This window comes from Camellia sinensis, chromosome 7 (genome assembly GCF_055761805.1).
Source record: "Camellia sinensis isolate YWXY chromosome 7, ASM5576180v1, whole genome shotgun sequence".
NCBI lineage: Eukaryota > Viridiplantae > Streptophyta > Magnoliopsida > Ericales > Theaceae > Camellia > Camellia sinensis.
Window position 1 is genome coordinate 72,109,404 of NC_138967.1, and position 72,089 is coordinate 72,181,492.

Sequence of the window (72,089 nt, forward strand, 5' to 3'; positions counted from 1 at the left end):
GGGCATGTAGCCCGGTTACATTACAAAATCAAAAGAAGAAAAAGAACAACAAGAGTAAAAAACGAAGAGTAGTAATAGGATCACGCAAACAGATCATCCGGTTCGATTTCAGGGTCAACATTGACTTCACTACTTGGCAGATTGGCTCTAGCATCATCTTCCTGTGTTAAGTTAATGATGCCTTCTTCGACAATCAAGCTTGCCCCAGTCTGGCTGGGCAACTCCGCAGTGCCTTCAACTCGGCATCTTTGGTCTAACCGTCAACGATAGTAGCCCATGTTGTTTTCCTTAGCTCAAGCACACATCGGTGGGCAACATGACTTGCAATTCGGTTAAACAACAATTAGCTAAACCAAGCAAAAAGTTGCACGATTGAGGGAGTAGAAATACAAAGTGAAGACTTACCAGAACTAGAGACTTGATAGCTGACCGAATTGCTTTTAGCACGGCCAACTGTTCATGCCCTTCCATGTCGGTCAATAGGCACAAGCTTTTGGACAAATTGAAGGCCAACAGGTGGTCCTTTTCGGTGCTCATGGAGTCGGTGGTGGTCACAGTGCGGCCTTTGAAGGTCATGGCTAGTGCCCACACTGGGGGAAAGAAGGGCTAGCATGGCTAGAATGGTAGCTCTCCTAGATTGGTTGAGATTCGTGTAGCTCGGCCTTAGGTAGCACGGTCTCTTCCTTGTCTACTAGCCATTATTGCTTGGCCGACGAAGTGCGAGCATGCTTGCTGGGCCGAGATGAGGATGCCCTCGTGGTTAAGAGGGTGACAACGGTCTCAAGTGATCGACGGGTCAGAGGCTGCTCGGCCTGGACCTCAGTAGTGGAAGCAGAGGCCTATTCAGTGATTAAAGCGCACACTGCCCTTTTTTTTGCCATCTCTTGTTCCTCAGTGAGCGGGAGTAGGTTAATTTGGGGGAGACTGGGGTTTGGCTTAGGTGATGGCTCCAGCAGAAAGTCTGTTACCTGGCTCTTCCGCTTACCACTGTATCGGTAAGCTGGTTCAAAATTCAAGAGCTCAGTCCAGTCCCTTTGCAGATATCGTAGTGCGGCACGAAGGGCGATCTGGTTGGAGTGAGCATAGTTCTCTTTAAGCAATTTCAGATCTGCAAAAAGCATTCAAGGATTAGCACGGTTGGAAGCAGTTAAGTGATAAGAAAGAAAACAACTGAGCTACTGATATCGGCGGTGCCTTGCTTCTAATTGATGTTGTAGCCTGGTATTGGGGCTTCTTGGTCTTCAAAGTTTCCAGAAACCCAGAGAAAATCATCGTTATGCAAGTCTTTGTTTGGTGTTCTTTTGACGATTTTCTCTCAGCTTCTTTTAACCTTAAGGTAATATACCCAACCATCGCCACTTTGGCCAGACGAGTATTAGTGGAATATCTCGACCAATCCGAGGTTGAAGCCAAGACAGCGGTTGAGCTCGATGATCCCGTTTACTATTCTATAGGTGTTGGTGGATAGTTGAGTAGAGCAGAGTCTGGTTGCCTAAGGAATTCGTAGATGAGGGGTTGGACTGGGAACCTAAGTCCACCCTCTACGATTGATAGCATGGTAAAAAGGACGAAGTCGGATTTGCCCCAAGGCATGGTATCTAGCTCGGCTAGTGTGAATTGTACATTGTTTAGGATGTTGTAGTCTCTTCAAAACTCGGCTATGGCGCCTGACGAGCTCACCATGAATCGTTATTTACCCATGGCCTTAAAATTAAATATGTTACGAGGGTTTGCTTGGCGACCTAGGGCAACACTGATGTGGACAATGGTTGGTTGGGTTAAGCAATGTAACCAATGGGCAAAGTGAATGATGTGCCTAGACAACCTAGTCAAGTTTGCAAAGTGAAAAAATAAAAGTGTATTATGCTCATGTGATGGCCGAGCTAAAACAAGAGTAAACCAAGTCAGGGGATTGTTTGCTCGGTCAGAGAAGTGTGTGCAAAATAAGTCTAGCTCGGTCGTTGAGCAAGTTAGGTCCATTGCCAATGTGGTCATAGCTCAGTTGTGAAGATGGGTAAGGTTTTAGCCCGGCTTAGACCAAGGAGGGTAAGGTTTTGACCTGGTTATGAGAATGATGATACTCCTAGTTCGGTTAAACTCGCATACGGTGGTGCAAACAGGTTTTATTTTGGTTCGAGCGTGATTTTGGATCAAAATCACTGGTTTTGACAGGTTTTTATCCCATCCGTTTGGAGTTCATCTCTAAGCGTGAAACTAGAAGGGTATTCAAAGGCCCTAATGTAGTTCCACATCCATTTTATATATATTTTAGTGGATTAATACTCAGAAATGTTATTTTCAAGACTAAACGATGGATTACTAGCATCAAGACATGAAGAACAACTTGAATATTGAAACAGAAACATTAAAAAGATTTAGAAACTTACAGATAAAGGATGCAGTGCGCAGTTTCGATTAGTGGATGATGTTCCAGTAGCTGAAACAGAGTAGATTCCTTCTTGAAAATGCTTGAATCAAGGCTTGGCGCACGAAGATGCAAAGGACAAGAGCTCTGGCTTGGGATTTTGCTGGAGAAGATGAACAATGGATTTGAGGGGGCGTGCGTATAGGCTGTATATATGCAGAAGGCGAAAAGGAAGGACCATTCGAATTTTGGGGCAGTGTTTGATGGCTGTTGCAGCAGTACAGGGCCAATAAGGGTGAGCCACGTGTCCCAAAAAGGACATCGTGCCAGAGTAGTGGGTGAACGTGTTGTATAGTTGATAAGACCGCGGCTACCAAGCAATCTATGCGGCCGAGCAATTTCCTTAGCTCGGCAAGATCAAGTAGTTTAGCTCGATCGAAGTGAGTAATCCCAATCATGTTCCGCAGAAGGAATTAAGGGGCAATTAAGAGGGTAATTTGTGTGATCAAATTGGGCTGAGCTACATCATCCTCCATGGTTGGGCCAAGAAAGGGCTCATATAGCCTTGTCCTAAGTGGACCGGAGGGTTTGGACCTAGCTACCAGATGATCGGTTGAGTGGAAGAGGCCAAGCTGCCTTTAGCTCGGAAGAACCCATCCAAAGGTTGGAGGTTACACGGTTTGATTGGCGATGGACCGAGGCCAGGTAGCTCGGTCAAACATTTATAGGCGAGCATAATGTGTTTGCCATCTCACTTGGATATCAGTGAGGAGGGTATTCTGAGGATGAGCATTATCCTTTGGAATGTGATTTATAAGAGGACTTTATTAAGGAGAGTTGGAGTCCTACTAAAATTGTACGATGTGGAATCTATAAAAGCTTATGACTGCACTTATATCTAGGCATTGAAATTCTTACTCTTGAATACACAGAACTTTTGTGTCTTTGGTCAACTTGCTGACTTGAGTATCGGAAGAGTTTCTGGCACACACCCGCCGACTAGCTCATGTGTGTATTTTCAGGTAGTAAAGTGACGACGTTTGGAGGAGTGCAAACTTGATCAAAAAGATTATACGAGAAGAATTATTTCGTGCTCTTACAACAATTAATTTTAAAATTTTAATTATTTATAGCAATTTCTAAAATGTTAATCTAATCTTAATTTAATTTAATTTTAACTCAATTATTAATTATTATTAATTTTATATTTTTATTAAATTATATTTTAAATAAATTCTGAGTAATGTTTTATATTTTAGATCAATAATTACTAATATTTTAATTAACATATTAATCTAATTTTAGATTTGTAAAAAATAGGATAAAATTGTCTTTTTGTTGTGTTAATTTTATGTTATTTTTTCTAAAAATCAAATTCACTCTAAAAAATAGTGTCTACGATAAACTTTTTGTTACTTTGAATGAAAAATCTAATGATGTCACTTTAGTCCAAAGCTACATGAGGCTTTTTGGCTATATTTGAACCATAGGCGTAAAGTGCTCCAGCCCTAAATTATAAGCGGTAGAATAAGTTTAACCCTTAAAATTATATACATTAAAAGTAGGTAAATTAAACTTTATTTCTTTTATGTTTAGTCATTCTCTCATTTTGGCCTTTAAATTTTATTTAATTTTTTATTTATTTTATTTTATTTAATTTTTTCCCTCACTTTCATCTGTCATGTTTTAAGTATTTTCCAATTTACTCTTAAAACTAATTTTTGTTCAAAACTAGACAGAAAATATCACGTTAGTTTCCACATGACATAAGAAATATATTATTATATTAAGATTTAGATTTGTGTCAAAAGTGTGAGTTATATATAATAAATATTTGTATGCCACATACTTGTTAATGTGTCGTTTTTATTTAATTTTAGGCATAAGTTAACTTTTAGAATAAATTGAGAAAAATTATAACATAAACAACCAAAGTGAAAAAAAAAAAAACTTTAAAGGCCAATGTAAAAAATTAGTCAAACAAGAAAAAGTATTTTTGGCGACTAAAAAATCACCTTTAGTCGCTGAAAGTATAGGTTTTGGCGACTAAAAAAGCATTAGTAGCCAAAAGTAAAAAATTTTGGCAACTAAAAAAATTTAGTAGCCAAAAGTATAGGTTTTGGCGACTAAAATTTTGTTTGGTCGCCGATATATGGTTTTTACCGACTAAAAAAATTATAGTAGCCAAAAGTAAGGCTTTTTGGCGACTAAAAAAATTTTAGTAGCCAAAAGTGAGGTGTTCGCCGACTAAAAAGATGTTTAGTCGCCAAAAGTGAGCCTTTTACTGACTAAAAAATTTTAGTAGCCAAAAGTAAGGCTCTTTGGCGACTAAAAAAAATTTAGTAGCCAAAAGTGAGGCATTTGGCGACTAAAAACATGTTCAGTAGCCAAAAGTGAAGCTTTTTGGCGACTAAAAAGAAATTTAGTCGCCAAAAGTGATAATTTTAGTGTGGGAATTTTATTTTTTAACGACTTAAAAATAATTAGTAGCCAAAAGTATAGAATTAGCGACTAAAATTATGTTTAGTCACCAAAAGTGGTCTCTTTTTTTTTCTACTAAATAATTTATTTTTACATAAATTATGTTTAATAAAAAATAATTATGTTTATATATATACTTTTTTATTAATATGAGTCTATGTACTATATAAATAATATATGTTACATATATAATCATATGATGTTATGGAAGCGTAGTGGAAAGAGTGTGTTGTATAAAGTTTATGGTGTGGGAGGTTGATGATTCAAATCTCCATAAGAGCAGAGTATAATTTTTTTTTTTTTCACGAATTAGCTTTTGGCAACTAAAAGATTTGGTCACCGATTCCTTGAATATTAGCGACTAAAATACTAGTCGGTAAATGTATAATTTAAAAAAGTATAATTGACTATTGGCGACTAAAATGTTAGTCGGTAAATGTATAATTTAAAAAATATAATTGACTATTGGTGACCAAACCGGCGACTAAAAAATTTAGTCGGGGAAAATAAAAAACCGACTTTTGGCGACTAAAAATTTAGTCGCCAAATGTGTTTTTTCTTGTAGTGGGGGGTGTTTGGGAGGTTTTTTTTTTTTTTTGCTAAAAAAACACTAAAAGACAAAATTGGTTAAAAATAAGTAAATAAATAAATCCAGACAAAATGTCACATCAAATTTATAATCATTTTATTTTTTCTTTTACAAACATCACATCCAACTAAAAAAAAAAACCCAACTATCTTCCCCAACACAAAAATTTAACCTTCTAAAATAATTAAAAATTAAAAAAACATACTAACATAACAAATTCCCAAACACCCACGTAAAAAGGGGCCAAGTGCATTGAATTTTGTTAATGAATGCCCTAAATTTTTTTTTTTTTTTTTGGTGCAATGTTTGTGTATTCTTTTTATAAAAGTATGTATAATCATTTTAGGTTTTGCCAACTAAAAGCGAAAAAACACTCATTAACAAAACTGTCCAAAATTTGGTATCCAAATTTAATCACCTTATAATTTGGAAAAGAAGAATGGACAATCTAGCGAGTCTTGTCGGCATACTTTGATGATCCACTCCATTCATTAAAAAGGTAAAATTGATTCGATAAATCTCATATATATCAAGTTTTGCTGATCTAAAATCTCTCTCATGTACTTTAGGATGGAGCTTGATAATATGAAGAAGCTAAATCTTGGTCAGAAGGCAAGAGTTCAAGTAACTCATTCTATGCCACAAGAGAAGATAGAGATATTCAAATCCTTGGAAGACTGGGCTAAAGAGAATGTGTTGGTTCACCTAAAACCAGTAGAGAAAAGTTGGCAACCACAACAGTTTTTGCCTGATCCAAAATCAGATGGGTTCATGGATCAAGTGGAGGAATTGAGAGAGAGGGCAAAGGAGCTTCCAGATGATTACTTAGTTGTATTGATAGGAGACATGATCACAGAAGAAGCTCTTCCAACATACCATTCTTGGATTAATACAAATGACGGAATTAGAGATGAAACATGCTCAAGCCTTACTCCTTGGGCTATTTGGATTAGGGGATGGACGGCTGAAGAGAATCGCCATGGTGATCTTCTCAACAAATACCTCTATTTATCTGGTCGAGTTGACATGAAACAAATTGAGAAGACATTGCATTATCTAATTGGCTCTGGAATGGTAAGTGTTTCTTCTTCTTTGTAATTTTTCTTGGAGGTGGTCCAAAATGGGCTATTCATTATGGTCCTGTTTCGATAATCCGAATAGTTTATTTTGTCAAGTACTTCATATATTTTATCCATAAAAAAAAATTAAATTAATCCGATAATCGTAATATATTTATTTTTTTGCATTTGTTATCAAAAAAATGAATGGTTTATGTTTAAAAATACAATTGTCGTTTATTTTTTTTATGACAAATACGATAAATTGAATAAATTACGATTATCAGATTAATTTTTTTTTTTTTTTGATGAAATACACAAAATGCATGATAAGATTATCAAAACGAGACATGTGATAAGCCCCATGCGCTCAAAGAGAGCCCTCCAACGTAAATTATGGACCAAAAGAAATCCACCTCTTTTTTCTTTTCTTAAAACTTAGAATCTTTCAATTTCTACGTGCCCCCCCAAAAAATAAAGAGTAAGCAATAAAAATGATATGGCGGCGGCACTATTTTGTTGTTGTTTTTGTTTTTGTTTTTTTTTGTTTTTTTAAATCGTAGAAGAAAAATACTATTAATACCTAGAAGCAATACCAAATATTTTTTATAACTACAAAAATCGAAACTTTCCTGCTCGGGATACAACAGAATCAAAAGGATCAATATACACATGGTCACCAAAATATTTCCTTTACTTTATTTTGATCACTAAAATATGCACTTTGTTACATTTTGATTTTCAAAATGTATATTTTGTTGTATTTAATCCATAAACTATACGTTTTGTAGTTTTTTTTGTTTCCTAATCTCCTAATTTTGTTCCATCTTTTCGGAAAGTTTAAAAAATTCCCTAGTTCCATTAGTCAATTTAGATAGAGTGAGCACTAGGAATAGGATGAATTATATTTTTACCCCTACAATATAAGTCATTTCTTACTTTGATCCTTAAAGAAAAAGTTATCCTATTTTGATCCCTAAATTATCTGTCATTTCCTACTTTAGTCCAATTACCAACTCTCGTTATGGTTAACGGGAAATTTGGGAATTTAAAAATTAAGTTTTTCACTTTAACTCCTAAATTCAAACCCAACCTAATCTCATAATCCATACTCCAAAACCTATTCCCAAACCTATCCAATCTCAAAAACCAACTTTATATCAGATGAAAATGAAAAATTACAATGGCTATGCGTCATTGAGGAGTAAAGAAGTTGTGAATCAAAGTATGGAAGTTGGGAAGAGGTCAAGTGATTGATTGAAAGATAGAAGGTGCAGTGTGGGAGAAGAAATGGTCAGTTTTGGGAGTGTGTAGAAAGGTGCTTGGAAGAACGGAGAGAAGAAGAAAATGAAGGGTGATTGAAGATTCAAGTATTGTTGAACAATATTTTAGTCAATAATGTGACAAGTTGTGATTGGGCAAAAACTATTCTATTTTGTTTCTCTTTTGATTAGACTATGTATATATTGGATTTAGGGACCAAAGTATCACAAATTTTTTTTTTTAAGAACTGACGTACAAAAATGCAAATAGATTAGGGGTAAAAATGTAATTTAATCCATTTATGTAGATTGCCTTGGGAGAGAGGGTCAGGTCTGCGCCTAGGTCATCCCGTGCCACATGGTATTTTTTTTGTCATAAATGTACAATGAACAACTGAGGAAAAAATAATTAAATATTTTAAAGGATTAAAGTAAGAATTTTTTTTTTATTTTTATTTATGAACCAAAATGAGAAAAAAAATGACAATAATTTATTATAAAAAAAATTCCTCTTTTATTGAACAAGTAGAAGAAATATAGACAAGTAGGTAATACCAATAAATCTCAAAGGGTTGGACCTTAGGGTTTGGAGTGTACTCTTTGCAGGTCGCAGGTTCAACTCTTATTAGGTACTATCAAGTCCTTGGAGCGATACCCGTAAGCTCTGTCTTAGATTTGTTAGATTCACAAAGAAGTAGTGCTTTGTGTGAGTTCTAAAATTAATCGAGGTGCGCATAAACTGGCCTAAACACTCGATCATTAAAAAAAATTTAAAAGAAAAAACACCAATATTGTGCGCTTATGCCTTGTATCCGTTGTCGTTTCTTTGGCACCCCACGAACAATAGCTTGACAAACAAACATTTGATGCACTTCTTCATTTTTTTTTTTTTTGTAATACCATTTTTAACCCTTTGTTGGTTTGGATAGGACCTTAAAACAGAAAACAATCCCTACCTAGGGTTCATTTACACGTCATTCCAAGAAAGGGCAACCTTTATTTCCCATGGTAACACAGCCAGGCTTGCCAAACACTATGGCGACAACAACCTAGCTCAGATATGTGGCACAATTGCCTCTGATGAGAAGCGGCATGAAACTGCTTACACCAAAACAATTGGGAAGCTATTCGAGATTGATCCCGACACAACTATCACATCATTTGCCAAGATGATGCAGAAGAAAATATCAATGCCAGCTCACTGGATGTACGATGGTGAAGATGACAATCTTTTTCTGCACTTCTCAACCGTTGCCCAGCGGCTCGGTGTGTACACCGCCAAAGACTATGCTGATATTTTGGAGTTTTTAGTGGACAAATGGAATGTAGAGAAGCTTACTGGACTTTCTGGTGAGGGAAGAAAGGCTCAAGATTATGTTTGTGAGTTAGGTCAAAGAATTAGAAGGCTAGAGGAGAGAGCTCAACTAAAGGCCAAGCAAGCACCAGTTATTCCTTTCAGCTGGATTTTCAACAGAACTGTGAAGCTCTAAATGCAAGAGGGTGACAAATGATGGGTTACTTGTTAGTTGAAGCTTTGCTCAACCAAGGACATAAAATAGAAGTTTAATAGATGAATATGTGTTTTATTGGGAAGTTAGAGACTATTGCTCCAATAGACTAATGTATGAGGTTTGTATGTTAGGTAAGAAACTATTTTGTGTAATGGGTTTGTCAAGGTGATCTCACTTTTTGTCTCAAATGTATGTGGGCTGATGTACATCACCATAGTGTATCCATTACAAAAAATATCATCGTCTCTTTATTTGGTATTATGAATATTAATTAAAGAAATAAAACTCTCTCTCTCAATGTCTCGAATTTGTGTGGAATTGATTGAATCAATTGTCATTTTTTTATGATGTGCTTCCACCAAAATAATGAACCCCCACTTGTGGATGCCATGCTTTTCTGGGTATGAGGCGCGTTTCCACCCCATGTCATACCAGCTTGCGTTCAAAAGTCGCTACTTAATTTTAAGGAGAATTAAGAAACTTTAAACGATGATAATTAAGTACAAGACCTGATCCTTCACAACCAAATAATCAAGGTTCGAGAATTAAGGTACAAAATAGAAAGGTCATTGAATAAAAGGCCTCCTTTGTGCCTAATCCAAAAATTGGCTTCTATTAACTCTCTATTTTGCGATTTTAATGATTCAATGTTTCACAAACTTCATTGTTAACCCTAAAACAATTACTAAACCTAAAACTAGATGATTGAATAAATGAATATTACTTAATTTAGATCTAATGAATACAATTATATTTTCATCAAAAAAACTCATATTTTCCATCAAATAGTTATTAAATGGCCATAAACAAGATCTAAACTAAGCAAGACTCATAAAAACATCCCAAAATATACAATTTTGCATGAAAAAAACACATAGACTTGTATTATTGAAAATAATGCACAAAAAACAAGTATATTTTGAAATAGCCAAAAAATCACTTTATTGATAATGATCAAGCAATAAGACAATGCAAAAAGTATCATAGCAAAACAACCTAATCTCAACTATGTTGGCATCAAGAAGCCTACCCATTCATCTGCTAGTACCATACACAGTTGGTAAGACACCAACCCAAGAACCCAAACCAACACCAAAAGATCCATCGGATCAAACAAGACAAAAAAATACAAATAAAATGTAACCAGCATCAATAACAACAATAACAATATATCAACTGTGGACACCTCTTCTCCCAAAACAACATCTGATTTGCCTCAAATTGCTCAAGAAGTGTTGCACTATGAAGTGAAACTCCTTATAGCTTGGATTCAACCACAAAGCAATTCTTATCTTAATTAGTTCACACAGTTCATTAGATTTAGGAACATAGTTCTAAATATCGGCCGGTACGGTACGTACCGGCCGTTTCGTACCGAAAAATTGGAGTATCGATACGGATATAGACCGGTATACCGGTGAGACTGAAATTTGCAGTCGTAACATCCGATTCCCGGTACGTATCGGCCTGAATCCGATACATGCAGCGATACAGTTCCGATACGGATTTGCCATGGCCGGGACAGATGAAACTAGAGCACAGAACCTTCAGCAAAAGCAAAAATAATCGTCGGTTGCATATGAAATTGGGGCAGAGCAGAAAAACCTCCTGAAATTTGTGTTGTTTTATGCTCAATTTTATGCTCTGTTTTGCAAGTTCATTCTTTGGGCTATTGTGCTCTGTTTTGTTGTTGGGCAAGCACATCAATATGCAACTTGCAAGCTTCTTTGTTTTCCTTATACTCTGTTGCTATAGGTTCATCCTTATACTCTGTTACTATAGTAACATATCAGAAGGCTGAACTTGCAAGCTTCTATACTCTGTTACTATTTTTGTTTCATATATTAATATTATTATTATTATTATTATTATTATTATTATTATTATTATTTTCCTTATGTTTTTCTATTTCGTAATTTCTTTTTAGGCCACTGTTCTTCTGCATCTTTTAAGCCACTATTTCTGCACCTTTTTAAGCCACTGTTTTTCTGTTGTTTATACATCTATGCCACTGTTTATATTAATATATATATATATATATATTTTTTCTCAGTTGAGCAAGAGAAAAAAAACAAGAAAAATAAATATTGAAATCAAAATCTTCATCTGTTAAAAGCTTACTATGTTGAAAATGAGACTCAAATAAATACATTTCATTTAGTTGAAAATAGTTAAAAGTGTTCCTACATATCAAATTTTGATTAAAACGTGACAAATTAAGACTAAAAGAGTCAAAAAAATGCATAAAATTGAGTTTTAGAGGGATTGTTAATGATTTTTAAAATTTCACGGCCGCGACACCCGATTCCCGATACGTACCGGTCGATACTACCGATATCGATACTCCACGATCGATACCATTATATTATCAAATACCGCGATTTAGAACTATGTTTAAGAATAGCTGCTTGAAAAACACGTTCATTTCTAAGCTTCCAGAAGGACCATAAGACAACCATAGTTATGACTCTCCATATCATCTTTTCTTTTTTGTTGAGCCTTTCTCATTCCCACCATAGTAGTATTCAACAGAACTTGGTAGAACCCTTACACCTTCCACCAATTTAGCATTGCAGCCCAAACCCTCTAAGCAAAATGACAGTGTAACAGGACATGAACAACTGATGACCAACTGATTAATTTTTAGCTTTACAAAAAACACAAAGAATATGCCATGAAAAGAAGAGAAACTCATCAGATTCTACCACCATGAGTCTAACTATGCATGATATGATTAAAATAAAGTACAATGATCCTAAACATGTTATCTAAACACATAATATGCATCATAAGCCTGGTTTAAGGGATCCAACATAATTTAATGCATAAAAAGAAACTAACAAATAAATAAATAAACATGCAGAATATTAAAATGAACAAACCGGACTTGATGCATGCAAATATAAAACGTAAACTAACTATCATGACTTAAATAAAACCTGGTCAAAAATCATTCAAAACCAAGAAGTTACATGATGACCATGCAAAGCTAACATCTTAGATACTGAAAAGAGAGGCCAAAAGTTACTGGAATAAATAAAAATCAGTGGACTGACCTGCTGTTTTGCAGAAAAAGCAAGAAAAATGCAAAACAGAGCGAAGAACGCATTAGTTTCATTGCTTGAAGCTTCCCTCAAGCTTCGGTTCAAGTTTGATTGCTTTATTTTAACCTTAGATGCACTCTAGGATTATCAAAAGTTTCTACTAGGGTTAGAAATTTCAGAGCTAAGGGTTTTGGTGAAGGGAAGTGGCGTTTCTCTCTTAAAACTCTCAATACTTAGCAAAAAGTGGGTCAAAATTTGATCCTCTCCAAAAAAAGGGGGGAAGGGGGGGGGGGGGTATATATATAGATTGAGGAAGAAGGTTCACTGCAACAAGTTTGGTCTTGGATGACGAATTTTTTTTGTCTCCAAAGAGCTAATTTCGTCACTATAGATATTTGTGAGGAAATATTTTTGTCACCGAGTTCGTCATTGAATGTTTGTCACTAAAAAGTATCGTGACGAAAAATAATTTCGTCACCAATGAAATTACTTCAGTGACGAAACTTTTTGTCACCAATAAAACAACATTTTGTCATTAAAAATCCTCATTTTCGTCACCAAATAATTATTTAGTACCACATTTATAACTTTAGTTAACGAATAAATTTGTCATACATATTGATCATTGATGAGGAAATAATTTCGTCACAGTAAGATGTAAATTCGATGAAAGTTTTCGTCTCCAAACGTCATACATGGGTGACAAAATATAATTCGTGACCAAAATATATATATGAGACGAAATCTTTTGTTACCAAACAACAAAATCAATGAAAACTTTCATATATAAATTGTAATAATTTTGTCACAAAAAATATTTATTAGCGACGAATAATCACTTTGTCATAATAGTAAGTACAAATAACGAAAAAAATTCATCACTAAACTTGTCTCATATTTTATATTTCAATTTAAATTATTATTTCACAAATATCCCTGCTCATATCCCAATAGCCTTTTTAAATGTAGTAAAAAATCCATTAGCTATTATACACCACTCCATAAAAAAAATTCACTAAAAAATTTATATTATAAATCAAAATATATCCATTAAACAAATTTAATAATAATCCATTAAGTATAACAAAAAAAACCACCAAAGCAAATCCCAAAATAAACTAACATGGAGTTCACAAAAAAAAACCAACACTCAATCTTGATTTGTAATTAAAACTAAGTATCAGTTCAGAAAAAAAAAAAAAAAAAATTCAACACTTGATCTTCATTTGCAAGAATGCTTCCAAACGTCATCAAAAACCAATCTGCAAAGAAAATAAAGAAAAAAAACATTAATATATTATCAATTACATCTAAAGTCATATTTAAATAATTTTATTTTATAAACCAATTTAGTAGAGATGCATATAACAATCCAAAACTTCAAAGAGTTTAGGTAATCCTTGATGATAACCAACACGGATAACAGAAGACGGCAAAAGATTGCAAGAACACCATGTATCAGTAGCATTAATGCCAACAAGAACCAGAGAGAATCACAAGACATGTTTGACACAAACTAATCAGCCCACGATTTTTACAGGAGTTAACATTTTTGTTGAACTTCTAGACCCCTATGTGTAAATCATCCAAAAAAAAGATTGATTCAATAATTGTAGCCACGTGATTTAATCGTGTTTGTCTTGGAAAAAGTAGTCAATCTATTTTTAAAATCATACCTGTTGTCCCTTTTTTTATATAAAGACAAATATGGTGAAATCATGTGGTCACGATTATTTTTTCATGAATAATCTTCACATAGATCTATAAAATTAATAGATCAAATCACCACAGTTGGGCCCACAGTATCCAGCCTAGTCCACACAGTGGATTGGAGACAAGCTCAGCCCTCTCAGAAAAATGATTGGTTGAGTAGGATCACTATATTGACTAAAAATTAAAAGCACCCACAACCTTTCACAGACTATAAGCAAAAAAGTGCGCCAACATCAGCGTTGTTAACTTATTAGATGAGGTTGACCAATCATGGTCATAATTGACAAGAACTAAAAGCACCAGAGTAGTGGAGGAAAAAACTGTATAGTTTGACAAAATCCTGCTCCGCTTGATCATCCTAGTCAACATCAGGAAGTAAAACACTGGTAATAAGCCATTTAAGGAAATCATATTAAAATTTGTCTACCTACCGTACCAGCAAGTGCATACGCTACAACTAAGGGAGGCGAAGCAAGATAGTTTGCTCTTGTGAGTGGATGAACACGACCTTCAAAGTTTTGATTTCCAGAAAGCACAACAGCTGCAATAATATCTGTAGAATAAAGCATTAAGTCATTAGAGAAAAAATTCAGGGACATAACGAACAACTACGTATAAACAAGAATGATACCATTCTCTGAAATTGCAGAAGCAACTGATTCGTCAAGTTCCCCAAAATTCCCAATACATGTTGTGCAGTCATAACCAACAATATGAAAGCCCTGCTGGTTTAAGTACTTTTGCAGGCCACTACAAACACCAAAGCCACAGACAAAATTCAGTACCTGATATGCACATCGTAGATATCCAAAGAAATAACTTGAACTAACTAATGTCTTCCAAAAAATGTAATCAGTACCTCTGCTGCAAATATTTTGTGACAACTCCAGAACCTGGGGCCAAGCTTGTTTTTATCCATGGCTTGATCTGTTGATAATCACATATAAGACACTCATCATACACAATGATATACAGGTAAGATTAAGGTGCAGATAACTGCTCCTTTTTCTCCCTATCTAGTTTGTTAATATTATTTATAGACATGCATTTCCACTGGATTCAAGTTAAAGAACAGAAAGCATTTCAAGAAGCCAATACCTACCTCCAAGCCCAATTCACAAGCTTTCTTTGCAACAAGACCAGCTCGAAGCATCACAGTAGGGTTTGATGTATTTGTGCAACTTGTGATGGCAGCTATGACCACGCTACCATGCTTGAGCTCAGCAGGCTGTCCATGGAATAAAAATTTTGCAACTTTGTCTTGCTCCTCCTTGGGTATGCCAAAGCCCTGAATGAATATAAAATATTACAGAATTAGAAAAAAAAGCTGGAGGTCCTCACATTGTGACTCGACCACAAATGTGATTGATAGTCCCATCCCATTTACACACTACACAATCAACTCATAGAATCATACTACATAGACCAAAAGAGGATGAAATGTGCTAAGTTTGTATCAATAATGAAATGATGGCAGAACCACAATCTGGAAAACCAAATTATAGCAAATCCAAGCAATACCTGTTTTCATCTTACTTTGAATCCAACTTTACTATCGAGACATAAATGCCAGTCAGCCTTCATGTTTTTTAGAGGAACTCGATCATGAGGCCTGCTTAAAAAATAAAATAAAAAAAGGAACTATACATATAAGCACACAACAATAACATGGAAGTGCAAAACATTTGGTGCCAGAACTGAGAATAAAACATTACCTTTTTGGTCCTGAAACACAGGGTTCTACATCTGCTAGGTCCAACTCTAAATATGATCAGAATACTCTTTTTTGTAGAGGCTTTGAAATAATCCCATTAGTCTCAGATGTAAGAATGCCAAGAAGAAATGCATACATGTAGGAAAATAACAAAGAAGGGAAGAAATTTTGTTTTCTACCTCATTGTAATCAACAAACATTTTGTTTGCACGCAAATAAGCTTCAATCATAGCCACCTATGAATTATTTTAGCAATAGCAGTTAGAAATTTATATGAGAAATCCATCAACCAAATATAGCTCAAAACAAAAAATAACGAAACAAAAAGAAAAAGAAAAGACAAACGCACAGTCTCATCACTCCTAGTTAATTTAAGGTACTGTAATGTGATATGATCTACAGGGAAGAAACCCATGGTTGCTCCATACTCAGGGGACATATTTACAATAGTGGCCCTATTGGCCAATGATAATTCGCCCATACCTTCACCTATACCCACATAAAAATAAAAATAAAAATAAAAATAAAAGGAATTAGAGCCATACGCATACTCAAATTAGATGTGCAACAACCAAATTCGCTGTCCAAGTATAAAAATTTCATTTGACGGTCTGTATGTTCGGAATAGAATTTCATTTGGCAGCCCATGAATTATTCAAACATTACAAAACTGTAGCATGTGTTTGTCATCCAGTAGAACAACTAAACAATATGGCCCACTTTAAAAATATTACTGCAAATGTTCAATAAACCAAAAAATGCAGAATACAAATGAGAAGGAAGTTAACTTACCCTGTTACTTCATGGAATACCAAGGATGTTACCCATCTCACCTTCTCCAAACCCACATGGCATTTCCTTCTTTTTGTGACCCCAATGTAGAAAAAATGATACTCAATACAATCCCCTAGTTGCCACAAAACCCATTGCTCCATTAAGGAAGCACACAAACATTTTAAGGTAAAATAAGCATATAAATAAACAATTGACGATCAGTCTCCAACATAGTCATATGCATAGACTGATCCAATTTTGGGGAAAAGATACAATAAGAGAGAGAAAAAAAAGAAAGAAAGAAAAGACCCTCTATACTTCAAAGGAAAAGCAAGCACATAATAAAGGACAAGAAAATATTAAGCCCCAATAGATAGTTTATTTTCTAGAAACAGGAATTGAAAGTATAAAAGTTAAGAGTAGTGTTTTTTTTTTTTTTTTTTTCCCTCTTCTTATCTCTTCATTTATTGAATAGAGAGGATAGCATCAATATCGATTAGTCAAAAGCTTGCAAAAGTCTCAATATTTGATGACAACCTTTCTACAAAAATCTAAGTAAGAAAGAATTTTAATTTAAAATGCAACACTTATCTAAAAAAACAATTGATACACCAGCCTATTTAACGTTATGTATCAATTTCAGAGATCTGCAAAACTAACTAAACGATTAGCTCTAAGTCGTGTTCCAGACAAGAAAAACACTAAGTGATCTGGCTCATTCTTTAAAGGGATAACAGGAATCATGACAAACCATCAACAAATTTTACCAACATAATCTCCCAAAGGAGAAACTAGACGAGACAAATTAACGAACTTTCTAATAGGTAATTCTGAATCATGTGTACATTGTGTGTCTCATTAGTTTCAAAAATTAGGGAAAACATTAATTCTGCAAATTAGGGAAAACAAAGATAAAAAAAAATAGAGAAATTGTGTGAGAGAGAGATAGAGGACCCATACCTGAAAATAGAAAATTAGAGAAATCGAATAATAAGAAGAGCTAATGGAATAGAACACGCGACACTGAAGGAGAAGGGCAGATGGGCTCGGAGATGCAACGTCGGCAACGACACTGAAGGAGGAGAACGGGCGACGTCGGCGGCGGTGCTAGAGGAGAACACGCTAAAGGAGGACAAGGGGCGCTAAACGAAGAGACCTAACTTGTGTATTGTTTTGACGTAGAGAGAGAGAGAGAGAGATGAGAGAAAACTGATCAACACAACCAAAAAAAAAAAAAAAAAGGGAAAAAATTTTGTAGTCTATTTTTCATTACCGCTTAATATATCAAAATTTTTCTTCCAAAATTAATGATAAAATAATTTCTTCATTAAAAAATTTAAAATATTAAAAATTATTAGTGATGAATATATATTTCTCAAAATTTTGGCACCATAAAAAAAAATTAGTAGGAAAAATTTAGGTGACGAAACTTAATTTTTTTCTCACCTAAAAGTAAGTATTTATTGACGGAGATAAATTTCGTCACCTATTATTTTTATTTTTTTATTATACATGACAAAATTTATAATTCCTCATGAATTATTCTTATTTAGTAACGAAACTTGTTTTCTTCACTAATTTTCGTCACCATACCAAAACAGAGAATAAGAGAAAGAGACACCCAAAAAAAAAGCAAAGAGAAATCACGTACCAAATCACCGAGCGAAGAAGATGTGGCGGTTACCGGCAAGGCTACTAGTGGCAGCGGCGCTCGGCAAGGCTAATAGAGGTGATGACGATGGCAATCGGCGTGGTGGAGGAGCAAGAGGTAAGACAAATTAATACCCTATTGACAGAGAGAGAGAGAGAGAGAGAGAGAGAGAGAGAGAGAGATAATAAACAGAAAAAGAGTAAAAGAATTAATACCCTATTTTTTTTTATTGTCGCTCAATATATCAAAAATTTTCCACCAAAATTAGTGACAATATTATTTCCTCACCAAAAGATATCAAAAATATTAAAACGTTTTGGTGACAAAAATATATTCCTCACAAATAATTTTATAATTAGTGACAAATTTTTTTCTCACCAAAAGTCCCAAAATTTTGGCGCCACCCAAAAAAAGTAGCGGGAAAATTTTTGGTGACGAAACTTAATATTTCCTCACTTAAAATGAAGTATTTATTGACGAAAATAAATTTTGTCACTTATCATTTTATTTTTTTTATTATATGTGACAAAATTTATAAATTCCTCACGAATTACTTTTACTTAGTGACGAATTTTATTTTCTTCACTAGTTTTCATCATCATAAGTTACTTTTGTTGTAGTGGTTCTAGAATGACTTAGGTCTCCCTAAGGTTTCCCATTATTTTCTCGTGTTGCGCCTTGTAGACGTCCCCGAACGCCCCGAGAGGGTGAGTCCCGTTCTGTTCATTTGGGTTTCACCACAGTTCGGACTCTCAAATTGTCACGGTTCTAAATCTGAACCAAAGAGTCCAAATCTGACAAATCGTTTTGAGAAAATAGATTTTGAAAGAAGTGCCAAACATGGACTGTTTTGCCAGATACAGAGTCGCCACCTAAATATTTTATTTTGGGGGAATTTAGGAAACCCTGACTCGTTGCCTAAGGCCACGTGTCCATCATCACCAAAGTTGCCTCGGCTCGGGAACTTGGGTACGATTGGGGAAGGTCACTTCGTGAGCACCCCCGCTCGCCCGATCAAAGATCGGCCTCTACTAACCATGATATCTATTTTTGAAAACATTATGCGTCCTTATTCCGGTTATTAGCCTAGATTTACTATGTGATGCGCACAGCATACAAGTATAGACTGGGTCGCCTGAATTGGAACAAAACATTTCATATTTGTTTATTTGAAAATGGTTTGATGATGCTACCCGCAAGTAGGCTAAGACGTGGATTTGCCACTCTCGGGTGGGCTTTAAGAAAATATGATTTTGCCACTATCTAGTGGGCTTAAAACACACATTTGATGAATTGTTCCAATCCAAATAACCCAACCTTCACCCACAGGCATTCAGGCAGTTATATCACATAAGCAATTAGCCTCATGGTAATCATGCTATCGTGGCAGTCACTCGCACACATGCAAGGATGCTAACGCATAAAACTTACCGAGTACTCCAAGCCAAAACAGAAGCTAGGTTAGAAATCCATGCATGATCCTAACTATACAGAAATGTCTAATGCAACACATGCAAAAATGCAACTATAGCAGGCTCGGCTATTCTAAACATGGCATATGAAATGCTACAGCTAACATGTATTCAACTTGAAATTGAAAATACAATGCAGTTAGTATGATGCGCCGAGCCCGGTGCATGCAAAACAGATGAATGAATGCAAACATGCTATCATACTGTATGCTAATTGAAATATGCCCTAATCTAACCATCATGAGCGGGTAAATAAAAGGGAGAAAGACGTGGGGTTGGAAGACATACATCACACACACGCACACTTATTACAACATTGCCCTCGCGCAGAGGGTCCGAATAAATAATTACAGTCCAAATAATTACAAAACCCTAATTAATTAACAAATTAAAGTAGGTAAGCTGTAAACTAGCATGCAAGCTAGGGACTGCCTCGACGCTGCTTCGGATGATGAATGATGCATGTCCGGGTTGCTTTGTGCGGAAATCCACTACGATGCCCCAATTAGCCTCTATTTGCCATTTTTCTTGGAATGCGTGCCAAGCTCCGGAAGGCTGCTGACTCTTGATTTGCTGTAACAGAGAGCAAGAAAGGGGCATGGCAAAGTATTTTCACATATGTATGCATGACTACCCTTCAGGGAGTGTAGTCCTCGGTCCTCGTGCCACCAATCACGCATATCGATGCATGATGGCCGAGGAGTCGAATTGCACGACTCAATATGAAATGAATGCACATATAAACACAACAAAACCCAAACTCCATCATGGATAATCCGGAGTGTCGGTGACTGGGAATTGAGACACGTTCCGTCACTCGAAGTACGAAACGTCCCTCGTTTCCCGTGTTCGGGCTAACCCCTATCCCAAGCACAATGCAATATGCATGACATGCATGAATGCAACTAAGGTACAACCTAACATGCACAATGTTATGAAATGGCATACACGATGCACGAGGTAACATGGCATACACAATGCGCTAACATACAACCTACCATACACAATGCTATGAAATGAAATGGCATACACAATGCACAATGGGCTTACACCAACATGAGTGGACCTCAGCCACACTCACATCAGTAGCCATGAGATGAAAATGAGACACTCAAAATGCATGCACATATGCACGCAAACCGAGGACCGACCCTAAGGCACCAAATGCCACTCTAACAAGACATGGAAAGGCATGGAATATGGCATACTAGCATGCAAATTTTAGTAGCCAAATATGAAGCAAAACAGCCCCAGAATCACGGAAACATGGCACCCGATACATGGAATGAGACCCGAAACATGAAATTAGGTACATGGAATGACCTACGGCTATGCAAAGAATGCATTATTTGAACATGAAGTGTGAAGACAGAATCAAGACAATCCCAAAAAAAGCATATTTACAGTTTTAAGCAAGTCCAAAAAGTGAACACAAATAGGGCTAAGTTAACATGCAAAAATGGCCCCAAAAGAGAGATAATGAAGCAAGTAGCAGCTGCTGGCCATAAATGGCCAAGAGCCCTTCAACAGAGTTGAATAGGGGCTCAAAACATGGTACTTTACATTTTACAACAAGCTACGAAAACAAACACAAGTATGGCTAAACTATTGTGCAAGAAATGGGCCAAAAGGGAGACAAAGAAGCAAGTGATGGTTGCTGGAATCAAACAGAGGAGGTCCCTTCAACAAAGTTGAAGAGGGGCCGAAAACATGGTGTTTTATAGTTAGTGACCAAACCCAAAACAGTGCACATGCAAGCTTAAAATACTATGCAAAATAAGGCCTAGAAAGAGGTTTAAACACAAAGAGCAAAAAGGGAGCTCCAAAAAGTAAAGATCCCTTGATCAAACATGAAGAGGGAGTCAAAATAAGGCTATTTACAGTTCGGACCAGAGCCTAAAAATACAAGCACAGGGGGCTAACAAAACATGCAAAAATAAGGCCAAAAGAGGGATAAAGAGGCAAGTGACAAAAGGAATCTTCAAACAGTGAAGAGCCCTTCAACAATGTTGAATAAGGGCTCAAAATAAGCCACTTTTCATTTTATAACCAAGCTCGAAACAATGTACAAATGAGCCTAAAATACTATGCAAGAAAGAGGCATACAAGAGAGGTAAAGAAGCAAGTATAAAAAGGAAGCCTCAAACAGGGAGAGGCCCTTAAACAAACATGAAAATGAGCTCAAAATAATGCTATTTTCAGTTAGGGTCGGAGCCCAAATATGCAAGCAAGAAGAGCTAATATATTGAGCAAAAATAGGCAAGAAAGAGGGAGAAGGAGACTTACCCTTGTAGCCTATGTCTTCAACAACTCTTGGACCAAGTTTGGGAGCCCTTGACCTCTAGAAATGGCCTTGAAGCTGCTGGAATGGAGTGTGGATTGGTTGGCTTGGAGATGGTGTAGAAATGGTGTAGGACTTGAGGGGTTTTGATGGTTGGAATAGAGAGAGAGAGAGAGAGAGAGAGAGAGAGAGAGATTGAATGCAAGAGGCTTAAACCAAAACTTTCTAACCCCTAAAACACAGCTTGACGTGCTGGTTATATAGACAAGAGTGTGGGAAAAAAGGGGGGGAAATGGATTTCAAATTTCTTCCCAAAAGTGCAGCCCCCCGGATACACAATTTGGGGGGAAACGGAATACATATTTGTAATGTACCAGAGGTGGGGATCATGGCCGGCCGGGTATCTAAGTTGCAGGTGGCCGGTCGGCCCTCCCCATGGCCGGCCGGCCAAGAGTCAAAAGGCTCAAGAAGTTTTAGTGGCCGGCCACCCCAGATTGGTGGCCTCCCATGTGTGCACAACACAACCATGTGGTCAAAAACTGGAGAAAGTAAACCAGGAGAGAGAAAAGTCCACTTTTAGAAGGGGTTCAAAAGGGTCACACACAATTACTGGCTGGCCATATAATATTGGTGGCCTCCCAGGTGTGTAGAACACAAATATGTGGTTTAGGGCTGGAAAAAGTGGCCTTAGGGTGGTCAACATTGGCTTTCAAGTGAAAAGAACGGGCGACGGAGGGCGATAGAGGAATAAAATTGGTTATCAGAACAATTACTGGCCTCCCACCCTTCTACGACCTTCTTAACAATGAAACAGAGGTCCCTGTCAAAAATGAACCCAAACCGATACAAAATGAAGGTTCGGGGGCCGAAACGCGCAGCCCGAGGCCCCGAAAACTGACTGTTAGGCACCGGAAGTGGTGTTCGACCACGAAGTTGGTCTCTCGAGCCACAGTGTCCCTCAAAAGGGAGCAAATAAGATGCATGCCAAAACCCGGAGCAAACGGAGGTGGTTAAGCGGTCTCGAACCGAGGCACACGGCCAACGGCTTTGAAAAATCGGAAACCGGACTCCAAACGGGAAAAATGGCCTATGACCACGAAACGTAGCCTACGGCCACTGAGAGATGATCTACGAGACCTCTCCCTCCCTTCGGGAAGAGAAAACAGAGAAAACAGAGCCTGGTTCACAAACCAAGGCAAAGCATGAAAGAATCCGGAAGTCCGGAGGCAAGGGTCGCAGCCGAGACTCTGAAACCTCAGAACGAGCACAATATGCAACATCACCAAGCGCTCAATCGGTGACGTCTGAGTCTTAAGGTCGGTCAAAATGGGGTGTTTACAGTTGCCCCTCTCTGACAGAACTCGGAAGTCATAAGTGACGGGAGTGAATGTCAAAGCCCAGAGACGACCCATTTTTGACAAGGCCGAAGACTTAGACAAACATACAAAATAACAAAGATGTGCCCAAAGGCATGCCCGCAGGCAGGGGCAAAATGCAAAATGATATGCACAAAGCCGAATGTAGCTCATGATCATGCAAATGCAGCAAGCATATACAAATCTAACTACATTTCATGCAGTAAGGATCATGTAAATAAAGCTGTAACGAAGCAAATATTCACAATAAATGCGACAGTTTTAAGCGGGAAGGCAAATCAAACTACATTTCATGCAGTTATGATGCAATCTTAGCGAGCATGTGTGATAGATACACAAAAGTGAAGAGAGTGTGATGGATACACTATATGAAGCAAAGTGTGATAGACACTAAAAGTGAATACAAAGTGTGATAGATGTACTAAGTGAACGGAATGTGATTGATACACTGAAGGTGAACACAAAGTGTGATAGATGCACTATGTGAACAGAGTATGATAGATACACTAAATGTGAACACAAAGTGTGATAGATGCACTATGTGAACAGGTGTGATGGATACACTAAAAGCGAACACAAAGTGTGATATATGCACTATGTGAACATAATATGATTGATTTACTAAATGTGAACACAAAGTGTGATAGATGCACTGTGTGAATAGAGTATGATTGATATACTAAATGTGAACACGAAGTGTGATAGATGCACTTAGTGAACGAGTATGATTGATATACTAAATGTGAACACGAAGTGTGATAGATTCACTTAGTGAACGAGTGTGATGGATACACTAAATGAACACGAAGTGTGATAGATGCACTTAGTGAACAGAGTATGATAGATACACTAAAAGCGAACACAAAGTGTGATAGATACACTATGTGAACATGTGTGATGGATACACTAAAAGCGAACACAAAGTGTGATAGATGCACTAATTGAACAGAGTGTGATTGATACACTAAAAGCGAACACAAAGTGTGATAGATGCACTAAGTGAACAGAGTGTGATTGATACACTAAAAGCGAACACAAAGTGTGATAGATGCACTATGTGAACAGAGTGTGATTGATACACTAAATGTGAACACGAAGTGTGATAGATGCACTATGTGAACAAAGTGTGATTGATGAAGTGTGATGGATACACTAAAGGTAATGAAGTGTGATGGATACACTAAAGTAAACGAAGTGAATATGTGCATGATAGATACACAAAATGAGGATGTGTGTGATAGATACACTAAGTGAATGAAGTGTGATTGATACACTAATAAATGATCTCAAACGGAACTTCTTTGAATGAACCGTACATACAATATCGTGCATGAATGAGAAAGAAACTTGATAGGTACAATGCATTACAATGCATGATGCTTAAGGAAAGCAATAAATGGACAAAACAGCGCTTTAGAAAGCACCTCATGAGGTGAGTGGCGGTGAACCGCTCTGCTTTGATGGGGATCTTCCCCTGTGCTTTTCGAACACTTACCTTCAACTTACAGTACAAAGGCTTTGAAATACTGACAAGGGTTCTTCACGTAGAACACTTTGGATGCTGCCTTTTTTCCTGATCATATTTACAACTTTTCCTATTCTCCAACAGGGTGACAGACTAGGTTGGTTCGGTATCCAGAATTGAGGTGCATACACACTATCTCAACCTATGGGGTTTCCATACAGATTTCAAGCCGAGGACACGCCTCTGGGTATTTAAACCAGACTTTAGTCTCGGAAATCCCGAACCTTTGCATTCTAGGCAATAGCCATTCGAACTCTAGTTTCCACCGTCGCAGTTGGTCTCCTAGGAACTCATTGCAAACATAGCCAAGGTGCCTCTGGCAGGGAATGGTACTCAGGGAGAGCACATTTGATCGCCATTCTGGCTTGAAGCAGACTTGATCTCGAGCTTGAGGCAGAGGCACACTCATACTTCGGAGCATTGGCAAGACCTGAAGAGGTACACGCGGAATGTAGTCTCGGAACTTACCGAAGTTGAAACAAACTCAGATACCCGACATTTTTCCCTCTTTTCTTTTGCTTTGCAGTCTGGAACCCATATATTTTCAGATAGGTCCTGGTTTTACTGTTCCCACATGACTTGGGTTGAACCCTGCAGTTTTTATGAAAGAACAAATCTTGTTTTGCACAGATGTGGAGAACGGCACGGTACTCTAAGCACAAAACGATTCATTTTTGAAATTGAGAATAAGTTCTCGACCAAGTATTGAGCCTATGACTGAACACAGCAAAACGACTCAACAAGGAAATAAAAGGCACACAACCTAGACACATCGAGTAACACTCGAAACGACTCAAAACAAGAATCGAGATAAAACAAAAAGACACGACACTTAGACGTGCACAGGGAGCCTGTTTCACTGGGTAGTGTTTCCCTGTTTCTCATTTGTGGTTCTCATATCACTCAGCCCTCAAGCTCTGTTTTTCTAAAAAAGCCCTCTTCTCACTTTTCCTCTCATCGGACATCTCTCTATTCTTCAATCTTTCATTTTTCATCCCTCCCCTGGGTGGTTGATGGATAAACAGCAAATTGTGGGCTTGTGCCCCTAGCATTCTGCTAGATTCTCTTTCTTCTGCTCACAGCTAGTGAATTCCTCCCATGGAAAGGTTGCGCTACAACTGGGTGTGTAGCAAATCTGCAGCTAACATCAGTTGATGATGCTTTGCTGGGGAGTTTGGACGTGATAAGATCTGTCCTGATGATGGAGTGGAATATCTTACCCCATTCTAGTTCGTGCTTCGTACTTTACTTGATACCTCGTTGCTTGGAGGATGTGAGAGCTTTCTGCCCTTTGTTGTGCCTTTTTCTGGCGAATACGATGCCCTTTCCGACAAGTAGAGTGCACTTTCTGGCAAGTATTTTGACAAAGGGGAAAAGACAGAACACCTGACTCAACTGTGCCCCTAGTTCATCATTTTGACCATTTTTTGTTTTTTGCTTTCTACTAAAACAGTTTTGACCAACATAAGAGTTAGATTGACGCGCTTGTTCGATTTTCTGATTTAAAATCATGCAAGTTAGGCTATGAGCACTGAGAGTTTTCCTTTTTTGGGTCCAAGAAATGGTCCAGTTTTGAAAAATGGAGTACTTTTCGAGAAGATTAGTCAACCTCAGTAAATATTCTCAAAAACTATTTTTGCAAACGACCACTACTCAACGAGCACGGAACCTACTCTTGAGAGGCACAACCTTGGACCCATAGCAATGGAAAATTGCCCCTTGTCTGAAGGACACAGCATGGCAACGGAAAGTTGCCCCTTGTTTGAAATGACATTGCGGCGTTTTGAATGGCAACGGAAAGTTGCCCCTTGTTTGGATAGCACCGCAGCGCATTGTAGTCAGTCCTCAGAGCGACGAACACAACCAGACTCTCAGATACAGAGAAGACAAAGATGACCAAAACCATCGCATGGACACAATCGAATTTGAAGTGTTTTATGGCTGGACTTCAGAATGAAGTTGCCTACGTATCCCAAAGATGGGAATCAAGCCTCACGTAGTTCGGGGGTTAAGGTACACTCGGGTATTTAACCTCTCCTTTTGCGCTCTAACTTTTGCCAGGGCCGCCCTTTGCGGGTTTTCAACCTTGCGAGCTATGTTTTTCTTCTTTTCAATTTTTGTGTTCTTTTCTTTTCTTTTCATTTCTTTTTTTTTTGTTCTTTTCTTTGCATCTTTCTTTTTTGTTCTTTTGTTCTTTTCTCTTTTTTTGTTCTTTTTCTTCTTTTCTTGCTCTAACTTTTGCCTGGGCCGCCCTTCCGGGTTTTCGGCCCAGCGAGCCTCTCAAGGGTAAAAGTGTAGCTTTGTCCATGTCAAATGGTTTTGAGATCTCGAAGTCATCTGAATCCATGAGAATGGCTGTTGTTCGCTGACGATGCAAGAGTCCATCCAATGGAGGGTGAATTTGCCCCTAGTGTTTGTGGATAGGAACTCGGTTGTCCCTTAACAATGTCTTCTTCTTTCCTCCCTTCTGGGGTTTGGCATTCTTGCCGATCTTCATCTTGGACTCTTCGAGCACATTTGAAATTCTTGCCTCTAGTTCGAGGGGTGCTCCTGATCTAGCTTCGCAAGCTTCTTGATCTGACTTTGTTGTCGCTAATTCACGGGCTGCTCTGGATCCAGCCACACAGGCCTTACATTGTAGTTGACCTTTGAACTTTCTGAACTTAAGTCCAAGGTTTAACGATGAGGGCTCGAGTCTTGAGGCTGAGAGCGATCCTAAGCTGCGCAATCTCAAGAGTGATTCCACACAGGTCTTCACAGGACTGCGCAAAACATTTTGTTTTTGAAAGTTTTTAAGAAAGCGACAAATCGCTCGCACCGAAGATAGTGTGGAACCAATCTGGATCAAAGCTAGGGTCCTTCTCAGTACTCACACTAACAAGCATGATTTCATTCATTAAGGGCTTAGCACGCCTCTCTTTCTCTCAGTTTGATCAAAGTTTTGCAAATCCCGAGGAATTCCTCTCTTTTTGTTTTCATCGCAACGTTCAAAAAGTTTTGAAAAACTCAGGTTATTACAATGACTTCAAGGCACAGAAAAGGCAGAGTTCTTAGTCAAATACTGCCATCTCATTCAGAACTTCCGGCATAACTGGCACAAGGCAGAAACAAATACGAGAGCGTGAAAATCACTGCTGTTTCATTCAAAATCTGTCGGCACGACTGGTTCCCTGGCAGAAACAGACTCAAAACAAAACGAAAAGATAAACACAAAACAAAATGGTGACGCCCGAGGTAACACCCCCCGGAATCACCCGATTCCTATACAACAGGACTGACTCGATACAACAAGACAGACCCAAAACAAAAAGACTGACCCAAAACAAAGAGACAGACTCAAAACAAAACTACAGAACTGACTCAACACCCAAGTCGGAAGCTACAAAAACCAGCATTCGCAAATGCTCAAAACAGTGCGTGCCACACGTCACATCTGGATTAAACTGAGTGCCGCCCGCAGGTGGTTCATCCCCCGATCACATAATCACATTATTCCCCACAAGTTCACTGATCAAGTGCCGATAGACTTTGTAGGACCTGGTGCGGCAATGACCCCGTTGTCAAACAGATCTTGTACATCATGGCGCAGACGAAAGCAATTGTCGGTGTCATGACCGGTTTGTTGATGGTAGGCGCAGTATTTAGTCTGATCATGCCTTGTAGGGATAGGATCGGGTAGGGGCCGTTGTTCGAACGGTTTCAGATGCCCTTTCCGGATTAAGACCTCTAGAGCCTTTGACAAAGGCATATGAAGTGGGGTGAAAACCCTCTTGACTCGAGGTGGGTATTTGGTTCCTTGTGAGCTACTTCCGGACGCACCGGTGAATGGGGTAGCTGTTTTTGATACGGTGGTGGTAACCATGCCCACATCAGAAGATCTTGCAGCTGCATCACCACTGGTGGTTGCATTTGAACTGCGGGAAAATGCCCTCCTGGGCTGCTCTTTCTCCGGGTCAAGAAGGCCCTGCTTCATAGCGTCCTCGATCTGTACCCCCATCTTATGCAGATCAGAAAAGGTAGGGAAGGGGAGTACAATCATCTTTTGCATCAGTTTTGGCTGGAGATTGCGCACAATCATCCTGATCTGGTCCTTGTTAGTAGGCCTCAAGGTCATCATAGAAGCCTTGGCTCTCCAGCGGGCTACAAAATCAGAAAAACTCTCCTTAGGCTCTTGCCTTGTTGTCTCAAGATCACGGGTTGTGACCTCGATTTGCGTGTTATAGGAGTATTGCGCAACGAAGGCCTCAGCCATCTCATCCCAGTTCCGTTTGACATCGTCTTCTAATTTTGCATACCAGATAGCGGCCACAACCGACAGGGTCCGGCCGAATAATGAAAGTTTCTGTAGCCTAGTGAGGCCCATCGGCCTTAGTATATCCGAAAACAACCGAAGGTGCACTATGGGATCGCCAGATCCATCAAATCGGTCGATGTGCGGCATCTTAAATCTGTCCGGCAATGTCACAGCTGCGTTGGTATACCCGTCCTCAATGTCCGGAATGGATTTTACTCCCTGAGATTTCTTGAACATCTTTTCTAGCTTGCTCACCTTTAGCGCTGTAGGGTCTAACTCGAACTCAAAGGGTGAATCCGATAGGTTGATCGGTGCTTTAGACAGCTGGGGTAAGATTGGGGGCGGAGCCGGTCCTATCGGAATGTTCGTATCTCCTTGGACATTTGATGCCTCCTCGGGTGTTGAAACTCCTAGTGGGAGAGGGGCTTGGTGCAAAGCAGATGCTCCATTTTGCTGTTGCAGCCTAGTGATTAGCTTAGCCTGCTGGGCCATGATCACAGCCTACTGTTTGGCAAATTCCGTCTGCCGGGCAGCGTCTTGCTGCAGGAGTTTCATACTTTCTTGGAGTTGACGCATCATTTCCTCCATCCCTGCCATGTTCTGCTTTTCCGGCTGACTGACTGGTGGGGTGACTAAAAATTGATAAAAACTGAGGCCTCAGCCTGGCTATTCACTGGTGGGGTGGATAAGGGCCACTGATCTGGTAACTGCTGAACCGGTGATCTGTGCCTAACTGACCCCTTTTACCCTGCCTCTGGCGGAGGAACACTGATTTGTCCTTGAACTGAATCTCTGACCTGACAAAGTCCGATGAACCTCGGGGGATATCGGAGCCTTCTGAAGCTATGGTTCCAAGATTACCCCCCTAGCAAAAGAGAAAACACGCAGCATCTCAGCCTGATTTCACATGAACAGATATGAGCATAGTTAAATGAGTGTGCTCTCTACTGAATTCTGCCCAAAATTCTACCGGTGAACTGATACCCTAAGGTAAAACTGATTCCCAGATACTGATGCCCGCAGGCCTGATGCCCAAACTACTAAACTGGTGCCCGCAGGCCTGATGCCCAAACTTGTAGACTGATACATGTATTCCTATAGAGACGCACTCTAAAAGCACATAGCAGACAAGTGAGAGCCAAAACACCCCTATGTTGGGGTAGGTTTCCCTGTCTTATTTTGTCAGGAGCTAGGGTTTCACTACGCACGCAGCGGTTTCAAACAACCTATCGGGTAAGCAACCTGTCCTAGCTTGGAATGGTCACTATGGATTTTGAATATGCACTAGTTCGAATGGTCAAAAAGGGTGCCCCGGTAAAACCGGGGTTTGTGTTCCCATACTGGCTGAGCCCACAATCGGTCAGCCTTATGGTCATGTCTTGACAAGACAAGCCTCCGGCAAACCGTTCAAGAATAGTAGATGGCAAACACGGTGTCCTAGGCGCACCAATGTAAATGCAATGCAAAGAAACACATAAGTGTAGTCAAAACCAGGTATCATGAGTTTGAGTCAAGTTCTCTAAATCCCCAGTAGAGTTGCCAGAAACTGTAGACGTCCCCGAACGCCCCGGGAGGGTGAGTCCCGTTCTGTTCATTTGGGTTTCACCACAGTTCGGACTCTCAAATTGTCACGGTTCTAAATCTGAACCAAAGAGTCCAAATCCGATAAATCGTTTTGAGAAAACAGATTTTGAAAGAAGTGCCAAACATGGACTGCTTTGCCAGATACAGAGTCGCCACCTAAATATTTTATTTTGGGGGAATTTAGGAAACCCTGACTCGTTGCCTAAGGCCACGTGTCCGTCATCACCAAAGTTGCCTCGGCTCGGGAACTTGGGTACGATTGGGGAAGGTCACTTCGTGAGCACCCCCGCTCGCCCGATCAAAGATCGGCCTCTATTAACCATGATAGCTATTTTTGAAAACATTATGCGTCCTTATTCCGGTTATTAGCCAAGATTTACTATGTGATGCGCACAGCATACAAGTATAGACCGGGTCGCCTGAATTGGAACAAAACATTTCATGTTTGTTTATTTGAAAATGGTTTGATGGTGCTACCCACAAGTAGGCTAAGACGTGGATTTGCCACCCTCGGGTGGGCTTTAAGAAAATATGATTTTGCCACTATCTAGTGGGCTTAAAACACACATTTGATGAATTGTTTCAATCCAAATAACCCAACCTTCACCCACAGGCATTCAGGCAGTTATATCACATAAGCAATTAGTCTCATGGTAATCATGCTATCATGGCAGTCACTCATACACATGCAAGGATGCTAAAGCATAAAACTTACCGAGTACTCTAAGCCAAAACAGAAGCTAGGTTAGAAATCCATTCATGATCCTAACTATACAGAAATGTCTAATGCAACACATGCAAAAATGCAACTATAGCAGGCTCAGCTATTCTAAACATGGCATATGAAATGCTACAGCTAACATGTATTCAACTTGAAATTGAAAATACAATGCAGTTAGTATGATGCGCCGAGCCCGGTGCATGTAAAACAGATGAATGAATGCAAACATGCTATCATACTGTATGCTAATTGAAATATGCCCTAATCTAACCATCATAAGCGGGTAAATAAAAGGGAGAAAGACGTGGGGTTGGAAGACATACATCACACACACGCACACTTATTACAACATTGCCCTCGCGCAGAGGGTCCGAATAAATAATTACAGTCCAAATAATTACAAAACCCTAATTAATTAACAAATTAAACTAGGTAAGCTGTAAACTAGCATGCAAGCTAGGGACTGCCTCGACGCTGCTTCGGATGATGAATGATGCATGTCCGGGTTGCTTTGTGCGGAAATCCACTACGATGCCCCAATTAGCCTCTGTTTGCCATTTTTCTTGGAATGCGTGCCAAGCTCCGGAAGGCTGCTGACTCTTGATTTGCTGTAACAGAGAGCAAGAAAGGGGCATGGCAAAGTATTTTCACATATGTATGCATGACTACCCTTCAGGGAGTGTAGTCCTCGGTCCTCGTGCCACCAATCACGCATATCGATGCATGATGGCCGAGGAGTCGAATTGCACGGCTCAATATGAAATGAATGCACATATAAACACCACAAAACCCAAACTCCATCATGGATAATCCGGAGTGTCGGTGACTGGGAATTGAGACACGTTCCGTCACTCGAAGTACGAAACGTCCCTCGTTTCCCGTGTTCGGGCTAACCCCTATCCCAAGCACAATGCAATATGCATGACATGCATGAATGCAACTAAGGTACAACCTAACATGCACAATGTTATGAAATGGCATACACGATGCACGAGGTAACATGGCATACACAATGCGCTAACATACAACCTAGCATACACAATGCTATGAAATGAAATGGCATACACAATGCACAATCGGCTTACACCAACATGAGTGGACCTCAGCCACACTCACATCAGTAGCCATGAGATGAAAATGAGACACTCGAAATGCGTGCACACATACACGCAAACCGAGGACCGACCCTAAGGCACCAAATGCCACTCTAACAAGACATGGCAAGGCATGGAATATGGCATACTAGCATGCAAATTTCAGTAGGAAAATATGTTGCAAAACAGCCCCTGAATCACGGAAACATGGCACTCGATACATGGAATGAGACCCGAAACATGAAATTTGGTACATGGAATGACCTACGGCTATGAAAAGAATGCATTATTTGAACATGAAGTGTGAAGACAGAATCAAGACAGTCCCAAAAAAAGCATATTTACAGTTTTAAGCAAGGCCAAAAAGTGAACACAAATAGGGCTAAGTTAACATGCAAAAATGGCCCCAAAAGAGAGATAATGAAACAAGTAGCAGCTTCTGGCCCTAAATGGCCAAGATCCCTTCAACAGAGTTTAAGAGGGGCTCAAAACATGGTACTTTACAGTTTAAAACAAGCCACTAAAACAAACACAAGTATGGCTAAACTATTGTGCAAGAAATGGGCCAAAAGGGAGACAAAGAAGCAAGTGATGGTTGCTGGCATCAAACAGAGGAGGTCCTTTCAACAAAGTTGAAGAGGGACCCAAAACATGGTGTTTTACAGTTAGTGACCAATCCCAAAACAGTGCACATGCAAGCTTAAAATACTATGCAAAATAAGGCCTAAAAAGAGGTTTAAACACAAAGAGCAAAAAGGGAGCTCCAAACAGAAAAGGTCCCTCGATCAAACATGAAGAGGGGGTCAAAATAAGGCTATTTAAAGTTCGGACCAGAGCCTAAAAATACAAGCACAGGGGGCTAACAAAACATGCAAAAATAAGGCCAAAAGAGGGATAAAGAGGAAAGTGACAAAAGGAAGCTTCAAACTATGAAGATCCCTTCAACAATGTTTAAGAAGGGCTCAAAATAAGCCACTTTTCAATTTATAACCAAGCTCGAAACAATTTAAAAATGAGCCTAAAATACTATGCAAGAAAGAGGCATACAAGAGAGGTAAAGAAGCAAGTGTAAAAAGGAAGCCTCAAACATGGAGAGGCCCTTAAAAAAACATCAAAAGGAGCTCAAAATAATGCTATTTTTAGTTAGGGTCGGGGCCCAAATATGCAATCAAGAAGAGCTAATATATTGAGCAAAAATAGGCAAGAAAGAGGGAGAAGGAGACTTACCCTTGTAGCCTATGTCTTCAACAACTCTTGGACCAAGTTTGGGAGCCCTTGACCTCTGGAAATGGCCTTGAAGCTACTGGAATGGAGTGTGGATTGGTTGGCTTGGAGATGGTGTAGAAATGGTGTAGGACTTTAGGGGTTTTGATTGTTGGAATATAGAGAGAGAGAGATTGAATGCAAGAGGCTTAAACCAAAACTTTCTAACCCCTAAAACACAGTCTGGGGTGCTGGTTATATAGACAAGAGTGTGGGGAAAAAAGGGGGGAAATGGATTTCAAATTTCTCCCCAAAAGTGCAGCCCCCCGGATACACAATCTGGGGGGAAACGGAATACATATTTGTAATGTACCAGAGGTGGGGATCATGGCCGGCCGGGTATCTAAGTTGCAGGTGGTCGGCCGGCCCTCCCCATGGCCGGCCGGCCAAGATTCAAAAGGCTCAAGAAGTTTTAGTGGGCGGCCACCCCAGATTGGTGGCCTCCCATGTGTGCACAACACAACCATGTGGTCAAAAACTGGAGAAAGTAAACCAGGAGAAAGAAAAGCCCAATTTTAGAAGGGGTTCAAAAGGGTCACACACAATTACTGGCCGGCCATATGATATTGGTGGCCTCCCAGGTGTGTACAACACAAATATGTGGTTTAGGGCTAGAAAAAGTGGCCTTAGGGTGGTCAACATTGGCTTTCAAGTGAAAAGAACGGGCGACGGAGGGCGATGGAGGAATAAAACTGGTTGTCAGAACAATTATTGGCCTCCTACCCTTCTACGACCTTCTTAACAATGAAACAGAGGTCCCTGCCAAAAATGAACCCAAACTGATGCAAAATGAAGGTTCGGGGGCCGAAACGCGCAGCCCGAGGCCCCGAAAACTGACTGTTAGGCACCGGAAGTGGTGTTCGACCACGAAGTTGGTCTCTCGAGCCACAGTGTCCCTCAAAAGGGAGCAAATAAGATGCATGCCAAAAACCAGAGCAAACGGAGGTGGTTAAGCGGTCCCGAACCGAGGCACACGGCCAACGGCTCTGAAAAATCGGAAACCGGACTCCAAACGGGAAAAATGGCCTATGACCACGAAACATAGCCTACGGCCACTAAGAGATGATCTACGAGACCTCTCCCTCCCTTCGGGAAGAGAAAACTGAGAAAACAGGGCCTGGTTTGCAAACCGAAGCAAAGCATGAAAGAGTCCGGAAGTCCGGAGGCAAGGCTCACAGCTGAGACTCTGAAACCTCAGAACGAGCACAATATGCAACATCACCAAGTGCTCAATCGGTGACATCTGAGTCATAAGGTCGGTCAAAAATGGGGCGTCTACACGCCTCCTGATCAAATCAGAGCTAAAACTCACTCAACACCGTTGATAGTACATGCTTCTGGACAAGCTGCTTACGTAGCATGCGCGGTCGTACAGATCTTGTGCAGCCAAGCATATGGCTAGGCCTCCAGGTGTGAGCACACGTGCCCTTAATACATATAAGCCGTGCATGTATGCACAAGTATGTGGTTTTGGGCCTTTGGACCCTCCTTTCTCCTAAGTTGGTCCGTTTGATTTCTAATTGACTTTTTTGTGTGAAATAAGTCAAGGTTTTGAAAATATCTATCAATTCAAACTCAATAAGACTTCTACCTCCTTGGCAGAGACAAAAAAAAGTTAATTTTGGATAAAACGGGTTTAAGGAAAAAATGGTCATTTTACAAAAATATGATTTTTTGGACAAAAAGAGATCACATAGTAGCTCTTACCAACCTTAAGCAAGTCATTGAAATATATGAAAAAACAGTGAGAGTTGAGGAGGTTGAAAGAGATTTTGAAGTCACTGGGTGAAATAATGGAGTTAGCTTCATATCATCATCAAAGAACAAGTTTCTTGAAGTCAACGATGGTGTCGAAGTGCGAACGAGATCATGTTGAGTAACGGAGGCTAAGAGATTGTGGTAGTGAATATGATCTTGAGTGAGAGGCAGTAGGGCGTGGTGCAGATGGTGGCGGTGATTCACCGTCAATAGCACTGTTACTTTTAAAATTTCAAATCTTAAGGACTTAAACTAGCAAGAAAAGTTTCATTATCTTAAAATTTTAACAAAAACATGAACATGGATGTATTTTAAATTAGCAAATGCTATCAAGTATCCCCATGCATTATTCAATGCTAAAAAATATTAAAAAAAATGTCTTAAAAATATAGGAAAATTTACGCTTGCAATTATTTATTTATTTATATAGTTTACTCAGTTGAGGCTATGGAGTCCAACTACTTTTTTACTTGTCTAACAATTTTTTAAATAGGGCCACATGAGTTTAAGAGATTAGTTACTTCACATAATCCCGAATCGAATGACAAACCTCTATATTATCACAAAAATGAATCTCTCTCATTAAAAAAAGTTCATCATAACACTCTCTCATCGTATAAAATAAAGTAATATTATTAGAAATTGGGTCGGATTTGACCTGACCCATAAGCCATGGAGTGTCCACATGGGTCGTAGATAATTCATATGATTTATAATGTAAGATAATTAAGAGAATTATCTAAAGAGGTGATTGAGTTGTTGTGGGAGACTATAGTTCCACCTTTATCAGCAGAGATTCTCTATACATCTAATATAAAGAAACTAATATACGTATTATTGTTGTGGGAGTTTACCTGAAAAATCTCTGCAAAATATTTCTCTCTGTTCTTTCCTCCTAGGTTACCATTGTAGAACCTAGGGATTCAGAGTGTGGATATAATATTAGGAAACTCTGGTAGCTTTTTAATTGGCGAAAAGTTTTCCAAACGAGACTCGTAATTCAAGCATCCAATCCAAACCGTTTTCGCATAAGGTCCCGTATATTTTCCTTCATCGGTATTAGAGCTATAATATTGTCTGTTTTCTCCTCATGTTATTTACATGTCATAGATTAGTTTTGTTCGTGTTTAATTAATATTATCTATTTTAATATTGCTAAATATTATGGTATGTTGAAAAGGTTTTTTGGAAAACCCTTGCTTTTATAAAATTTCATTATAGTAGATTTTTTAACTCAAAAATTAGTATTAAAAATTTTATTTTCAATAATTGAAATTTACATATTTTGAAAGTACCCTTCGTGAGCATCATCCATATAAAATGGGCTTTAATTGGAGTTATATTGAAAAAGTTATGGTTTTTCAAAGATTTTTGGGTCAGAATCGCTATTTTAAAGAAATTCTGGAAAAAATTGAGAATCTAGGAATTTAGAGGTTGATGTCAGCATGACGTCAACAGCATGCGGAAGTTGACTTAGCGTGGCACAACGTCAGCGGATGATGTCAACACGTAAAGGTGTGTGTGACATTTCCCGAAACGCTTGTTTGACACACGCTGCGCATGTGTGGTCCTAACAAGTCGTACTATTTTTCTGTGTAATCTGTTTGGCCACTGCTTTTTAGAATTAATTTATTTTGAATTTTCTTTGAATATTCTCATATATTTCTAAGTAACTTAATCCTAAAAATTACAAAAAATAAAAAGTATATTTCTAAAAATTGTAGAAAAATTAAGAAAATTTCTAGATTTTTTTTTTGTTTTATTAATTATCATGCATAAATTTATTAATTCTTTTTGGTTATTTTAGTATTTATTTTTGTGCTATTAAATTGTAGAATTAATTTATTAATTGTTTAATATATATTAGTTGAGAACTAATATATATTTTTGAGTCCTAAATATTCATTACTATACTCTTTTCCTTAGTAGGAATTGTAATTTGACCTCCATTCTTTGGCCATTTATTTATTGTTGATGTATGTTTGGATGGATGGAGGTAATGTTGTTAATTTTTTGTGCACATGTTTATTTATTTATTTTTGTATTGTTAGAGGTAGACCCCACAAATGTATTGATGAAGTGGCATTCCCAAGTTATTATTATTATTTTATATTAGAATCAATGTATCAGGATACTTTTGAGTTGTAATTATTTATTTTTTGGATGTATTTTTCCATAGCCATGTAAGGGGATGTGTTTCACTGTCACTAATATATTTCAAGGTTGCCTTAACATGTTACAACATATTACCAGTAGGGCTTCAAGTGGAGCCCATGCACAAAATTGTATGGCGCATTTTTGGACTCATAATATATTATGCATGATTTGATGTTGTGAAAATAAGAGATGGTTTTGTGTCTTACATAATTTTATTCAAAATTAATTGGGCGCCATATTTTAGCTCACATTGAGGGAGATGATTATGAGCTTCGTGAAATTTTTGATCTCTCTATGTAAGTAGAAATATTGTATATCAATTGTGTTTTTGGGAATAAAATTTTGAAAGTAATGTCAAACTCTGTGCAATCAATGTAGTGAAATGGCATCTAAGAATGTTGTCACTGACCTCACCAAAGATGAAATTCAACATTTGCTTGATGAACAAGAAGTCATAGAAAAATTGACCACCCTTAAGATACGATTTGAAGAAAGGACCATTGCCTAATATTGTCATGACACAAAGACCCATCAGAATTAGGTCAAGAGAGATTGATGCGAGCGTTATACTATGCTTAGCAGCATGCACAATGATCTCACGGGGGAGTTTGAGACAAACCCTATTGCTCATGATATGCGGAATCAATTTAATATTACCTATAAGACCACACATGCAATCGAGTTGCATGCTCTTATTTTGAAATTTTAGCAATTTGGGCTTCAAGTGGAGCACCTGGTGTCGCACCACAGCACTGTCCTTGTTGCCCAAGTGAGGCAGCATCAGAAATTCAGGCCTAAGCGCAGCAGACAAGGAAAACGTGGCGGTGTCACTGGTAACCTTGGTCCAAAAAGACGTAATATGGGAAAGCATTGTTAAGGCAAGCGTGCTATGTAACGCCTCGATAATAATAACAATAAACTATCCCACGTTATTTAATAAATAACAATACATCCTGAATGATAACCTTCCATTGATATCGGTTAATTGTACAAAAGGCCACATATGCGAATATACATTCATAAGCCCTAACCCTGAATCTATAGCATATGCCACATGCGAACAAAATGGAATAAAAGTTAAACATATAAATTAATGCCTTAATGGCTAAGTCTTTCCAAGACAATACTTGGGAGCAACAAAAGTGAGTTTAACTGAATATAGTTTAAGCCCAAGACTTGTACAAAAATAATTACAATAATTAACAAAAGGAAGCTCTCAGCTCCAAGTCCTCTCAAGATATGTCCTTGGCGGAGGCATATCATCAGCACCTGAAAGTTGTTTTCCACATAGGGTGAGCCAAAACTAAGTAAAGATACTCTAACACAGTGTATGAATCTTAACAAAGTCATAAGGTGTATGTACATGCAATGCCATTTGTCAAACGTTCCACATTTTCTTTTCAAAATGATGTAATGCCAGATTATAATTCAATTTATGAAAATAACTCTTAACATCAGAAAATAGGGCAGTGGATACAAAACACTAGGAATCTGTAGGTACATGTCTGCCAGTAGGTTATACAAGCACTACCAAAGCCATTTTACCGATACTAACTGGAAGGATCGGCACCTAACTGTGCGGGGTTTCTGGACTTTCACTAAGGGCATACAGGCCAACATAATAACCACAACCATATCCTCTACCCAGATTCACTAAGGTATTCACCCATTTTTCTCAAAATAAAACATTTTCAATGTTTAAGTATCCAACAATGCTCAATGCAATATGTATGAGAAATTAGTTTCAATTCACCTAATCTTCATGAAAATTCTATAACAATTAAAGATATCTTCCACCGATAGCCCAAAATAGTTATCTCTATTGAAACAGATAATTTCCAAATAAAAACATAATTCCATCATTTTCAAATAGGAGTGATATTACATATCCACACTACATCAAATTTGGGTGTTTACGTCCCTAAATACATGTCGTGGATATGATTCTATGATGCGCAAGGTAAAGCAATATTATGATCAGTTGGGGAAAGTCATTCACTTCAATAGCATGTCGTAGTATGTCGTTGAAAAACCTTTAATAAAGAATTTTGTGCATCGTGTTTAATTTTTCTACAATTACTTTTGTATCCCGTTAAAAACCCTTTAACAGCAGATCTTGTGCGTGCTTGATTTTTCTATAACTATTTTTGCACGCCGTTAATTCCTGGGACAATTCACAGCTCTTATTACTTGTCGTAAAATATGTAATACAATGACCTATTATGCCTGTCTTAGAATATGTAGCATTTTTTTTTATATTTTAATTCGGTAGGTTCTATTTGACCTATTCTGTATAATCTAACAAACATTACAAACAAACTTCACAAAACATCAGTCAACCACCAAAATATTATTTCAAGCATAAAAAAGAAACTACATCCATAAGTTATAAACATTCAACAATTGTCTATACATTCCAAATATCCAAAAACTAACCTTAATTCAAAACCATGCAAAAAGAACTATATCATGTATAAGTTTCTAAACAAAAGGTACATTGACTTTGACATGATTAACCCATACTTTCCAACACCGAGGGCCAAGAGGCATATGATGTATCAATTGTTTAGAATCTGTTAATGCAATTGTGCCTTCCGCAACCACCACCTTTGTCCCATCCCAATTCAACAATTTGCATTTGGCATTGTCCAAGTTAGATCTACCATTCCTAGTTTGATTCTAACCATGCAACTATCATGAAAACAAACATAAAATAACCTAATGAATTGAAGACAAAATTAAGGTAATTTATAATGCTATAGAAAATTTACCCATATGAGTAAAGTACAAACCTTGCTCATTTTGATTACATCCATAAGCTCATTTTGACAGTCCAATACATTAGAAGGCTCAAACTCCATGATAACATGTAACATTGTTGCAACAACCAATATAGAAGGAAGATAACACCCAAACCTTGAATCTGTAAACAATACCAAATTTTTAACATTTCTCTACCTTATTTATAGCAATGGTGAACTGAGAGATGTTTGATTTTCTTACCACTGATGGCAGAGAGAAGAAAGCGCTCACACTTCCACAGAAACTCCAAATGCAAATCTGTCTTAAATCCAAACCTCCTCACAATGTGATCAACAAATGAAAGTGGGGTGATAGGATTCATCTTCCATTGAAGAGTATATAGCACATGAAGCTCCATTCTCTAGATTGTCCTGGCTTTAAGCACAAACTTTGATTCCTCCACCTAATCACAACACAAAGAAATAAATCAATGACAATAAAATGCCCAAAAATCATTCAGTGAGACATTTTCAAAAACACCCACATTGCATATTTAGCAATACAATATCACATACTTGGAGGTAAAAGAAGGGGCACTTGGGTCTCCTCAACTTTGGCAACTAAAGAGAGACAAGCAACAGCAACAAGTTGACTCATCCATGGCTTCTCTCTCTGAAATAAAAGTCTTGAAATGAGTCTATCAAAGTAGTTAACAACTAAAATAGTGGTCAAAATAGTGAAACCATAGTGACCAATGACCCTGAAAATCCACTTAATAGATTCTCTCATTGCCACCATTAAAGACTCGTCTGAGTTCAAAACACTCTGATCCAAATGGGTCTCTTTCTCTTTGGAAATTAAAGAAACAAGCTCATCATCATCCCAATCCTAGTCATGTTCTAAGAAAACTATTACATGAGTTTAAAATATTACGTAATCATATGCTTGATTAATAGTGTCTTGCAATTTCCTTACCATCACTATAACAAAAAGTAGTTTTGCCCACACAACAAAATGTGTTGGCAAAAGGAAAATATCGTTGGCAAAAAGTTTTACTGACCCATAAAGTTGTGTCGGCAACCCGTCGGCAAAGGTGTGTCGGGAAAAATGTTTGCCAACAAAATATGATTATGTCGATAAAAGTGATGCCTTTAGCAACAAGCACCTTAGTTGGAAAAAGCCTTCATCAATAGTCACTATTTTAACTTGTGTTGGCAAAAATGACTCAAATAAGATGATTATGTGGCACTTTTGCCAACCCAAATTGCATCGGCATAAGTATGACTTTTGGCGATGCAATATCCATTGGCGAAAGTAGACTTTCAGTGACAAATAGTTGTGTAGGTAAAACATCTAATTGTTTAAAAAATAATAATAATTTGGTATTTCGAATGGCAAAAACTACCATCACAAATAACAAATTATTTTTCAATAATAAATTATTTATTGCTTAAGCAATAAAATAATATTCACACACATCAATTCAACAATTCACATACATCAATTCTTTAACATTCATATATATGAGTAATGCTAGGGACCCAAATGTTTAACCAAATGTTCTATCAAATGTCTTAAATAGGTGTGGGACCCACATGGTGTGAGTCCCACACCCATGTGAGACATTTGGTAGAATATTTGGTAAAACATTTGGGGCCTCTAGCATTTTTCATACTTAAAGGTGAAACTAAGTAAAAAAAAAAAAAACAAAACTAAGTCAATCCCAAATTGAACAATATCCTAGAGATGTTGATGTGATTGTTGCATAACCAATGATAATCTGTAATTCTAAGATTAATGCAGTTGAATATGAAAGTGAATAAGCCTTATACTCATATCTAATCAGCACTCATGCAAGATCATAATATCCATCTTCAACAACCTACATTTAAGAAGGCAAAAGAAAATCAAGTTCTTATTATTAATATTATCAGTAACAAAAATTTAAACTTACATCATAAGGTTAACTAGGATGACATTAATCCTATTCGCACTTGGTAATTTACCAGTTTACTTTTTGTCTCTATTTGAGATTCCTTATGTGTGGCTAATGAGTTGGAGAAATTTCAGTGTAGCTTCTTACATATGAGAGACAAGGAGAATTAAAGAAAGCTTAGGCTGATTGAATAGGACAATGTGACTAGATCGAGAGATTTTGGTGAGATGGGTATTGGATCACTTAAAAATTACAAATTATGCTAGTGCTATAAAGAAAAGTTTGTATGAAAATTACAACGTGGAGCAAAATTCATGGCTGCCTAACACATTTAATTCAAAGAAGGTATCAAGGATTGGTATGACATTATATAATTGTTAGGGAGGAGAGAATATTTAGTAATATGATAAAATAGAGGTTTAAATTAATAGTTAGTGCTGGGACAAATTCTAAAATAGGTAGGCGATTTGTCATTACGAGCAGCTTAGCCTAGTAATTACAAAAAAAAAAAAAAAAAAGAGAAAAAAGAAGAAGAGAAAAAGATAGGTTATATCTAATATTGTGGCCATTAAAGGAGAGAGAGCATTGGATAGAAGTTAAGTAATAATAGAGAACTTTATCCTTGGGAAAAAGAAGAGGAGAAATTATAAGATCATTGGATGTCTTTAAGGGCACAATCAAACTCATGATAGAATGTCACAGAGTTATGTAAATGATGATTATTTTTTGTAGTTTCCATGAGTAGATTATATCATTTGGTTATGAGTTCCAAGTTTTCTGTTGGTTCGCAATGAAAAAAAAAAAAAAAAAAAATCACTACTTGCGATCTATTAGTATGGAGGAAGATGGTGTCACTTAGAATTGTTGATATATGTTGCTTCTGTAAACTGCTCTGGTTAGTCTGTAGATCATGTGTTGCTAAGGTCTGGTGTAGTGTGTTAAGAGTGCTAGGATAGGGAGATGCCCTGGATAACCTCATTACCAAAAAAAGAAATGATTAGTTCACAAAAGATAAACTGTAGTAAAAGCTCAATGTTCCATCAAACTACTCAAATTGATATAACAGAAAACTTACCCATTCTGACACTCTTCGAAAAATTGATTCCAGCACTAGCTTACCTCATGAATCAAATCATTCATAAAACCAGTTTGTCCAAAATAACTAGGTACAAATAAAAGCCAAAGTGGACAAGATACAATGTTGATCAATGCAACCAAAAAACTAAGTTATGATAATCAAGGATTATCATTCAAGAACATATATGAAATGAAATAGCTCCTAAAAAAAAATATTTACATCACTCATTTATACTCTTATAGGCTCGTAGCAAGGCCACAAATGAAAACTAGTGAAGTAATAATGTCAAAGCGTTTTTTTTTTTTTTTTGATCATCAAAGAAATATTTATTAACGTTGATAACACTTAGGAAGGATGGGATAAAAAAGTGTAGAAAACATGCCCAAACAAATTGTGAATGTTCCACTAACACAAAGTTAAAAAGAAAGAAAAGCAAATCCCAGTAAATAAGGCTCCTAAAAACAAATAACATCAAAGAATTCTACAGCAACATAGATAGGTTAACAATCTCCTTAAGATGACAAACAAAGTAGTTTTTCATATGACAATTGATACGTCAAAACTAGTAGCCAATTACGTAAACTGAAAAATACTACCAAAAAAAATTATAAAAAAAGAAGAAGAAGAAAGAATCAATTCTTGGATATATATATACACGCACACACACACAATACACCCCTCCCCAATGGAGCTGTTTAGATAGGGTTCTTATAGCTTTCTTCTTATCCATGAAACCTTCATGTGGACTTGAATGCACCCTTGTGCTTTTGGTGAAATATTTTACTTATCTGAAGAAGGCTCAAACACCTCTCATATTCACAATGCACAAAATATACGAATGACAGGTAGTAACAACAATAAATATTGTGTTTTTGGTGAAATATTTTACTCTAGTAATTACATTTTGTGCGTCATATTCACAATGCACAAAACATAGAATAGCAATGTATGTAAACAACATAGCAATGATAGGTAGCAACAACAATAAATATAGGAACACCACCAGCTCAGACTAGTGAAAACAACTTTTGAAATAAAAGGAAGTCCAGTAACTACATTTAACTCCAGTAACTACATTTAATCACAGAATGTTTGTCATCTTCGATCAACTGATCGATTCCCATATGACTATCAACCAACTCAATACTGTAAAAACAAAAGAAAACAAAAAGAAGTTAACCAGAATTTTTGCTAATTTCAGTTAAAAAGAAAAAAGAAAAACATGATTTTTAATCACCAAATTTATGCTAATTTTTGATAATAATAATTAAAAAATCCTGAGATAAAAATTCGAGGAAGAACACAGCCATACTTAGGCCTTAGTTGGAGAGATTCCAACAAACAACACAACAACAAAACACGACAACAAAATAACAATAACATACACCACCCAAGCAAACAAGACAACAGACACTGATAACAACCCAAAGCCCCAGCTACAAAACAAAGCTTAACCCCTTAACACTAAAACACCAAGATACAAATCTGATCTACCAAGCTGAAAACAACAACACCCCTACTGTACTAATGAGTGTGCTAGAATACTGGTAGAGCAAATAGAGCAGCAAGCAAGCCAAGCATCCATACAGATCAGGGATGGCTAAGAAGATGAATATTAATGACCAAATCATGAATCGAATATGCACAACTCAGATAGTGATATTTAACCACATAATAATTCTAATCATAAGTAGAGTGAATGTGGAGAGAGAGAGAGAGAGAGAGAGAGAGAGAGAGAGAGATCCGAATATACCTGAGATTTTTTCCAGATGGAAAATAAGAGAAGAACCAGCCTCGTTGCGGAATCGTTGAGCCATCGAACTAGTCTCAAACCGTCAAGCATTGCTTCTGCCGAACCAGTCTCACTGAATCGTCGATTTTTGCTGCCATCGATCGTTCCCTTCGAAATCTCGCGCTGCTGAACCAGTTTTCCCTTCGAACCCTCTCTCTTCTCACTCTCTTCTAGGTTATCTGATTTATAGCTTTCTATCTTCTTTTAGCCAAATTAGAAGCCAAACACTTTGTATATATTTTGATAAAAAAAAAAAATCGAATATATTTTTGGTCATTGGCACCACATCGTAATTCATTTTGGCACTTTTTATTTTTGGTCATAGCATTCACGACATAAATTGTGCATCGTGAAAAATGAAATATGTTTAATGGCTAACATACGTGTCGTATATAGTTGATGTATTAATGGCATGCCATTTGCAAGTCATAGAAAGTTTTATTATTTAGGGATAACATTGCAAGCCGTAAAAAAAAATAACATTATTAGCATTAACAACTTACACAATAGACATGCTGTGGTAAGAATATTATTTACGCCATGCAAAAAAAGAAAGTCATAACTATGAGAAACTACAGGTTGCATTTATTATATGTCGTTGATGTGATGTCGTAAAAACCTAGTTTTGTTGTAGTGCCAACTTCACCATTTTCATTAACATCCACATTTGTTCCAATCTTACAAATCCAACATCCATTTTCCATTTTCCTTCTCAAGCCAAATAGTCATGGTTTTAGAACAAAACCATTTTCTTTACAAAATCAATTTCAAGTACAAAAATACGTCATTTTAACATAGCTCAACTATAAACACATTCCTATAATCATTTGCAATACTTCACTTGAAAACCCCTCTTTTTAATTTCAAAATCAAATCCTAAGTTTTATTTAAAATCCCCCAAATCTCGAGATTCTTTTAAAAGACAAATAACGAAGTTAAAAACCATACCAAAGGTTGAAGAAATCCCTACCTCAAAGTTAGAAGACAAGAGAGAGCAAAGGTTGAAGTTGGACGGAGCCAAAAATGAACTTTGCTTCGATTAGAATGAAGCCTTCGGTGTACTCTACCTTTTTCTACAAAGAACAAAGGTGGAGAGATCAATGAATTGGGAGTATTTGAGGCTTGAAATCAATAGCTAGAGAGAGAATGTCTAGGTTTAGGGTTTTGAAATGTTTAGAGAGAGAGAGAGAGATGAAAAAGTGATCCAAAAAGTCACTTTTCCAAACTGATACACGAGTAGACTACTCGAGCGACCAAAACACCGCTTGAGTGAACAGACAGGACAAGTGATACCGTTCGAGTGCACAATGACACCCTCCCAGAAGTTTTGTAGACAAAAGCAGACCACTCGAGCTATGATCGCTCAAGCGCAAAAAATATTGCTTGAGCGAAGAACACCACACTCCCAGAAGTTTTGCAGACTTGTAAAAATACTGGGAGGTCTCAAAGACTGCTCAAGCGTAAGAAAGACTGCTCGAGCGAACATACCAAAATTTGGGCAACGACTTTTTTGAAAAATTAACTCCCAACCTGTTCCAAATGCAACAAAAACACCCAAACAACCAAACTCAGGTAGAATTAAGATGAATAAAGACATGAACAACCGTTCAAGACAAGGAATCCTGAATCCAAAACAATGAACGGGTCGGGTCTAAACCATAATCGTTATAACTTCCATCCCTTAAAGAATTTCATCCCCAAAAATTTAAATCAATCCAATAACTAATGTATTAAATCAATTACTACAATGATAACTAATTCAACTTATAACCATGATCCATCTAGTAGTCATCCATTCTCATAAAATTGATAATCAAAGTTTTTCAATATCACAATTCATTTTCCAAAACATATACAATGTTTATATATTACAACATGAACATGATTTTCATTACAAGTTTAAAACATTAACAAAAAGATCCGGATACTTCTTACGGACTTTCGCCTCATGCTTCCAAGTTGCCTCCTCAACTCTATGGTGTCTCCATAACACCTTAACCAATGGGATTGTTTTGCCTCTCAAGACTTGATCCCGAGTATTTAAGACTCTAACCAGTCTCTCCTCATATAAGACATTTTCATCTACTTCTAACTCGGTAGCGCATATGAAGGAGTAGGTTCATACAGATATGAAACACGTCATGAACCCCGAAAAGTTGGGGCAACTACGCCAAACGATAAGCTACCTCCCCAGTCCGTTCTAGAATATCAAAAGGCCTAATAAATCTAGGAGACAACTTTCCACTCTTCCCAAACCTTATCAAACTCCGTTTTGGTGATATTTTCAAGAAGATGTGATCTCCTACCTCAAATGATAACGGTTTCTTCCTACTATCGGCATAACTTTTCTGGTGACTCTGAACTGAAACCAACCTCTTACGGATAAGCATGACCTTCTCCGTTGTTTCCCAGACTAACTCAGGACCTAACATAGGTGTGTCACCCACCTCGGTCCAACACACTAGAAATCTACACGGTCTGCCATACAAGGCCTCAAAAGGTGTCATGCCAATACTCGTCTGAAAGCTGTTATTATAGGCAAACTCTACTAAAGGTAAGTACCTCTCCCACGACCCCTTAAAGCTGAGAACATAACCTCGAAGCATATCATCTAAAATTTGAATGGTCCGCTCGGACTGCCCGTCAGTCTGAGGATGATAGGTGGTGCTAAACATCAATCTAGTGCCCAAGGCATTGTGTAGGCTCTGCCACAACCGAATCATGAAACATGGATCTCTATTCAAAATGATAGTCACAAGGACACTATGATGTCAAACTATGTCCCTAACATAAAGGTCGGCAAGCTAATCTACTTAGTCACTCATGCACATAGATATAAAGTGTACTGATTTAGTTAGCCGATCGACTATCACCCACACGACATCATTACTTTGTTGAGTCCTCGGAAGACCCACAACAAAATCCATCGTGATATTGTAGCTCGCTTTTCATGCTCCTCGGAGGGTTTAGTCACCTCAGACACGCAAGCCCTACAATTTGGACTCTTATGGTTCTGAATTTGGTTTCACAAGTGCAATGTGAAATTGATTAAACAAATGAGAGTCCAAATCCAACAAATCTTTGGAAAATCGATTTATAATTAGAAATGTCAAAAATGGACTACATTGCCAGATTTTAGAGTCGTCACCTAAATATTTTTGGAAAATTTAGAAAACTTGTGACTCGTGCCAAAGGCCACTTGTCCGTCATAACCAGAGTGTTTTGGTTCGGGAACTTAGGTATGAGAGGAGAAGGTCATGAATTGAGCACCCCACTCACCTGATCAAAGATTGGCCTTTACTAATCATGATGTGATTTTTATGTACAGTATATGCTCTTGTTTCGATTATTATGCTACCTTACTATGTGAGGCACACAAGTATAGACTATTTCACCCACTTTGGAACACTTCGATTTCATGTTTGTTTGAAAAGAGTTTTGAATATGCGTTACTTACAAAAGCGAGCGCATATGTACATTAATCAAATCATCCCAATTTAAGTGGCATAGCCTTCATCCACAAGCATTCAAGAGGTATATCAATTAAGCATTTAGCCTCATGGTAATACGCTTTGATATGGCAACAAAAACACATATACAATATGCTAAAGCAAAAAATGCTCACCTAGTACTCAATTGAGGCAAGCCAAAATAGAAGAAATGGTTAAAAGAATGCATGCTCTGATATGCAAGTGACTAATGCAACACATACAAAATGTAACTACTAGGTTCGGTTTATTAACATGACATATGGCTCAACTCAAAGCATGCGATAGCACACGTATTCAAGTAAGTAAGAAATGACAACAATATTAGAATGATGAACTGTATCTAATGCGTGCAAAAATGGATATTTCCACATGCTAATGATATGAAACCAAAAGATGATACTACATGCAACCATCATAAGCAAGTAAATAAAACGAAGAAAGAATAGGGGTTGGAAGACATATACAATATTACAAGTGTTCCCTCATACAAGAGGGTTCAAATGAATATCCTATTTTGCTAAATATTACAACACCAAATAAATGAGTAAGCTAAATTTAACTAATTATTACAAATCTGAATTAAGCTAACTAATTAATTACAACAAATGAATATTAAAGCACTAAATTAATGGGATGTGAGGTGAGGAGCCACAAGAGCACAACCGAGAACATCCTTCCAGAAACCTCTCTGTTTTGCTGTTAGAATTTGTTCTGTTTCAGCCAGAAAGTATTCTGTTTTTGCCTTAGCTTCTGCTCTATTCTGCCATTGAAATGACACTGCTTGCATAAACAATAGCAGACGGCTAGCCTTGGAAAATGGTCAGCCGGACAGAAAGGTGGCTGGCTGGCCACTATTTTTGAGGATTACCTTGCTGCAATATATCTGGAACAGAGCAAAAACCAAGTGTTTTCAGGAGATGTTTATCCTCTCTGCCCTTCCTTATCATGAAGATGATCAAGAGAGGAGTAGATTCAGTTCACAAACCATCAATTGTCTCAAATTTGTTGTGTGATGATCTTAGAATCGATAGGATAAAGGCTCAATAAAAAAATGAAAGACCAACAATATCTCCTCCCTATCATGGAGTTAACTTAAGGGAAGTGGTAGACATTGATTCTTCAATCACTAAACATCACTACAAAGTACGTAGTAATTTAAGACTCAATTGGTTCAATATAACGTCCGATTGAACCAAACTCAATTTTATTAACTTTTTTTATATTACCTTGCCATTTTCTTATCTTTTCTTCATTTTGTCCAAAAGTGATAATTACGTCCACTAAGTGCAAAAAATGATAAAATGAAGTGTCAAACTAGAAGTTGTTCTTAACATGAGAGAGATGTAAAACCTTGGTAATGAACCTCTGAAGAGGTTAAACCATTAAGCATGGAAAGTCTCTTTCTGATGCCTTAAGCAACAACCTAGTGTTTGAGACAACTCTTAATCAAAGAAAACAAAGAAAGAAGGGAGGTTGCAGAGATGATTATGCAAAGATGATCATGACAAGCGTGAATATTTACATGAAAACTATGTAAAGAAAGCCATCAACTCAAATAGATTAGTGTCTATGGCCTAAGCACCAAATCTATGAGGACTTACAATACTACAAGCATAGTATCAAAGCATAAACTAAATAGACACACTAAACAACCCTTAAATAGCACAAAACAGTGCAAAAATCAATTTAAAAAGAGTAGAAAATATAGACAAAAATAGAAGAGAACAAAGCTAGTAAGCAAGCCTGAGGAAGGGTGGCTAACCCCCACTTTTTGGACCTTTAAATCAAATATTTGAGCCTTTGAAAACTTTGAAAAATAGTATATAAATCAAAGAAACAAGTGTGAAGAACAAGGATATAAGCTATGGAATAAGGTTCAAGAAAGGGTAATTAGCCCCTCCACCTTTGGTAGCTTTTAAATCACAAGTTTCAGCACTTAAATTCAGTCCCAAACAGAGTATAAACAACAAGAAAATGAAAGGACAAGAGTAGTGCAAACAAGGAAAGAGATGGCAAATGTTATACCTCTTGAAGAGAGGGTGATTTTTAGTTCATAAACCACAAAGTGATCAGTCTTAAGAGCTGAAATTTATGTTCAATAATCTTAGCAAGAAGCCTCTAGTTTTGACTTAAGAAGTGTATGGATAGTGTATGTATATTTCAATAGAGAGAGAAAGAGTGTTCAGCAAGCTTTGGGCTCTTGGCAAAATTTTCTAACCTAAAACCATGAGGGATGGTCAAGTATTTATGGAAAAATACGTTCTCTCATTGGAAATATCTGTAATAAGCTAGCTGGTGCAGGACATGCCCATGGGGGGATAGCTGGCTGGTGTAGTTTATCATGGCGGAGGATCAGGGGACTTATGTGAGCGCCCAATCCATCTATGTAATGAATAAGCAAGGACACCTTCTCAGATGGGGACTAGGTAGAAGCGTGAGGTAAGGAAATACCATTGCTTGAGAAGTAAGCCATAACGCCCATGCTTTTAGGCTGGGATACAGGCCAACTGCAAAAGACTAGAAGAGGAAGGGGGATGAAGTAAGGGAGGGAGTTAAAGCAAAACAGGTCTGAAGGCAATATGGACTGGTTCACAAGCCGATCAAGGGGTAAACAGACACTTTGTCCGCCAAGGGAAAGATTTCCCTTTCTGTGGATTTTCGGAGCCATGGGTCGATCGGGAATCAAAGATAAGATACCTAGGATTTGGGATCTTCTTTGATCACCAGTTGTTAGACAATGAGGATGAGGAGCGGATTAACCCAAGTGTTGGTGTAGAGCAAGACAGAAACGCTAGCTCGGATACCGATGTGGGAAGCCTATTGGGGATGGCACTGGCTGACCTACTGATGAACTCCAACGCTGAGGCTAGGTCTGTTAACTTGGGGGATAGTGTTACTATCTCCATGATCGGGGATGAACCAACGACAGATTACTCCGGTCTCATTGTGGACATAGCTGAAGCTCCACACCTAGTTTGACAATTTGAGAAGGGCGCTATTGACAGTTCTGAATCGGATGATGAGCCTGAATCTGATTCCACCGAGTCTATTAAGTTAGAATCAGTTTTGAGCCCTTCTGAGGAGTCTGAGACTGGCACGTCTGGGGGTGGTAACCTGAGTGCCAAGGTCCTGTCTAGGTCCTCTTTCTACATTTTCTTTTGAGTTGGTTTTAACCAAGGAGACAAAACTTGTGAATGAGAATGCTGTAGATTATGTTTACTTCTCTGTGCCGTTAATTTATTGCATTGACCAAGATTTTCAAAATTTTAATGAAAATGAAGAGGAAGAAATTCCTTAGGATTTGAAAAACTTGATTGACCGAGAGGAGGAGATGCGTGCTAAGCCTTGCTGTAGACGTCCCCGAATGTCCCTAGAGGAAATCCTGTTTTGTTCATTTGGGCTTACTATAGTTCAGGACTCAATGTCACGGTCCTGTATCTAATCTCGCAGAGTGCAATGAAAGACCGATGAATCATCAAAGAGTCCAAATCTGGCAAATCGTTTTGAAAAATTGATTTTTAGAAAGAAGTGCAAAATATGGACTGCTTTGCCAGATACAGAGTCGCCACCTAAATATTTTATTTTGGGGGAATTTAGGAAACCATGACTCGTGCCTAAGGCCACGTGTCCATCATCACCAAAGTTATCTCGGCTCGGGAACTTGGGTACGATTGGGGAAGGTCACTTCGTGAGCACCCCCGCTCGCCCGATCAAAGATCAGCCTCTACTAACTATGATATTGAGTTTTGAATACATTATGTGCTCTTATTCCGATTATTAGCCTAGAATTACTATGTGATGCACACAGCATACAAGTATAGACTAGATTACCTAAGTTGGAACAAAGCATCACATATCCGTTTGTTTTGAAAATGGATTGAAGTTTGCTACTCGCAAGTAGGCTAAAAGATGGGTTTCGACGAATTATTCCAATTCAAGTAACCCAACCTTCACCCACAGGCATTCAGGCAGTTATATCACATAAGCACATAGTCTCATGGCAAGCATGCTATCATGGCAGTCACTCACACGCATGCAAGGATGCTAAAGCACAAACACTTACCGAGTGCTCCGAGCCAATGAAAGAAGCTAATTAGAAATCATGCATGAATCCTAACTATACTAAGAATGCCAAATGCAACACATGTTAAAATGAAACACATGCAAAAATGCAACTACGATAGGCTCAGCTATTCTAAGATGGCATATGAGATGCAACAATTGATACATGTATTCAACTTGGGATTGAAATACAACGCAGTTAGCAAGATGCTCTGAGCCCGGTGCATGAAAAACAGATGAATGGATGCAAACATACGAGTATAAGGATGCTAATTTAAACGTGCCCTAAAACGAACCATCATAAGCTGGTAAATAAAAAGGAGAAAGACGTGGGGTTGGAAGACATACATCACACACACGCACACTTATTACAAAGTTCGCCCTCTCGCAGAGGGTCCGAATAAATAATATAGAACCAACTAGCTAATCTAAGCTAATTAAACTAGTTATTACACAACATTAATTAATTAACGAATTAACTAAGTAAGTAAGGAAACTAGCATGCAAATTAAACAAAATGGACTGCCTCAGCTCTGTTCCGAATGATAGGGATGCATGCATGCTCAAGTCGCCTTGTCGGGAGATCCATCGCGATGCCCCGATTTGCCTCTGTATGCAACTGGTCCCAGAACACTGTACAAAGCTCCAGAAGGCTGCGGACCAGTTTTTGCTGCTGGTTTCCGGTTTGCTGCAACAGAGAGCGAGAAAGGGGCATGGCAAAGTATTTTCAACATATGTGTGCATGACCACTCTCCCTATCATTGCACAAGCTCCAGGGAGTGTAGTCCTCGATCCTCATGCCACCAATCACGCATCTCGATGCATGATGGCCGATGAGTCAGATTGCACGACTCGATGTAAAATGAATGCACATATAAACATAACCAGGCCTAAACTCCATCATGGGTAATCCGGAGTGTCGACGACCGAGAATCGAGGCATGTTTTGTCACTTGGAGTATGAAACATCTCTCATTTCCCGTGTTTGGACTAAACCCTATTCTAAACACAATGCAATATACATGGCATACACAATACGACTAGCATGCAACCCTAAACGCAATGCAACCTAATCATGCTAGCATGCGAGGGATGATATGCAAACATGCAACTAGCATACACAATGCTATGAACTAAGAATGGCATACTCAATGCACATGAACTATATGGCATACGCAATGCACATACGAAGATGGACATGCACGAAGACATGAACAAGGCATACACGATGCGATGATCAAGCATGCGACAACATGGATATGGCATACATAATGCAAGATGGACTTAAACTAAAATGAATGGGCCTCAGCCACACTCAAATCAGTGGCCATACATGATAAAAATGAAGCAACAACACACATGCAAACATGCACAAATGCAAGGGACCAAACCTAAGGCACAGAGTGCCACTCCACCAAAGCATGGTAAGCATGAAATATGGCATACAATCACATATTTTCCAGCTCTAAAATGACATGCAAGATGGTCCCGAATCATGCAAACACCTCACACAATGCATGCTAGATGGCCCAAATACCGAAACTAGTGAAGTGGATTACACTATAGGCATGTAAAGCAATGCACAAATGACCCAACCAGCCCCAAATAGTCCCTATGCAGGTCCAAGACAATGGGAAAATGGCCTAAAATGATGGCTCAAAATTCATGGAAATGAAGCTCATGCAATGGTCCATAAACGAGGCATACAAGCACGACTTTCAAACGCATTTAAAGAGTGAAAAACATGGGAATGTGGCATACATGTAAGCTCTGAAATATGATGCACAATGGCCCTGAAGCATGGAAACACCTCAACATAAGCATGCAACAGGCTCCAAAACTCAAAGCTAGGTAAGGGTATTGAACTACAACCATGCATAGTAAGCATCATTCGACCATGAGGCATAAAAACAGAGCTAAGGCAGTCCAAAATATGCACAAAATCAGTTTAAAGCATGGCCAAAAAGTGCTAGGATCAAAGGCCAAAATAGCATGCAATGTAGGCTAGTAAAGAGGATTTGCACTGCAAGCATGTGAGGCAATCAAGAGGCCATCAAACCAGCAAAATTTAGAGGTATGACATGCCAAATAAAGCCCAAAAACCCACTGGAACATGGTCTATGCATGCAAGAATGTTATGCTCCTTTGATAGGCTATAAGAGGGGTTATTCTACACATGCAAGAGACACATACAAGGTGACAAAACCAACTCTGGACAGAGCCTGGGCAGGCCCTAAAAGTCACTAAAAAGGGCCTGAAACAAGGCTTGAAGGTGTTCAAATAAGGGCTCCTTTGTTAGGCCAAATATGCTAGTAAACAAGACCAGGGGGGAGAGAGTCACCCCTCTCTGATTTTGGTGTTCAAAACAGCATGCTAGCTACTAAAAATCCATTGAATTTCAGTGGCTAGAAGGCCAAACAAAGGTCAATGCAAAGGCCCTAATGCATGGCTCAAAACAAGGTAAAATGAAGCATGCAAGGGGGTAGATGATCCCCAACAGAAAAATAATCTTAAACAAACATGTTAAGGGCCTCAAAATAAGACTTTTTTCAGTTTACACCAAATCTCAAATATGCTTGCAAGTATAACTAAAAGATGAAGCAAAACAATGCTTAAAAGAGGGAAATAAGTGTTACCCTTGTAGCCAAGAACTCCAGCAACTTATGGACCAAAAATGCAGCTCCTTAGGACCTCTCAAGACCCTCCAAGAAGCTTAGAGTGATGGTGGAGGGGTTAGGTTGGGAGATGGTACGCAAAGGTGCAAGAATCATGCACCTTTTGAGCTTGGATGTAGAGATACAGAGGGAGAAGTCTTGTATGCCTTGGACCAATTTTTTTCAACCTCTCTAAAGGAGAGGGAGGGCCTCTCTTATAGAAAAACAAGAGGGTTCAAGCTTCTTGGAGAAACTAAAAAAATGTCCAAGCTTCTTGGAGAAGCTAAAAAAAGGTTCAAGCTTCTTGGAGAAGGTAGAGCAAAGGTTCAAGCTTCTTGGAGAAGCTAGAACAAAGGTTCAAAAGGTTCAAGCTTCCTTAAGAAGCTAAAACGAAGGTTTAAAAGGTTTAAACTTTCTCAAGAAGCTAAAATAAGGGTTCAAAAGGTTCAACTCAAAAAAAACTGGTCGGTGGCCCCATTTGGTGGTCTCCCGATTGAATGTAAGCTGGTGGTGGGGGGGGAGACTAGTAAATGTGGCCCAAAAACCAAGAAAACCAGCTTCTTGACAAGAAAACCAGAAAATCGGCAAGCGGGGAGAAAAGTGGTCTTCAAGGAGAAAAGGTGGTCTCCCACCCTTGTACCAACTCCCAAACAATGAAAATAGGGTCCATGCCAAAAATGAACCAAGACGGATACAAAACGAAGGTTCGGGGGTTAAAACGCGCAGTCGGGTGCCTCGAAAACAAGCTGTTAGGCACCGAAAGTGGCGTGCGACCACAAAGGTGGTCTCCCGGGCCACAGTGTCCCTCTAGACAGAGGAAACAAGGTGTGTGCCCAAAACTGGAGCAAATGGAGAAAGTTAAGTGGTCCCGAACCGAGGCGCACGGCTGACGGCTCCGAAAATCGAAAACTGGTCTCCAAACGGGAACAGTGGCCTACGACCACGAAAAGTAGCCTATGGCCACTGAGAGATGGTCTACGAGACCTCTCCCTCCCTTCAGGAAGAGAAAATAGAACTTGATTCGCAAACTGAGCCAAAGCACAAAAGGGTCCCGAGGTCCGGGGTAAGGCTCTCAGCCAAAACTCCGAAACCTCAAAACGAGCATAACATGCATCATCACCGAGCGCTTAATCGATGACGTCTGAGTCTTAAGGTTAATAAAAAATGGGGTGTCTGTACCTGCATAGATGAAATCATTACAATGAATGTGGGTACTGAGAAGGATCCCTACTTAGTCCAGATCGGGTCCACGCTGTCTTCGGAGGAACACAAGTGTTTTATTGATTTATTAAAAGATTTCAAAGATGTTTTCGCATGGTCCTACAAAGACATGCCTGGGATCGATCCTGAGATTACACAGTACCAGATCCCTCTTAACCCCGAGGCTCAGCCTATCAAGCAGAAACTCCGTAGGATTCACTAAAGATTATCCAAATTGGTTGGCCAATATTGTAGGGTTTTTGCAAGGTTTTTACTAGTATTTGAATATCCAACTTGGTTAGCCAATATTTTTCTGGTTCCAAAGAAGGATAGTAGAATCAGAGTCTGTGTTGACTTTCGAGATTTGAATAGAGCTAGTCCAAAAGACGACTTTCCATTGCCACACATCGATGAATTGGTAAACTTTACTGTCGGCTATGCATTGCTATCGTTGATGGATAGGTTTTTCGAGTATAATCAGATTTTGATGGTGCCTTAGGATAGAGAGAAGATTGCATTCACCACACCGTGAGGTACCTACTGCTACAGAGTTATGCCTTTTGGGTTGAAGAACATTGGGTCTACATATCAGAGGGCAGCAACCACATTTTGCACGACATGATCCATAAAGAAGTTGAAGTGTATGTGGATGACATGATTGTTAAATCCAAAGAATGAGAAGGCTACTACATCGCGCTGGAAAAATTCTTCATGCGGATCAGGGAGTACAAACTGAGGTTGAATTGGAAAAAATTCACTTTTGGGGTGACTACTGGGAAAATGTTAGGATTTTTGATCACGTAGAAGGGAATTGAAGTGGATCCATCCAAGATTAAGGCCATCTTAAAAATGCCACCATTAAGGACTGAAAAGGAGGTACGCGACTTTCTAGGCAAAGTGCAATTCATAAGACAGTTTATCTTAAAATTAACCTTAACTTGTGAACCATTGTTCGGCTTCTTGAAAAAGGAGAAGAAGTTCCAACGGGATGATCGATGTCAGTTCACTTTCGAACAGGTCAAGTGGTACCTTCAGAATCCACCTATATTGTCACTACCAAAACTTGGGAAGTTGCTGATCATGTATTTGTCACTAACAGATTCAACCATGGGGTGTATACTAGCTCAAGAATCAGAAGCGAAAGTGGAGAAGGCCATCTACTATCTGAGCAAGAAGATGCTAGATTACGAGACCCGCTACACTTCTCTGGAGAAAGCTTGCTTAGCTTTGGCTTGGGCAACTAGGAAGCTGAGACACTACTTGTCAGCTCACTCCGTAATTCTGGTTTCTAGATTAGAGTCCATCAAATATCTCTTTGAGAAACCAGCGCTTACAGGTAGGCTAGCTCCTTGGTTGCTTCTTCCTTCCAAGTTTGATCTCAACTACGTCACTCGCAAGTTTATCAAAGGGAGAGCAGTAGCGGAATTTCTGGCAGACCACCTAGTGAAAGGAGATGAAGCAGTGGAGTACCTATTCCCAGATGAGGAGATTCTGCAGGTAGAGGAAGAGACATGGACAATGTATTTTGATGGAGCAGTTAATCAGTACGGTTACGAGATAGGTGTGTTGCTGATAGCACTCAATGATTCCCATATATCCCTAGCATTCACGCTTCCATTTAAGTGTCCGAAAATGAAGCAGAATATGAGGCGTGTATTGCTGTATTGGAAGCTGCCCTAGAACTAGGGGCAATAAGGTTGGACATCATCGGAGACTCAAAACTGGTCGTTTCTCAAGCCAACGGAGACCGGAGGGTCAAAGAAGAGAAAATGAAGGTTTATTATCTGACCCTAGACATTCTGATCCCAAGGTTTGAAAAATTGACATTTACACATCTGTTGAGAAAGAACAACCGGTTTGCTGATGCGCTAGCAACTCTATCCTCCATAGTAGACATACCGCTCGGGGTTAAGATGCGTCCGATCATCATTGAACGAAAGTATACTCCTGCTTATGAGATAATAGAGCAATAGATGAGGTTCAAGACAAGAACCCCTGGTATTACGACATTTGGAACTTCCTGGAGAAGGATTCTTATCCACTAAGGGCAAATGCCAAGAATAAACGGGAATACAGCGTTTGGCCGTCCAGTTCATCATTTGTAGAAATAAGCTGTACAAGAGAAGCCATCTGGGAATACACAAGCTATGCTTTGAAGAAGAGGAGTCGAAACGTCTCATGGAGGCCATCCACGGGGGAGAGTGTGGAGCACACATGAATGACATGATGCTGGCTAGGAAGATCCTCAAGCAAGGCTATTATTGGTTAACCATGGAGGAGGATTGTATCAACTTTGTTCGGCGATGTGACAAATATCAAATTCATGCCAATCGTATGAATATCCTGCCATCAAAGCTGTACACCCTGACTTCACCATGGCCTTTTTCAGTCTGGGAAATTGACGTCATTGGGGCAATCTCGCCAAAGGGCTCAAATGGACATGCATTCATTTTGGTGGCGATCGACTATTTTACCAAGTGGGTGGAAGCGCAGTCTTACTCAGTGTTGAAAGCATCACATGTGGCCAAGTTCATTAGGAACAACATCATTTGTAGGTATGGGGTACCAAATGAGATCATCTTGGACAATGGCCCGCACTTCAAGAAAGAGGTAGTGGATCTGCTTGAGAAATACAATGTGGCTTTTCACAAGTCTATCTGGTTATGAGGAGTGATTATCCTTATGGGTTTGGATGGCCTGGAGTTCTCATAGCCGATCAATATGGACAAGTTAAACAAATACTATCCCTGAGAGGCTCGCTAGGCCAAAAACCCAAAAGGGCGACCTAGTCAAAAGTTAGAGCATGGAAAATTGGAAATAAAGAAAAAAAAGCTCGCAAGGTTGAAAACCCGAAAGGGCAACTTTGGCAAAAGTTAGAGTGCAAAACAAGAGAGTTAATACACGAGGAAACACCAACTGAACTACGTAAGGCTTGATTCCCATCTTTGGTATACGTAGGCAACTTCATTCCAAAGTTCGGCCATAACCGTCTCCAACTCAATTGTCTTGTCCATCTATTTGATCGGTCCATCTTTTTCGTCATTTGTTAACTTGGTTGTGTTACCTCCATTTAACAGAAGGGCCAGTTGCAAGATAGAGCAATAATGCTGAATGCCGCTATTGTGGGCGGTTTTGATCTTTTGATTCGGGGCTGTACGTCTTGAGGACGGATTCCAAGTGTGTCAGGTAGTGACCATTGCTGAAAATTGTTTTGAAAAGTTTTAATGAATTGATTTTCTCAAAATTTTACCTTTTTCAACACAGACCATTATTTGGACCAACAAAGGAAAGTTTTCAGTGTTCATAACTTTAATTACATAATTTCAACACAAGTAAATTCTCTAACTGTCACGACCCAAACCTATCCCTGCAGGTTTGATGTCGTAACCGGCCAACAATCCTCGGATTATCGAAGGCCTCCGACCTGATTAGCAAATTATAAAGGGCTAGTGTAAGCAAATATAGAAACATACATAGTCAATTAAGCTGTGTAGACATATATAGGACAAAAATTTCAAAAACTTTATATACATACAGACGTCATAAATACTGTAGTGCTCTGATAACACTCTGCCACGACCCAAACCTGCCCCTATAGGTTTAGTGTCGTAACCGGCCAGTAATCTTTAGACTACAAAAGGCCTCTGTACAAAATATCATATAATTAAGGGGCTAGCAGAAGCCATTATACAAAATACAACATCCGTTGAGCTATGCAGACAAACATGGGACAGGTAATTTAAAACTTTTTACAGACATAAATGACATCATAATTACAATAGTCGTACGCCACTCACAAAATATAAATACAACAGAGGTGGGACTTAGCCCAAAATATAGGTAGTCAGAACTTGTTCGAGATTCACCAAAAGAAAACAAAACGAGAGTTTAAACATCGTTCCCTAAACATGACCACTTGACTTGACTTAATCTGGAACCTCCTTGGGAGGCACAAATGGTAGCCGACAAAACGGAATTCCAGGCGATCATCATTGAGCCTGGCTATGTGCCTGATCACCTACATGAATAAATAATATAGTGAGCGGAAGCCTAGTGAATAATAACAGAGTAAAGGGTTTAATGAATGATATCTGTAACGGATTCAGAAAACAAAACTCAGGTTCATAATCATGTTAAAAAATCAGAACTAGTAATAGAAACAGATTCAGAATCATATTCAGAATTGGTAGTTAATCATACGTGGTATATCTATTAGCCCTAGCAGAAACAGTTAACCCATAAAGGGACAACCATAAAAGGCATACAATTGACTCACATGCATGGAGACGGTACAGTTAGCTCATGAGATGTATAGTTGGCCCATAAATGAGACGTATATAGAAGGATCCATAATAGTTGGCTCATGAGACGTATAGTTGGCGCATAATTGGGACATAATAGAACAAATAACAATGTCATCTGAAGCTAACGATGCCACGAGTACATTTTAGAAACATTGGACAAACATTCATTTATACAGAAAATAATATTTTAGAAAACAGATCGTCTTATATCATTCAGAAAATACTTATAAATTGAACATATCTTTACAAAGTTATTACTCATAGTTGGCTCGAAAGGCAGACAGACAGAGTAGACATATCAAATAGCTTATGGCGCGTGACCTACGCATCATAACAGATTCACATATTGAAACACACAATCAGATAGTACTTAACTTATTTCGTTTTGTTCTTAGTGTGTTTCTAGTCTTTGTCCTCATTACTATGTCTTAACTATGGCCTAGGAATGCCTAGGTATAGCTCGGCTTTTTGTGCTCCTTTCGGATACAACTAGCTCTACAGTTCAGACTCCCACGGCTCTGAATATGATCTCATAAGTGCAATGTGAAATAGATAAACAATAAAGAGTCAAAATCCGGCAAATCTTTTGGAAAATCAATTTTGAATCAAAAATGCCAAAAATGGATTGCTTTGCCAAATACAGAGTCGACACCTAAATATTTTTGGAGAATTTAGGAAACCCATGACTCGTGCCAAAGGCCATGTGTCCGTCATCACCAAGATTGTCTCGGGTCGAGAACTTAGGTATGAGAGGGGAAGGTCATGAATTGAGCACCCCCGCTCGCCCGATCAAAGATCAGTATCTACTAATCATGATGTGATTCTTATTTACATTATATGCTCTTGTTTCGATTTTATTAGTCTAACATTACTTTGTGATGCGCACACAAGTATAGACTAATTTGTAAAAATTGGAACATTTTGATTCATGTTTATTTGAAAAGTGTTTTGAATATATACCACTTGAAAAAGTGATCTCATATGAACATTACTCAAATTATTCCAATTCAAGCAATTAGCCTTTATCGACAGACATTCAAACAATTTATCACTTAAGCACTTAGCCTTATGATGAACATGCTTTGACATGGCAACAATCACATACATGCGATATGCTAAAGCAATAAATGCTCATCTAGTACTTCAAGGCAAGCCAAAACAGAAACTAGTTAGAAAAATGCATGATCCTACGGATGCAAAATGACTAATGCAACACATGCAAGATGTAATTAATAGGCTCGGCTACAAATATGATATGTGAATCAATTTGATAGCATGCATTTTAAACACGTATTCAACGAAGTATTTAAACTACAATGCTTTGTCAGAATGATGAACCGAGCCTCAGTGCATGTAAGACAAGTGGATGCAAATCATGGAATATGCTAAATGAAACATGATGCTTTATTCTACCCATCGTAAGCAAGTAAATAAAAGAGAGAAATAAGTGGGGTTGGAAGATATACACATTATTACATTGCTTGCCCTCGCGCAGGAGGGTCTGAATGAATGGACTAGCTAATTAATTACCTAATTAACTAACTATTACAAAACGAATGAAATAGATTAGCTAAGCTACTTAACTAATTATTATAACAAAAAATTAATTAACTATTCTAGCTAATTAAATAAGTACAACACATACCTATTCTAACTAATTAATTACAAATTCACTACTTTTACAACATGCTAATATTCCAACAACACTTCACGGATCCTGAGGATTAAGGGATGACTCATGCATGGATGCGGATTTCCACCATATAATGCTCTCCGTTTTGCTACTAGAATGCCTCTGTTGCACAGTTTGGAAAATTGCAATGTTTTTCACCTCAGCTTCTGTTCTGCTCTACTGGAAAAAAGGGACTGCTTGCCTGGAAAGTGGCCGGCAACGCAGAAGTAGTGGCCGGCAGGCCACTAATAGTGGGTTGCCATCTAGAAGAAGTGGCCTGCCAGTCACTGGTGCTAGTTCTCTCCTACAGCAACAGAGGGCAAACAGAGCAGAAACTAGAGTATTCTCAGGGGATGTTTGTCTATCCTGCCTCTCCTTATTAGCAAACAAGTCAAATGAGGGGTAGGTTTTGATTCACAAATAATCAATCCACGCAATTTCATTACGTGATGACTTATGAATCAAGGGACACAATTCAGTAAATGCACAATGAAAGACTTATAAACCTCCTCTCTATCATGATATTGATCAAGGGAAGCGGTTTACGTTGAAACTTGAACCATTTTGATCACTACATAGTATGAAATGCTTCAAGACTCAACGGGTTCAATTAACGTCCGATTGAACCCCAAACCAATTTATTATCTTTCTTCATTTTACTCTAAGTTTATTACTCCATTTCATTACCTTTGCATTCATTAATCATTTTAGTCCAAAATGAGCATTAAGTCCACTAAAGGAGGGAAGTGTCAAACCAAGTGTTGTTTTAGGCATGAGAGAGACACCATGTCGTTGGTAATGAATCCCCAAAGGGAATAAACAATTAAGCACAATACCTCTATCTCAAACTTAAACAAGCAATTGGTTTAAAACAACTCTCAAAGCAAAGGAAAAGCCAAGAAATAAGGGAGGTTGTAGAGATGATTAGAGATGATGAACACAAGTATAGAAAGCTTGAAATAAATGCTATAACGCCTAAAACACCAAACCTATGAGGACCATTACACTACAAGTATACTATACAAAGCTTTAATGAAATAAACTCCTCAAAATAGTCCTAAATTAGACTAAAACAGTGCTGAAATTGATGTAAAAAAGCTAAAAGAGTAAGCTAAAATAATGGAGAATGTAAGCTAGTAAGCAAGCCAAGGGAAGGATGGCTAAACCCTCCATTTTTGGGACCTCAAAACATGATTTTTAGCCTCTAAAAAACTCTAAAATTCAGTAGTAAAAAGTTGGAAAAAAGTTGAGGAAGAGATGAGAAACACAAGTGTAAAGGCTTAGGAGACAAGGTTCAAAGAAGGGTGACTAACCCCTCTACCTTTAATAGCCTTAAACCACATGCTTCAGCCCATAAAAATAGTCAAAAAATAGTTCAAAAATAGCAAGAAAAGATGGGAGAGAAGTAGTGTAAAGATACTCAAAATTATACCTCTTGAAGAAGAAAACTCTTTTGTTAACAAACCTACAACTTCTCACTCTCAAGGGCTGAAATTTGGACTCAATAATCTCAGCAAGGAGAGCTCCATTACTAGTTTAGGAAGTGTTTGGGTAAGATGTGTGTGTTTCAAGATAGAGATAGAGAGAGAATTTCAAGAATTTGGCCTTAAGGAATTTTTTGTAACCTAAAACCAAGAGGGTTGGCCAGGTATATATAGAAAAATAGCCTCTCAGGTTGGAAATATCTGTATAGGAATAGTGTAACAAGCCCGCGGGGGACCTCGCTACAGCTCGGACTCGATTTGTGTCACGGTTCTAAATCTGAACCAAAGAGTCCAAATCCGGCAAATCGTTTTGAGAAAACAGATTTTTGAAAGAAGTGCCAAACATGGACTGCTTTGCCAGATACAGAGTCGCCACCTAAATATTTTATTTTGGGAAATTTAGGAAACCCTGACTCGGTGCCAAAAGGCCATGTGTCCGTCATCACCAAAGTTGCCTCGGCTCGGGAACTTGGGTACGATTGGGGAAGGTCACTTCGTGAGCACCCCTGCTCGCCCGATCAAAGATCGGCCTCTACTAACCGTGATATCTATTTTTGAAAACTTTGTGTGTTCTTATTCCGGTTATTAGCCTAGGTTACTATGTGATGCACACAGCATATAAGTATAGACTGAGTCGCCTGAATTGGAACAAAACATTTCATGTTTGTTTGTTTGAAAATGGTTTGCTACTCGCAAGTAGGCTTAAAATGCAGATTTTGCCACCCTCAGGTGGGCTTAGAAAAGATGGTTTTGCCACTATCTAGTGGGCTTAAAACAAACAGTTGACGAATTATTCCAATCTAAGTAACCCAACCTTCACTCACAGGCACTCAGGCAGTTATATCACATAAGCATATTGCCTCATGGTAAGCATGCTATCATGGCATTCACTCACACGTATGCAAGGATGCTAAAGCATAAAACTTACCGAGTACTCCAAGCCAAAATAGAAGCTACATTAGAAATCATGCATGATCCTAAGTATACAAAAATGCCTAATGCAACACATGCAAAATGCAACTATAGCAGGCTCGGCTATTCTAAACATGGCATATGAAATGCTACAGCTAACATGTATTCAATTCGGAATTGAAAGTACAATGCAGTTAGTATGATGCGCCGAGCCCGGTGCATGCAAAACAGATGAATGATGCAAACGTGCTGTCATACTGTATGCTAATTTAAATATGCCCTAATCTAACCATCATAAGCGGATAAATAAAAGGGAGAAAGACGTGGGGTTGGAAGACATACAACACACACACGCACACTTATTACAGTTGTGCCCTCGCGCGGAGGGTCCAAATAAATATACTGTCCCGAATGAAAGAATATTACAGTCCAAATATTACAGTCCGAATAATATACAAATTCCTAATTAATTAACGAATTAACTACGAAAGCTGTAAAACTGGCATGCAAGCCAGGGACTGCCTTGTTTCTGATGGATGATGCATGTCCGGGTTGTCTTGCGCGGAAATCCACTGGGATGCCCCAATTAGCCTCTGTTTGGCAGTTATTCTTGGAAAGCGTGCCGAGCTCCGAAAAGTTGTTGATTCTTCATTTTGCTGCAACAGAGAGCAGGAAAGGGGCATAGCAATGTATTTTCACAGATATATGCATGCCTCGATCCTCGTGCCACCAATCACGTATACCGAGGCATGATGGCCGAGGAGTCGAAATGCACAATTCAATATAGGGTGAATGCACATGAAAACACAGCTAAAACCTAACTCCATCATGGATGATCCGAAGTGTCGGTGACTAGGGAATGGAGACACATTCCGTCACTCGGAGTACGAAATGCACCTCGTTTCCCGTGCCCGGGCTAACTCCTATCCCGAACACGATGCAATATGCATGACATGCATGAAATACAACTAAGATACAATCCTAGTATACACAATGCTATGGAATGACATGCCTCGAAATGCGTGCACACGGGCACGCAAACCGAGAAAATGACAGAATGCGATCTAAGATACAACCTAGTATGCACTATGCTGTAAAAACGAGATGCCTCGAAATGCGTGCACACGGGCACGCAAAACGAGGCAATGGCATGTGCAATGCAAATGATAGAGAAATATGATATGGGCTTACACTAACATGAGAGAGCCTCAGCCACACTCACATAAGAGGCCGATGGATGAATATGAAGTGCCTCGAAATGTGTGCACACGGGCACGCAAACCGAGGCAATGGTATATGCAATGCAATGGCATGGAAATGGCATATAGAATGCAACATGGACTTATACTAACATGAGAGAGCATCAGCCACACTCACATAAGAAGTCGGTGGATGAAAATGAAGTGCCTCGAAATGCGTGCACGCGGGCACGCAAACCGAGGCAATGGCATACGCAATGCAATAGCGTGGAAATGGCATATAGAATGCAACATGGACTTATACTAACATGAGAGAGCCTCAGCCACACTCACATAAGAAGCCGGTGAATGAAAATGGAGTGCCTCGAAATGCGTGCACATGGGCACGCAAACCGAGGCAATGGCATACGCAATGCAATGGCATGGAAATGATATGCAAACATGCTAACGGGATTTCAGCACTGAAATGTGGGGGAAAAAAGCCCCGAAATGAGGCGAAAACACACCCGATGCATGGAATAGTCCCGAAACATGGACTTTTGGCACCCGAAATGGCCTATAGCTATACCAAATATGCACAATATGGCCGTGCAATGAATAGACAGAAGCAAGGAAGCCCCAAAATAAGCACTTTTCCAGTTCAAAGCATGGCCAAACAGCAAACAAAGATAGGGCAACAATGGCATGCAAAAATGGCCCTAAACATGAGGTTATGAAGTAACTCACATCTGCTGACCTCAAACAGGTTAGGGCCCTTCAACAACATTGAAGAGGGGCCCAAAATATGCACATTTACAGAACTGTAAAAACCCTAAAAACAAACATAGATATAGCTAAGCTCTTATGCAAGAAAAAGGGCCAAAAGGTGGCCAAAGAGGCAAGTGGTATATGCAAAGCCCAAACTGAAAAATTCCCTTCTTCAACATTGAAGAGGGACCAAAAATAAGCATATTTACAGAACTTTAGAAACTCCAAAACAGTATACAAACATGCTAAAAATGCAATGCAAAATGAGGCTCAAAAGGTGGCTATAACACAAAGTATGCAAAGCATTCACCAAACAGCCAAAGACCCTTAATAAAACATGTTAATAAGGTCAAAATAAGACTATTTCTAGGCCTGTAAAAACACCAAAAATAGAAGCATGATAGGCTGCCAAAGCATGCAAGAAAATGGCATTCAAGGAGGATATTGAAGCATGTGTAATATGGAGGGCTCGAACCGGGTTGAGCCCTTAATGAAACAAGAAAATGAGCTCAAAAAAATGACCTTTTCAGTTTTGTTCGGAGCTCAAATCAATAAGCATGTATGGCTTAGAGATGGTGCAAAAATGGGCTAGAAAAGAGGGAAATTGGACTTACCTTTGAAGACCAACACTTTTGTTGCTTCTTGGACCAGATTTGGTGACTCTAAGCTGCTGGAATTCTTCCCCTTGCTGCTGGAATGGAAAGGTGGTGGTAGAGCTTGAAGATGATGAAGAAATGGAGCCCAAAACTTGAAGGAAATGGGGGCCTATGTATGTATATGCTCCAAGCAACTCTTGTAACCCTCTTTCTAGAGTTGGGAGGCCAGCAAAAAATGCAAGAGAGGAGAGAAGAGTCTAGGCAAAGTGGAGACAAAATCAAGCTCCTTCTTCCTCCACAAAATATCCCCCGGATATAGATATTTTCTGGGGGAAACAGCTGTACAGCTGTAAAGTGGAAGCTGAGAGGAAGCAGGCCGGCCCATTACTTTTGCTTCAGGTGGCCGGCCGGCCACCACCCCTAGCCGGCCGGCTAGGGGTCAAAAAGGTCAAGAATAATTAGTGGCCGGCCACCACAAAAAGATGGCCTCCCAGGTCCCCTCTTCACAACCCTGTGGTTCGAATTTGGAAACTCTAAAACAGGAGAGAGAATAAGCCATTTTGAGGAGGGGTTCAAAAGGTTCAAATGGAATTAATGGCCGGCCATAAACTTTTAGGGTCCTCCCATGTGTGTACATCACAAATATGTGGTTCAAAGTTCAAGAAAAAGGGCCCAGGTTGTTCAACATTGGCTCGGAAGGAGGGGTTCAAAAGGGTCAAGAAATATTAGTGGCCGGCCATGAACTTTTAGGGTCCTCCCATGTGTGTACATCACAAATATGTGGTTTGGGTTTGAAGAAAATGGCTCCAAGGTGTTCAACATTTGCCCGGAAGTGCGAAAAATGGGTGTCGGAGGGAGAAAATGGAACATAACTGGTTGCCAAGATAATTGCTGGCCTCCCACCCTCCAGTGACCTCCCTGGTGATGAAATAGAGGCTCCTGCCAAAAATGAACGAAAAGCAATGCAAAACGAATGCTCGGGGGCCAAAACACGTAGTTCGGGGTCCCGAAAATGGGCTGCCAAGCACCGAAAGTGGCGTTCGGCCACGAAGTGGGTTTCTCAGGCCCCAGTGTCCCTTGAAAGGGAGAAAATAAGATGTATGCCAAAATTTAGAGTAAACGGAGATGGTTAAGCGGTTCCGAACCGAGGCACACGGCCTGACGGCTTCGAAAACCGGAAACTGGACTCCGAAATGGGAAAAATGGCCTACGGCCACAAAATGTAGCCTACGGACATTGAGAGATGGTCTACGGGACCTCTCCCTTCCCTCAGGAAAAGAATCCGAGAAAATCGAGTCTGGTTCGCAAACCGAGGCAAGGCACAGAAGAGGGTTCGGAAGTCCGGAGGCAGGGCTCGCAGCCGCGACTCTGAGACTTCTGGACAAGCACAACATGCAATATCACCAAGTGCTCAACTGACGACGTCTGAGTCTTAAGGTCGGTCAAAAATGGGGTGTCTACAGCTGCCCCTCTTTGACAGAACTCGGAAGTCATAAGAATGACGGGAGTGAATGTCAAAGCCCAGAGACGACCCATTTTTGACAAGGCCGAAGACTTAGACATACAAGATAGGCAAAAATGTGTCCGCAGGCAGGGGCAAAATGCAAATGATATGCAAGAAGATTTTGAAGATTGGACTTATACGCTACGCGAGGCCGGTTTTGAAAGTTGGACTTATACGCTACGCGAAGCCGGTTTTGAAAGTTGGACTTATACGCTACGCGAAGCCGGTTTTGAAAGTTGGACTTATACGCTACGCGAAGCCGTTTATCACTCATGATCATGCAAAGAGAGCTGTAATGAAGCAATTATGCGAAATAAATACAACATTTTAAGTGAATGCTAAGCAAGCAAGTAAACTCGAGCCAAACTACACCTCGTGCAGAAAGGATGTAAGAAAATTATGGAATTCTCACTGCAAATACAGTGTGCATGTGTGATAGATACACAGAGCGAACATGTGATTGATACACAAAAAGGTGAGCACAAAGTGTGATGGATGCACTAAGTGAACAAGTATGATAGATACACAAAGCGAGAGTGTGCGATTGATACACAGAACAAACACGTGTGATTGATACACAAAGTAGGCATAGCGAGTGTGTGATAGATACACTATTTGAGCAAAGTGTAATTGATATACAAAGGGTAAAGTGAGCAAAGTGTGATGGATACACTAAAGGTGAACACAAAGTGTGACAGATGCACTTAGTGAACAGAGTATGATGGATATACTAAAAGCGGACACAAAGTGTGATAGATGCACTATGTGAACAGAGTGTGATTGATACAACAAAAGTGAACACAAAGTGTGATAGATGCACTATGTGAGCAAAGTATGATTGATATACCAAAAGTGAACACAAAGTGTGATAGATGCACTATGTGAACAGAGTGTGATTGATACATTAAAAGTGAACACAAAGTGTGATAGATGCACTATGTGAACAGAGTGTGATTGATATACTGAAAGTGAACACAAAGTGTGATAGATGCACAATGTGAGCAAAGTATGATTGATATACTGAAAGTGAACACGAAGTGTGATAGATGCACTTAGTGAACAAGTATGATGGATATACTAAAAGGGAACACAAAGTGTGATAGATGCACTTAGTGAACAAAGTATGATTGATATATTGAAAGTGAACACAAAGTGTGATAGATGCACAATGTGAGCAAAGTATGATTGATATACTGAAAGTGAACACGAAGTGTGATAGATGCACTTAGTGAACAAGTATGATGGATATACTAAAAGTTAACACAAAGTGTGATAGATGCACAATGTGAACAGAGTATGATTGATATACTAAATGAAGTGTGATTGATACGCTAAACGAGAATGTATGTGATAGATACACAAAAGTGAATGAAGAAAAGTGTGATAGATACACTAAAGAAATGATCTTAAACCAAACTTCTTTGAACGAACCATACATACAATATCGTGCATGAATGAGAAAGAAACTTGATAGGTACAATGCAATACAATGCATGATGTTTAATGAATGCAATAAACAAGCGTAGCGGTGCTTTAGAAAGCACCTCATGAGGTGAGTGGCGATGAACCGCTCTACTCTGACGAGGATCTCCCCTCGTGCTCTTCGAACACTTACCTTCAACTCACAGTACAAAGGCTCTGGAATACTGACAAGGGTTCTTCATGTAGAACACTTTGGACGTTGCCTTTCTTCCTGATCATATTCACAACTTTCCCTATTCTCCAACGGGGTGACAGACTAGGTTGGTTCAGTATCCAGAATTGAGGTGCATACATGCTATCTCAACCTATGGGGCTTCCATACAGATTTCAAGCCGAGGACACGCCTCTGGGTATTTAAACCAGACTTTAGTCCCGGAAATCCTGAACCTTTACGTTCTAGGCATCAGCCATTCGAACTCTAGTTTCTACCGTCGCAGTTGGTCTCCTAGGAACTCATTGCGAACACAGCCAAGATGCCTCTGGCAGGGAATGGTACTCAGGAAGAGCACTTGATCGCCATTCTGGCTTGAAGCAGACTTGATCTTGAGCTTGAGGTAGAGGTACACTCGTACTTCGGAGCATTGGCAAAACCTGAAGAGGTACACACGGAATGTAGTCTCGGAACTTATTGAAGTTGAAACAAACTCAGATGCTCGACATTTCCTCTTTTGCTTTTGCTTTGCAGTCTGGAACCCATATAGCTTCAGATAGGTCCTGGTTTTGCTGTTCTGACATGATCTGGGTTGAACCCTGCGATTTTATGAAAGAACGAATCTTATTTTGCACAGATGTGGAGAATGGCATGGCACTCGGAGCACAAAACGATTTTATTTTGGAATTGGTAAATGAGCTTTTGACCGGGTATCGAGCCTACGACTGAACACAGCAAAACGACTCAACAAGGAAATAAAAGGCACACAACCTAAACACAACGAGACACGCTCGGAACGACCCAAAGCAAGAATTGAGATAAACAAAACAAAAGACACGACACACAGACGTGCACAGGGAGCCTGTTTCACCGGGTAGTGTTTCCTACCCTTTCTCATTTGTGGTTCTCACATCACTCGGCCCTCAAGCTCTGTTTTTCTGAAAAAGCCCTTTTCTCATTTTTTCTTCTCATCGCACATCTCTCTATTCTTCAATCTCTCATTTTTCCAATCCCTCCCCTGGGTGGTTGATGGATGAACAGGAAGTTGCGGGCTCACACCCAACATAATCAGCTCGCGACTATTTCCTTCGGTGACATCTGTCGATGCGCCGGATGAGGGAATGGAGCATCTCGATCCATTCCAATTCGTGCTTTGCACTCGGCTTGATACCTCGCTGCTTGGAGGATGAGAGAGCTTTCTGCCCTTTGTTGTGCCCTTTTCTGGCGAATACGGTGCCTTTTCTGACAAATAGAGTGCCCTTTCTGGCAAGTATTTTGACAAAGGGGAAAAGACAGAACACCTGACTCAACTGTGCCCCTAGTTCATCATTTTAACCATTTTTTGTTTTAGTTTTCTCCTAAAAAAAAATTTGACCAAAATGAGAGTTAGATTAACA

The 72,089-nt window shown here is 38.9% G+C and overlaps 1 protein-coding gene and 2 pseudogenes across 2 annotated transcripts in view; 1 reads left to right on the plus strand and 2 right to left on the minus strand.

Moving 5' to 3' along the window:
- Nucleotides 1-9,514, plus strand: part of LOC114267264 (stearoyl-[acyl-carrier-protein] 9-desaturase, chloroplastic) — a 20,994-nt gene extending 11,480 nt beyond the window's left edge. The window contains exons 2-3 of the mRNA XM_028208284.2: nt 6,005-6,509; nt 8,685-9,514. Coding sequence (XP_028064085.2) covers nt 6,005-6,509; nt 8,685-9,245 — 1,066 coding nt within the window. The 3' untranslated portion in view covers nt 9,246-9,514. The remainder of the gene's footprint in view (nt 1-6,004; nt 6,510-8,684) is intronic.
- A 4,783-nt stretch (nt 9,515-14,297) lies between these two features.
- Nucleotides 14,298-16,314, minus strand: LOC114267265 (aconitate hydratase, cytoplasmic-like; annotated as a pseudogene).
- A 22,441-nt stretch (nt 16,315-38,755) lies between these two features.
- On the minus strand, nt 38,756-45,431 carry LOC114267245 (cyclin-D3-1-like; annotated as a pseudogene). Its single transcript, XR_014335494.1, has 5 exons — nt 45,197-45,431; nt 41,005-41,101; nt 40,691-40,892; nt 40,480-40,610; nt 38,756-38,956 (listed from the first exon to the last, which is right to left on the minus strand). The product of XR_014335494.1 is annotated as a cyclin-D3-1-like (transcript).
- Between the last annotated feature and the right edge of the window lie 26,658 nt (nt 45,432-72,089).